General features: G+C 34.7%; 1 long non-coding RNA gene across 1 annotated transcript; it reads right to left on the reverse strand.

The window, feature by feature from the left end:
* Window positions 1-8,060: 8,060 nt before the first annotated feature.
* Window positions 8,061-29,058, reverse strand: LOC145292677 (uncharacterized). The gene is made up of 3 exons (XR_013869601.1): window positions 28,955-29,058; window positions 18,797-18,892; window positions 8,061-8,188 (listed from the first exon to the last, which is right to left on the reverse strand). It is a non-coding gene; the product is annotated as an uncharacterized LOC145292677 (long non-coding RNA).
* Window positions 29,059-72,089: the final 43,031 nt, after the last annotated feature.

Genomic DNA, 72,089 nt, shown 5'->3' on the forward strand with positions numbered 1-72,089 from the left:
TTCTCTTTTGTTTACTTTCTGGCTTAAGAGAGCATATTACAAAAAAAGGTTATTTTTTGCAAATATCTTAAGTATGGAGCTTAAAAGATATTTGCCAAAAATAACTTCGACCAAAACTTGAGTAATTTCGTTTTATTGTTTATTTTAATAATACAAGATTTTTTTTGCACTGATAAATTGAACATCACCCGTGTCAAAGTTGCTTTGACCCATAACGACTGAGACAATTTTTTAATACAGTGTGCGAAATAATTGCCTCAGGTTTTAACGATTTGATTAGATATGCATAAAACCGTGTTTAATTTTCAGTCGTGCATAATTAGTAAAACAAATGTATGACTAATCTAAAAAATAAACTTGTTTATTTTTTGACAAAGATTTTTAACGAAAAACAACAACGACAACAAACAGAATACAAGTAGCACACAGTATTGGAAAAAAATATTTTAAAAAGCATTTTTTTGTGAATACTTTTTATTTGCCAAAAATAACCCCTTGATTTGTGAGTAAATTCATTTCATTGTTTGTTTTAATAATATAACAGATTTTTACGATATTTTGCGCTGACAACCCAGTAGCTGGTCCGAGTAAAATTTGATTTAATAGTAAAACAGTAGCAGGAGTAAATAATCGTACATAATTAGACGTACAATTTTAGTAAACTGTAGCAGCCGAAACTTGCTACAATAACAGGCAGGAGCGAATACTTGCGGCTCGAGATTTGAAATCCATTTTCTCTCTGGCTTGTCCAATCACAAGCCAGCTCTCAATCACGTGACCGAGTACATAAAAGACGGAATCACAAACCGTCTTCCTCTCCTCCTGACCCTGCCGGGCAGCAGACTTCGCCTAGGCCTTTGGCCCCAGGCCTAACGTGAGTACAACAAGTCAACATGGCTATCGTCAAACTTGCTTCTACGTGCACTTCACACACGTACTCTTTCCTACCACGAAACACTAATCTTTTGTCCCGTCTATACTATTGGACGTACGCTCTTACATACGTAAACACATTAAACACTTTTCTCTCTCTCTCTCTCTCTCTCTCTCTCTCTCTCTCTCTCTCTCTCTCTCTCTCTCTCTCTCTCTTTCGACAGGCCTGACCTATATCTAACTGTTGGATATCTAATTTACGCCCCCCACATAAAACACTCTTTTCACGGCTACTATAAATACAAGCGCGCACGAACACTGAACTCTCCTGCTAACTTGTTTCTCCCTTGTACACGCTAGTAACGAAGATGACAACTTATTCTATAAAACCCTCTTATGAACGATCAAAACAAGGCACCACTAAATGTCCGATTCGGCTGTTGCTGATTCAAGCAACTTTACACGTTGTTTCTGTATAATAAATAGCAGGAGCAATCAGTTGTACATTGATCGGGAATAATTTTGGTCGTACATATTTAGTAAAACCGGCAGCAGCAACAGCAACAGCTACTTAAAACTGCAACGAATAATCTTGTCCTTATACCCCTTCCTGAAACGGCATTACTCTCTTGAGATGATGGGATGTGTCTCCTAGCGGCTTCGGCTGCAGGGAGACAGGGTAGTACAAGTCAAGGACTCGTCACTTGACACTCAGCCCAACAGGTGAGGGGCCGGGAACCGGCCCAGCACCTGTTGGACTGAGGTACACCGCCTGGGTAATACTTAGGAGGTCCACCCTCCCAGGCCTTGCCACTGGGCTTTCCGGTGGGGCAAGTTTATTGCTTGCTGCCTGAGGCGCCCCGACCGGAGAATGCCGACGGGGTTACTCAGGCAATTTTTAAAATTGCAGGAGTGCCCCTCCTTTAGGGGAGCTTGCGGGTATCCCACTTTCCAGGCCTTGTGCCAAATATTGCCGATGTGGGCGGCAATTAAATATATACCCCTTCCTGAAACGGCACTCACCTCAAACGGGTTGAACCGGCTTCCTCGAAAGGAGAAAGTTTAATGGGAATATTAAATTCACAACCTGTCCCCAATTGTTTGTATATTCCCGTTGGGGGAAATGGTGACGTTAGGGGTTTGCACTTCTTGCAGGGAGGTATTAACGTCCTCATAGATACAGCGCCTGGTATGCCCAAATAGTCACCCATAGAGTCGCCTCATGTAGTAAGAAATAAACTTACTTCACCCGAAATACAGGAGGCAAAGAACCATAACTAAGCCCGATAGATGCAAGGTTTTTCCCTACTCAAAAATGTTTGAGCCGTATCCTCGACAGGTATGGATATAACCTACTCAGACTATGAAGATCAGAACACTAACACCCAGTTTCCAATGAAATCCGAAACGTCATTACGTCATTAAGAAAAATAAAATAAAAACTAAATAAAAAAACACAAAAAAACAACAACAAAAAAAAACATATCGATTTCACAAAGAAGCTAGAAGGAAAAGTAAACAAATAAATGACACATCAAATTTTTGGATTAGTAAGAACCGCAAAAATGCGTGAAATTTGTTTCCTCTTTGTTGGGTTCGGCGTTTTATTAAATCCACTTTCATATGTCAGAAAGCATTGTTAGACGCGCCCATGCAATTTCGTAAGAGGTTCTGTCTGTAAACGCGAATATGTTACATAATATGTGTTGATGACGATTGGGTCAGTTAGTATGGAGTCTTAGCTAGGCACATTGAGTGTATGTCATGATAATCCCAAACTGCAAACCGGAATGGTGAATCAGAAGAACAGGCGACTCGAAGTCCACAGCAAACTGTGTAAGATAAAAAAAAACAAACAAAAAAAAAAACGCATTATACTTAAATAAAATACGCTTCACGTCCTTGACGCATTATACTTAATTATTTTTTGCTCAAAATAATAAAATGTCATTTGTGCATTCATTCTTTTTGCGAGCTATTATCCTCATCTTCATAGTTGTTGTTTTCACCACGTTTCGGCCAACTCATTCTCTGGCCTTTTTTAGGTTATTAACCACGACAGAATAGAAATGCTGAGTCTTGTAACTTATTCCTGGTAATTACTGGCGTCCATAATTGTTGTTTCATTACGTTTTTGCGAACTGATCCTCTAGTCTGCTTGGGTAGAATTGAAACCGTTATCTTCAGACAATGCTCACCGGGAACCGTAGAAACTCAACGCCCCTATCCACTTAGCCACAGGCACCGAAGAAGGCCAGAAGATGAGTTGGTCGAAACGTTGGGAAACAACTACGAAGATGAGGATAACAGTCCTCAAAAAGAATGAATACACAAATTATGAAGCCTCATCTCAAAGGATTCCGAAACCCCCCCCCCAAAAAAAAAACCATCAAATGAATAAAATTTTATTGTTTCACTGTTTTGAATTTGTTTTTAGTATTAAAAAATACATTGATTTATGAAATATTTATTATAATGATGTCAGATAAAAGTTCTTTTTGTTTTGTCAGAAAAATAGAATGATTTATGGGGATTTAGCAGAGAAGACAATGAAAAAAAAATGGGTAAACAATTCAAATATATAACAAATGAATGTTACCAAAAGCAAGATAAGTTACTCTTTTACCTATCTTGATAAGTTTACGTATTTTAAATATTTTATTCGATTCGAAAAAAAAAAAAATAGTGTCGAATCGGTAAGTTAAACCGACAATCATTATGGTGGACGAGAACGCCATTTTCGGAGCGTTAATAATGACTCAAATGTTCCAAAATAAACAAAATACTTATAGAAATCCATCCAATAAATGTTATTTCGGGGCAATTATTCAACAAAATAATTCCAATGGTTGAATAAAGGATGGCTGATATGGAGGTTACAACAAAATGAGAGGTTAGATTAGACAAAATATATGCATGAGTCAAGATGACGAATGCCGTCACGTTTTTCGAGTCGAAAGAAAAAGAAAATTCAAATTAGCGTGTCCGTGGAAGCCGTTTGAAAAAGACATTCTCAATGATAATAATAATGCAAGTTGCATGTGAAAGCAAGTACATGACACACCGCCGATAATAATGTAGAAATAAAACGTTGAGACTCGCCAAGCACGAAATTGTTCTGGGGTAGTTAACACCCCTATATTCATGATAATATGGATTTGTCTGGCCTTTTGTAAAGCAGAAATTTCTGCCGCCGAGCTGAGCACGTTCGTTGCTCGATCGGCCTGGTGGCTGCTCTAACACTGCACCAAAATGAAATTGTTCTTGGTTAACGGAGGGGGAAACCTTTCTATATTGAGACAATTTCGTTTTTAATCAATTTGTTATTAGTCAATGGACGGGGAAACCTTACTATACTAAGACAATTTTATTTTTGCACACTACCGGAGTGCCCCCCCTTGGGGGGGGGGAGCTGGTTCTCATCCACATTAAACACGACCTTGCGTCCCTTTTTGCTTTCGTGCAGAAACGAATAAATATCGAGAGCACACTCGAAGTTTAACCGGTCGTAGTGAACACCAGGACTCTTAATATTGTGACCCATAATCAGAATCACAACAGAAATCTTACCCCTAACTCTGTTCGCATGTCATCCAAAGATCTAGGTAAGAAGATAAGTTAAATAATTAATTAGCCAAGAGAATGTTAGTCTCTCTCCAGTGGGAGTCAATTCTCTCTCCAAATAAAACCATTAAGAAACTCTCAGAGAATGTTTCCTTGTGTCCTTTTCTATACGAAATGATATTTTATTCGTATAACAACCACTAGATAAAACAGCGACGATGAAGAGAAGCGCTAGCGTCACACAAGAATGATAAAACACATCACGGATATCGAGACAGACACAAGAAAACAAGGATGGGAACAACATAAAACAGCAAAAATGTTCTTGGAGGAGTTAACCATGCTGCACTCCAATGGCTCAAGAGTGGGAGACTTCCATTTGATGAGGAAAGACTCATTGTAGCCAGTCAAGATCAGGGTTTACTCACTAATGGATTAAAAAATGGCTGGTCTACAAGCAAATGGCCAGTGCAGGTTCTGTCACTCAGCCCAAGCCACCTGGATGTGTGGATGGCCAATCTTATTGGCAAATGGTCTTTACACTGTCCGCATGTCCGCAATAACAAAGTATGTAAATACCTCCATTAGAAGATCTGTGGAGAGATGCAACTTCACAGATTGTCGAACATCCGAAACTATGAACCACCACCGATAGCATCAAAAGTAAAGGTCACAGTGTTCTATTACATAGACATACACGCGGGCAGATACATAAAAGACAAGGCCATAAACTAGACATTGGAATATGGAACAAGCCCGAAATAATTGCGCTCATTATTGATGTCACAGTCTCAAATGACTTTGACCTTAATAGAACTGAACGGGAAAAGATAACAAAATACCAGGACCTAAAAAATGATAAAAAAACATGGTCTCTGAAAGAAATAAACATTATACCAGTTGTGATATGAACAACTGGCCTAATAAAAAAGAATCTTCAAAAATACTTAGAAGCAACCCCTGGAAGAGTGAGATGTAACGAAATACAGATAGCAGCCATAAAGGGGACAACATTTATCCTTAAAAGAGCTCTTGAATATTAAGTTCAATCGTAATAGAATCAAGTGTTAGCTCCAGGAGTTAGCTCCCTGTATCTCTTAAAGCTAACTGAAGTAAAATAAAAAGATAAATTGATTTTACTAAGGAAAACACAACATAGATTGAATGGACGCATCTTTTTTTTTTTTTTTTTTAGATACATCCATGAATGTCTATAAGAAGATCCATTTGTCAATCTCTTACGCCAATGTTTGAGAGAGCATTTTTATCGGTCTCTAACACTTCAATTGTCTGACGTAATATTTTAAACCCTGTACAAGCAGCGCTATAAAAGACACTGTCTGTTCTAGCGGACGGTATGTCATGTTTAAGTTATAAATATAACTTTAATCGCTAAACATTTAGATTGCGTTGCACAGGATGTTCAAAAAGTCACTGAAGGGTTTTGAATTTAAATATATTCTTTCTTTTTGAGGATATCTTCCTATAATTTTAATACAATCTGACTAAGATATTAATAATATTAAAAAAACAAAAAAAAAAAAATGCAAAATTCAAACAATTTTTATTTATGAAAAATAATGTCTTTTATATGTTGCCCATTTTCAGCTTCGCATATTTGTGCTCTTTCCAAAAACATTATTCATGACAGATTGCAGAATCTCTGGATTCCGATTCAACTCCTTTATTTCGTTCCGCGAGCTGGAAGACCTCGAAACGTAAAACTCCAAACCCTGCAAGAATTGAAGGAAAACATCAAGTACGAAATAAGGGAGTTTTTTTTTTTTTTTTTTTTTTTTTACACAGTGATCACCACTTATCAAGGCCCAGAAGCCACTCAGGGATAAGGGTTATTGCAAGTACATTACGTTAGTGTGGAGATTTGATGAAGTGTTTAATTAAGGGGGCGGTTCATTAGTTAAATCGCAATCCAGAAATTCTGCATTCTGTTCTGAATAATATTTTGGAAATGGCATAAATACGCAAATCTGAAAATAAAGATGTTTGAATTTTGCCTTTTTCTTTTTCAATATTTCCCAATGTCTTAGTCAGATTGTGTTAAAATTACAGAAAGATATCAAAAATAAAGAATCTATTTAAGTTCAAAATCCTTCAGTGACTTTTTGGACACATTGTAAAACCATGCCCCCCCCCCGACAATTGCTGTTTGTCGTTGCTGTCTTCTCCTTCATCTTCTATTGCGACTGTGTCGTCATGGCGATTGCCGGGGGCGGACACATAATTTTGCTTGAAAAAATAAAAAACAAAAAAAAAAAACAAACAAACAAACAAACAAACAAACAAACAAACGAGCAGTTTTATGTTAAAGGTCTCCCAAAACGTTAATGTTGATAGCTGTCTCTCGGGGTATGTTTGTCGGTCGGTTGATCAGTTCATCTCCTCATGTGCTAAAGCTCTATCTGCTCTCGTCCAACTTCAACCCCAGTCTCTCCGATCTTTCACGGGGGACCACTAAGCCGTTAACCGTGGTCAACTGTCCCAAACCGCTAAACCAGTCAAGTGAAGCTTTTCGCAGCAAAGTTTTTATTCGCTAAAAGTGCACAGCGAAATAATACATGGTTTATATATTCCTTCAAGTTAATCGGGGGGGGGAGGATTTTAAAACCATAACATTTCCCCTCTCAAGAATTATTATGATGAAGGATAGAATTGGGAGATATAATCTTAAGTTACGAAGGTTTTAATTTATTATGCATTTTTCTTATCCCAGTTTATCTTCCTAGAGGTTCCTGGGGTTCTAAATCCGTAGTATTAGCTTTTTGAAAAACATCGATTTCATCTTCCGGCAATATATTCGGTTTTGCTACATCGATAATCTAGGTTTCATCTAACTTACTTTCAAGTTTTATACTAAGATGGAACTTACACTAGAATGCTCCAGGCAGTGTTAAACTTAAACCGGAAAATACACCCAACCATTAGCTATCTGTATGGTCGGCTGCCCAGGAACTCTTCAATAATAAGAGAAAGAAGAACACGATATGCCGGGCATTGCTACAGAAGAAAAAACTGAGATCGTCAGTGGTGGTACCGTGGGATCCTAAACACAGAACCGCTAAAGTAACCTGTCAAGACGTACGACAGCCCCTACCACAATGAGGAAGGATTGGACATTTGGAGAGGAGAGGGTTTTGAGTTGCAGTTTTTCAATAACAAATTGAGCTTATTCTTTATGAAAAAAAACCAAACAAACAAACTTGATAATGATCAAAGCTATTAACATTACAGGATGAACTGTGTTTCATTAGAATGTTTTCATTCATTTGCTGATTTCAATGCTGACATCTTTGGCCCACTTCGCTAGCTGCGTCCCGTTAGGCAGTATACTGTTGGAAATTTTGTTTGCTAATTTAACATTTAATACTTTCAGCTAACTTATACATTTGACCTCTTTAATTTTGACCAACTCTGGTCTGAAAATTTTCACATCTGTTAAAAATTGGACAGTTAAATTTACTATGATGATACAGCAGCGAAATAATAAATCAGCATCAGAGGATGTAACGGCTACTTCCCAACTTCACGCTGTAATTCACGTGAAACAAGTCATCGTCACATTTTAATAAACATTATTTGAATCTGTAAAAATGTTCTACCCACACCGCTTCAGCCTCTTTATGACAATCGCTCAAGCATGTCTTAACAAGTTGATGAAAAATTGCTGCAATGGAACCTTGTTTTCGGAAAGTGTCTAAATTTGTCCATACACACATGAAACGGTTGATCAAATCTGGAAATATAAATGAAAATCATCATTCTTACTATTCTTACCATTATTTGCACAATATAAGTAAAAAAAGAATATATCAATACTTGGAGAATTCTTACCAAAAGCCGTAGATGTGTTCCATAGACTTCGTACAATGTCAAGAAATATATTAACTTACTTAGACTTATGAACTCCAACTCTTGTAACTTACGAGGCAGTCAAAGTATGCCCTCGTTTTCGATCTGAAGCCAGATCCACACGTCTCTTCAGTGTTTTCCAGCTGCAATCAAATCCATTTCGATAGTCTGTTTCCAGTTTATTTGGGGCTTTCCTGTTCTTTTTCTATCAGGAGTTCATTGAAGCACTCTGAGACCAACCTTAGGTTGTGTCCGAATCAGCCTAAACATCGTTTGCAGATTATTAACTGCTAGAAGCAGCCTATCCTACCTTGACAGAGTTCAAAATAGACTTCGTAGCTTAGTGAAAGATGCTTTTTTCTCTTCCCTGTCACCTCTTTCCTGCAACCTCTTTCCCACAGAAGAGATGTTGCGAGCCTGTCTCTGCTTGATCGTTATTTTCATTGAAAGTGCTCGTCTGAGCTTCAATCTATGCCCCCCGCCAAACTTTCATGAAAAACACTCGTCTATCCAGAACCACTATCAATAATTTCCCACACTCTTTATCTGTGCCTAAACCTAAACGTAGATTCCATGAACAAAGCTTCTTTCTTAGAACTGCTCGCCCGTGGAATTGCCTTCCGTTTGCCTGCTTTCCAACTGACTGCAATTTCAACGTAAACAAGTTCTTGATGAACCATCCCGCTAAGTAATCCAATTTACAAAATTTCCACTACTTATGTATACCCATTAACCCTTATCCTCGAGTGGCCTCCGGGCCTTGATAAGTGGTGACTCCTTTGTAAAAAAAAAGTAGTACGATTTCTGTCTTCTTGGTTGATAATTCGATCGTACTATTTGATCCATAGAATCTTTCTAAGGCACTAATTGCTCTTGACATATCAAAGGCCTTCGACAAGGTATGGCATAAGGGTCTACTTCACAAGATTTCCAGCTACGGTATAGCTGGAAATGTTTTCTCAATCATTAAATCATTTCTCTCCGATAGGCTCATAAGAGTAGTGGTAGATGGACAAAAATCGGAGGCCTGCAGTATAAATGCTGGAGTCCCTCAGGGGTCAATCCTCGGCCCAACTCTCTTCCTGATCTACATCAATGACCTCCCTAAACACATACTTAAATCATTCGTTGACATCTATGCTGATGACACGACCATCTACAGCAACACATCAAAGGCTGTAAATGACAAAGTTCTCTCTGATTCTCTCTCCTCTGATCTCGAGCGCGTGGTTCAGTGGGGGAAGATGTGGCTGGTTACCTTTAACGCATCCAAAACCAAACTCCTATCCTTACATCATCAACGCTCTGATCCCCAGTTGGCATCAATTGTGATGGATCGCTCTCGTCTGGGGGAGGCCCCGTGTTTTGACAAGCTTCTGGGTTTGACCTTTACTCCTGATCTGAAATGGAACACGTACATCAAGTCTGTTGCCAAGGTTGCTGGAAAGATGGTGGGATCCTTCTACCGCCTCAGAAGATATCTCACTACTGATGCAATTCTCTATCTATATAAAAGCCAAGTACGTCCAAGAATGGAATACTGTTGCCATATCTGGGCAGGAGCGGCCAAAAACAGCCTATCATGTCTTGACAGAGTACAAAATAGACTTCGTGGCTTAGTGGGGGATGCCCTTTTCTCTACCCTGCAACCTCTCTCCCACAGAAGAGACGTTGCGAGCCTATCCTTGTTTTATCGTTATTTTCATGGCAGGTGCTCGTCTGAACTCCAATCTCTGGTCCCCCCTCGCCAATCTTTCACGAAAAACACCCGTCTAGCTAAATCAACTGTGAAAAATTTCCCCCACTCTATATCTGTGCCTAAATCAAAACGCGGATTCCATGAACAAAGCTTCTTTCTTAGAACTGCACGCCTGTGGAACTCTGTTCCGTCTGCCTGCTTCCCTTGGATGTCTTCAAGTCCAATGTTAACAAATTCCTAATGAACCGCCCCCTTAATTAAACACTTCATCAAATCTCCACACTAACGTAATGTACTTGCAATAACCCTTATCCCTGAGTGGCTTCCGGGCCTTGATAAGTGGTGATCACTGTGTAAAAAAAAAAAATTTCAACGAAATAAAAGGTACTTGTACAGTTCAAGGACCGTGCTGAAATAATAACGTTATTATTTAGGAAGTCATTCATAACAGGAGAAGGCGGGAGCTTTTTAATTATTTTGTACTTTCATCTATCATTTTAATAAGCAAAATAAAAAAAAAAAATAATAATAAACTGAAGATACTGTTTGCCAATTGTCGACTGCTGCGATTTCATTGGTTAAGCATTTCGGCGCCTTCTGACAATCTACGTAGCCTGACCGGAATATGCCGACGATAACACGGTTCGTATTCTGCGTAAGCATCGATTTTATTTTTGGTACAAGATTCTTCATTTCTGTTGCAAGTACAGACTTGTTTTGTTTCCGTAGATACTAATTATTTTTATTGAAGAAAAACTATGTAGAATTTTTTTTTTACTCCAACAATTGCTTCCTATCAAACTTGCATAGTATTGCATAGTCAGTGATTCTTAACAACTTTGCAGTTTCTTTAGACGTGTCATATTTAACAAGAATCCACTTTGACTTTTGATTTTTCTAGGGAATGTTGCTGAAGAGACTGCACTATTGGGGGGGGGGCACAAATGTTGAAAATAGAACATTGTCTAATGCAGAAATGACAAAGTATATCCATACAAAATGATGAATGTTTTATTAATAACTTGTTAAGACGACGAACAATAAAGATTTGGTAAAAAATGAGAGTTCAGAGTGTCCAAGGAACGTTTTAGGTAAAAGGTGTTTTGTCTCTAAGGAGTAATTTATTTTTTTGATTAAAAAAAATAAAAATAAAATATATTTTTTATGAAAATCGCTCCGAACAAAAGAATGAAGCCACTTGATGTAAGGAACTAAAAAAATACTACTTTAAGGTTAATAACTTGCCAACGTTACGTGTTAGATGGAATAGATTCTGACACATAAAACGGCAATTTTTTCCTCTTTGTCAGAAACAACGCTCATGGAATGTGAGGACTAAAGGACAAAATAAGGGAAGCAAGAGTTACGTGCCGAAAGTAAACCCAAGATGCATTCTCTACTCTCCTTAATTACACAGTACACACAAAATACCTTCTTTCAAGTTTATGTACGGCATAATCGCATTAATACACATGTTATCGTTAGATCACCGAAGTAAAGCAACCTTGAGCCAGGCCAGTACCATATAATTGACCATTTGGGAATACTCGGCGCTGTATATCATCATCCCATTATCGGGATATACATGCGACTGGCTCGTGAATTTGATATTCCCTGCAAACTTTCTCCTTCGCATGAAGCCGGCATAGCCAGACCAGGGATAATACCACACCAGAACTTTAATGGGTATTTTTATTTTGTGCGTTTACATGTGTATGTACAGGGTGGACATGTAGGTGTGGATGTAGCGTTCCTGTTTTGTTAGTGCGAGGACGTGTGTATGACATGCGTACATGCATACGGTTTGCAGTGTGTACACACTTTTGCTGTGGTTAGTATTAGTGTGTACACACTTTTGCTGTGTTTAGTAATTCGTGTGTGGCTTTCGTTATGCATGTGCTATTTGCCGATGGCCTTTCGCCCCCAAAGGGCTTAGGCTGGATTGTGGCATGCACATGTGTGTTGTTTGCAGGAAAATACCGCAAAAGAGGGAGAAAACAGTGTGTTTAGGTTTTTATAGTACGACCGAAATTTCGGTAACGAATATACTTGCTTCTCTTTGGTTGACTTACACTTCTGATTGGAGATTTTGTTGAATCGAGAGTCGACACGTAAATAAAACAACATTCACTGTCGCTACTGTTTATAAAAGCGCTATTGTTGCAAAAAATGCAAATGTTTCGTGAAGACGAGTTTTACAGAAATATTTTTATATCTTTTTCACGATTGAAGGACTGTTCGAGTGAATGTAAACACTATCTTTTAAGCGTTGTATTTTTATGGCGTCAACCAGCTCTCTGGATTTTGTTAAATCAAATGAATTGCCATATCTCGATATCTATTCCAAACACACGTATCGTCAACCTCTGAAATTAATGTAGCGAAATCATGACGAAATGAGTATTATCCACAGTAAGAGTTTAAGGAAATCTACGTTTATTGCAAATATAAACACTAGTAGATCTGAGAAGACCTGCTGTATAAATGCTGATTCTTTTTAATAAAGTTCTGGCGATGACGTCGAGACGAGTAGGCGGACAATGAATAAAAAGTAAAGGTGTTTGCTACAGGTCTTTGTGAAAATACGTATTTAAGTGGGGCATTTTGTTAGAATTGAATGCAAGAATTTTTTAAAAGGGAATCAAATGTACGCGCAGTTTTGCGAAACACGCTTTAGGAATTGCTGTGAGTGGTGATAATGAAAGGCTTATTTTGGGAATGTTCGGTAAATTGATACTTAAACTTTAGCTGCAAGGAAAACATTGAAATCATTTTAAATATAAGAAGAACATGAGTATGTATTTCTAGATCATCATCATATTGTATGAATCCAAAGATTCTATTGTTGGCATTGATTTTCCCGAGATTTTTCTAATCAGAATTATTTCTAGAAAGACATCAGGTAGTTACGAGAGGGACCACGTGAAGGTTGCCGACATCTTAAGTGAAAGTGATTTTTTGTGAAACTAACTGGATTCGAACTTGGGACAGTCCGTGTTGTTAACCACTGAACCAACGTCACCTCCCTATTACCTGATGAACTATAAATTTGAATTATACATTATGTTGTTTTCTGCCAAGACCAAAATATTTTCGGCATGTCCGTTCATTCATCCATTTTCTTTTTTTTTTCTAATCTGACTTTCCTTTTTATTTTTTAACGTTCCAGTATCTTTTCTTTCTGAGTGCTGTAAGTTGTGAGAGTGAAAGATTTGTTTTGAAAGGGTTCGATTAATTTTCTTATGGAAACTCTAGTTGCAAGGGAAAATCAGAATTATTTTATATATAATAATAAGAAGAAGAAAAGAAGATAAGATAACGTTCCATTTGCAGAAAGCTTATTTACTTCTGATGAACCCAGCGATTCCTGCTCGCCATTCCGTCAAGTTTATAACCTTGCTCAAGTGCTTTGTTGTAAGTTGAACAGCTTGATGTCTGTTCACATTACGTTTAAAGTTCTGCATGTCAGTACAGCCAAGGAAGCAGAAAACAGAATGGATTCCAAAGTCTAGCAGTCTGATGGAAGAAGCTATTAAAGTAGAAGGCTTTCCGGTGTCTAGAGACCTTAACAAGTGAAGGGATTGTATTTTGTTGCTTGTCAGGTTGGTCAGGAGAATATATATATATATATATATATATATATATATATATATATATATGTCGAAGAGGAACAAATGCTGAGTGTTCATCAAAGCACATTCCAAAATACTTGTAAAACAGGTACAGGGATACAACATTACGGCGATGAGACAGATGTTGGAGCTTAGTCGATAGTGCGGGGCCTATTAGATTTGAGTCTCTTTTTGGACCCTTTCTAAGAGAGAGATAGTGGTAGATGTGGCAACAATACTTCACGCATGGTCGAATGGTAGCTTTGTAGAGGTATATATTCATAGTACTGTGGCAACCATCGCTTGTAATCGACACGGTCAAAGACATAACACAAAGGAATAGCTCGAGTTATCTTCACAAAAAAACAAAAAACAAAAAAAAACTGTATAGATCTCATAACATAGGAGCTATGTCATTAATAAAGGCGTTTCAGTACCGGAAAAAAAAGAAGCTTATTACTTTGAAGACTAGAGTTTGAATCAGTCGAATAAACCTTGAAACTGTAAAATTTCAACCTCAAATTTCTTCAATGATTTGCATTTGTTTTTCTTGATTTTCCGTTTTTGCGTGCTTTCTTTCTTTCTTTTTTTGTAGTAATTTGTACAGGTAGTCACTTATTTTCCATAATTTTGTGAAACGTGTTCTTCCAGCTCGGCCAGTGTCAAGTTGGGTGGTCCTTGGAAAATGGCGAGACGGGAGGCGGGAAAATCTCTTCCCTTTAAAACAGACAAAGGAAAAAAAAAAAAAATAAACAAAGAAAAAAGCAAGCTCGCTAGTACAGAGAGTCTCGATACTATTGTTTCATTCATAGCTCTTTTCCTTTCCCTATCTTTCAATCTCTATATTTTCATTTGAATAACCGTTTTCTTTCTTTCTTTATTTCATTCTCTTTCTTTCTCAATCACATTTTGTCTTTCTTTTATTTTAGTTTTTCTCTTTCACCTTCTTTCCATCTTTCTCTCTTTTTTCTTCTTAATTTCTTGCATTTTTTTCTCTTTTTCTCTTCTTCATTTCAATACTTTTCTCTTTCTCTTCTTCTCAACCCCTTTCTATTTTCATATTTTTTCTTTTGTGATTTTTTAATGGTTGCTTTAATTTTTTCTCTTTTTCTATTATTCGTCTTTTTCTTTTCATGCGCTCTCTTTTCTGTCGCTTTTCGCATTAATTCTCTTTTTCACTTTCAAACATATTTTCTTTCCTTCCTCTTTTTCCCCCCTTTCAAACATATTTACTCCCTTTCTCTCTCTTTTGAAATTATTTTGCTCGCTATTCCACTCCTGTCTTTTGCTCTCTCTCCTTTTTTTATGACGTTCTTTTGTATTAACACCTTTGAACAATTCGCCGAACAATTCCTACGTCGGCCATTTTCTTTCATTATGAATTTTCCTACGCTGTCATTTTTTACTCGGCGTGATATAGAAAAAACATATTTACGACCGCTATCGAGACTAATCAAATTGTTAAGGTTAAGCAGTCATGATTTCTTTTGTATATTTTACTTGGGTTTTATCTTCAAAACATTTCATTATATACATTATTAATGCTTTTGTTGCTGTCGGCATTGCAATCCAATAAAACCATGGGCTTTTCCCGTGCCAGAGAGCCAGGTTCACATGTGTCGTTCCCTTGGCTGATCTGTCCAATCTATAAGAGATATACACACTACACAGTCACAGATTCCATACACAAGTTTGTTCTCATGATGTTGATGCCCTTCGTTTCTCTACTTCTACTTTTATTGACCTCTTTAGGATAAGTCACGCTGTTCTCTATTGTATAAAGATACATTGTATGCGTTCACTACTACAGACCATGATCGTTCGTACGTTGTGCCGGCCTAAATTTTTATTTTATTTATTTTTTGATTCTGACATCGGCCGCAGTGTCAATTGGGTGGTTTTAATCGGTGTTGCAACAGAAAACTTCTCCTTCCAAATAGAATCGAAAATCTCGTTTAAAACAAGGAAGGGAGCTTTATTCGGGGGGGGGGGGTATATTAATGTTCAATTACTTCTTTTTGAATAACAGACTTTCAAATGAGAAAACTTAGCTCGACTTAAGCGAAACACAATAGCTTAGAGTCCAAGAGCACGTTTTACTCAGAGAGGTAAAAAACACTCAACTGGCCGCCAGATCTTAGAAAACCAAACTGGCTGAAAGATGTACACACTGGTAAAGACACCGATGTCGCATGTACAGTTTTGTTCTCGTGATATTGAAATATGCTGATGGCTTTCTATTTTTGCTGGGTTTTTTTTTCTACTTTTTTCACCTCTTTAAGATAAACCACGCCCTTCTCTATTAAAAAAATATTCTTATCATTTTGTTTCATCTGAGAATCACCTGCAATCTCATACATCTCAACCGAGAGATCTTAAGATTCTAACAGTACCTTTGTGCAATTGTTCGTATCGCTCTTGCACTTAGTTCACCATGTATATTGCCTGTTGAAATTCTTTATCATGAGTCTGATTGCCCTTCTGATTATTGGAGACCTTCCTATAATTCCAGTTTCTTTTTATTGTTATCTAGTGCGCTGTGTACGGTCACTGCACAATTTGTTATTGTTTGCTCGTTATGTTGGTCAAAAGTCATTGTTTGTTTCCGACATAAATCGCCATGTATCAGTTTGTGCTGCAACTAGTGATGGGACGATTCCAAAAATTTCCACGGATTCCGATACAATTACCGATTCTGTTCTAAATTCTCATTTCCGAAACAAGCATCAATTCCGATTCCGATTGAAAAAAAAAATTTAAATATTTACTTTAATGTTTTTTTAAACATGTTCAAATTACGGTAAACTCTTTTTTTTTTTTTACATAGGAGTCAACATTTATCATGGCCCTGAGGATAAGGGTTATTGAGTGTACAATAATCAATGGTATAATCTCGTAGTATTCGTTATTAATGGAAATTTCGTAGATTGGATTACTTAAGTTCATCAAGAATTTGTTTATGTTGGACTTGAAGACAACCAAGTTGTAGTCAGCTGGGAAGCAGGCAAACGGAAGATAGTTCCACAGGCGTGCAGTTCTAAGAAATAAGCATTGTTCATGGAATCTACGTTTTGATTTAGACACAGTTAAAGAGTGGGGAAAGTTATTGACAGTGGATTCAGCTAAACGGGCGTTTTTCAAGAAAGATTGGCGATGGGGGGATCAGATACTGGAGCTCAGACGAGCAGTTGCTGTGGAAGTAACGATAAGCAAGTAATGTTACTATTTAGAAAACCATTCTTAACATGGGAGGGCGCTCTGTCAATTATTTTATCCTTTTCTCTATGAAAGAATGTTCATGTTTTTTCTCTTAATTATAAAAAGTGCACGCATTAACACGTATCCTCGAGTGGCCTCCGAGCCTTGATAAGTGGTGACCTCTTTGTAAAAAAACGTTTAACAGACAAAAATGCTACTTCCAACGTAAACGTGACAAGTTGAAGAAAACCTTATTTCAAAATCACATACATCGATGATGATATTTCAAATGTGTGACAAATCGACAAAAATGTCAAGGGTGTGAGTTCATATAGAAACGTTGTTTTAATTTGAATAAAATAAAATGAACTATATGAACTCACGCCCTTGACGTTATTCTCGCGTTGCCTACGCACAGTTCAAGCATTTCAAAATACAACCGCTAGATACAACGCGCGGCTCTTTACAAACATACTTTTCTTTTTCCAACTTTACAACATGGCAAGGACGAAGAAAAGAAAGAAAAAAAAGAGAAAAAAACCCAAAAAACAACCACACACTGAAGATGGAGCATATCACTGAAATATATTTGTGATAAATTTCAAACAAATAAAATATTTGTTTATTTTCCTAATATTACGCTGTGATTTGGCTTTCAAGCGCACTTGATGCGTATTTTATTTTGACAAAAATGTGTTTTATAGTTAAGCGTGCCAGATCATTGAAAATATTAGGTGCTTCTATATTTAAATACCGAAAAATTATTGAATTTTAAATAAAGCAGATGATACCTACGTAATTGCCACGTCGCAAATAATAACACTAAAAGATTACGGAAAACGATAAGGTACAAAATTAATCATGAAAAAAGACATTTGTAAAATCTAGCGATTTGGTTGCAAAATATTGTGATTCGAATTAGATAGAAATAAAAGGGGGGATAATTAAGTTTTCAATTTTCGGAAATCTAATGCTAAAGTTCAATCAGTTATTTATAATAAAAAATTAAAAATTTAAACAATTAAAAAAGTTTTTTTTTTTTTAAATTCACAAATTATATATGTTATGTTTATTTTTGTTTTCTGAATAAATTATCTCTACAACACATGATATTTCAACTGAGTTATTTTCCCTTTGCTTATTTCACGTGACCCAATATGTCCGCCTCACGGTGTAACCTTATCGAAGTATTTTTACCCTTGTCGGAACTGTTTTTCACGAATAATTAATTTTTACCTTTTCGTTTTCCGTAATTTTTGGATATATCACTATTTGCGACTTGACAATTACGTAGGTACCATTCGTTTACTTAAAATTCAATATTTTTTTGTTGTTTAAATATAGAAGCACCAAATATTATTTCAAACTTAAGTATTATAAATCGTCCGACACCACAAAAAAACAACCTTTTAAATCGACAAAAAAAAAACAACAACAAAACAAAAACGAAAATACTTTTGATACATTCTAAAATATATTTTTCCTTAAATTCCGAATAGCTTGAGGCGATCGTAGCAGACATTGGCCCAACTGATATCTGATATGTCAATGTGTTGTCGATAATGGAAACTGTCGGTGTTTTCCACTTAAAAAGGTTAATTGGATTTACCCTTTGTTTTGGAGTAAATGACTTTCATGTTCGCCATCCAGCATTATTATCGGTAAAATAGTCGCAGCTTTGACTACTACTACTACTACTACTACTACTACTACTACTACTACTACTAATAATAATAATAATAATAATAATAATAATAATAATAATAATAATAATGATAATAATAAAAATGAATGGAAGAGATTGGAATCAGAGGGATGGCCGAGAAGACACAACGGATAACAATAATGAAAACATCTGAAATATTCCGGAAAACCCTCGAATGCAGATAATACTGTATATAAGCTACAAATGACTGGTACTATACAACTATACTATACAGAGGTCAAGGGGGATGGAAAGAACGAAAAGAAAAATAATACTAACCAGACCTCCACTGGATGAGTTTGAAGTACTGGGACATTAGAGAAGCTTGTTGCTATCCAAATCCCAGTGAAGATCAATAGTCATTGCAAGTGGCTGCTGTAATAAAGCAAAAACATTTGCAAATGTTATCGACAGAAGTGGAGAGTACTCAAAATCTAGAAAGACTTGTTGTCACCCAGATTCCAGGGAACATCACCTGTTGTTGTCAAAGAGTAAGCTCTGATGATAGCCTGTGTGAGAATTCCTAGTGAGTACAAATCTGAAAAAAAAAATGATGGAGTCCTAGGAATGCAAGATTTTATCGGATTTTCACAAACAAACAAAACCCTGGAGCATAATAGGCTGGACATCACTGTTGGTGAGAAGAGAAAGAAAAAGTGCCTTCTGATTGACCCATCTTGACCCTTTGACACTCACATCCGGAAGAAAGAAGAGGAAAAGTGCATCAATTATTCCAACTTGAAATATGAAATTGCTAGGATTCATGAATGCACCATGAAAATGCAATTTGTAATCCCCTCTGATACATTGGGGCGTAATAAAAAAAATATGAGGCATTACTTTTGGCATGCTCCTCGTAGAGAGAGAGAGAGAGAGAGAGAGAGAGAGAGAGAGAGAGAGAGAGAGAGAGAGAGAGAGAGAGAGATATTAATAAGGTAATCAAGTTTCTAGTTTCCTTATTAAAACATTTTAAAACATGTTTCATAAAAGGAAACTCGAACTTTATTACCTCTTTAATATATTTTGAGCTCTTATAATATAAGTATTAATAGATTCTCAGCCCACTTTTTGTGAACTTAATTCTAATAATATATGTTTTATGTGCGTGTGTGTGTATGTATGTATGTATGTATGTATGTATGAAAAAAAAAAACTCTATGCTTGTATACATGTGTGATGTTTGTGTGTTTCCTATAGAAAGTAACGTTAGAGAATCAACATAAAATCTAAAAGTGTATTCTTACGTAAAATTAACCGGAGAGGGGGGGGGGAATGAAAGTGTTCCCGAATCTCTAAATACACCTTTAAGGGTCTATAAACTGGTAACCCTCTAAAAATTTCAAATATATCCAATCTTTATGAAATTGAAATCCTACGCATGAAAATTTCCAAGGAACACATTGGAAGTAGTTCCGAAACTTTAAGTGTGTTTCTAGCCAAATGGAACTATGATTGAGGAACCTGCTCTTAAACTTCAAATATACCCACTGTTGGTGAAATTTATATCATCTATAATATAAATCTCACCTGTCTGTTTAAATGTATGTATGTATGTATGTATGTATGTATGTATGTATGTATGCAGGTAGGTAGGTAGGTAGGTAGGTAGGTAGGTATGTCTGCCTAAAACTTTTGACAGAGACAACGGATGTTCACGAGATTGGTATCAATTTAAAGCTCGACCCTTCGGACAACAAATATCTAAAAATTCAAAGTTTTTTTCACGTTCTTTTCCTCCTTCGCGGTATGGATTCGAGCCTGCCTGCCCACTACCACTTTTTTGTGCTCAACACGCACCTCCAAACACCCGGGCAACGCCGAGCAACGCCGGGTGACGCCGGGCACTCAGGCTAATATATATACAAATTCCTTCGAGAAAGACAATGGAAGAAGTCTTGAATCTATACGTTACTCTTTATATGCCGAATATCTACATGCCCATGGAGACAGAGCACCTTTAAAACTTCAATGTATCCGATTTTAATGAAATTTCAAACATATGTTTAAGACATTAATTCAGAGAGTTTTCCAACATTTTCTTTAGACTATATTAGGTGGCGGAACAGTAAAAGTAAAGAAAATAATACGGTTTTATGAGCATAATGAAAAAAATTTATATGATTTTTTATATCGCATATTGAAAAATTATAGCCAGTTATCGCCTCCTCCCATTCCTAAAGGCATATTTGTAGAGTTGATGAAATTTGCCACTACGTCTGTTCGATTTAGTTTTAACGGTATAATGTATAAGCAAATAGATGAGGTATCAATGGACTCGATAATTTTTGTGGATTTCTATGAGAAACAATGATTATACTGACCCATAGAACCTTTAGTCTACTTTCGATATGTAGACGACGTATTTTGCCTCTTTAATGATCAAACGGAGGGAAATAAATTTTCCTCCTGACTTAATAACATACATTCCATGTTAAAATATATTTACGAAAGAGGAACGTAACCCTACTTTAGATTTCCTTGATGCACCGGTAAACGAAAATTCCATTGAGTTACCTTACATAAATATACTGTGAACCCACGTTTATAGGCTTGTATACACGCTGGGATTCGTTTTGTCTCACCAAACGAAAGTTTAATTTAATTTGGACCTTAACACACCGTACCCTTAGAATCTGTTGAAAATTAAAACGGGATGAAAAATTGAGAACGATTACCGATACCTTATCTCATGAGTTTCTGTTCCTAAGGAAGAATAAAGCGGTTATACCAGCAGGGAGACACAACGTTACCCGAGATTGATTGATGATCAACGAATGTTTCACTCTCCCGTATTTTCATTGCCATCAAAATCTGTGAAATCATCCATTTTTCAATTAAATCGAGTGATTGCCTGCTCTACTTGGGGACGTCGTGGTGCACTGACTTAGTCCACAATATATTGTAGTCTATATTGCACTGGAGAGAACCTACTGTTGATTTTATCAAATTATTCATACATATAATGGTTTGAATTAAAGTTTAAGACGCAAATGTCAAGTATCATGCCTCAATTGTGCTCTAAGCAGAAACATTCATTTCGACCAAACCACTGTTATATCAAAGAACCTACTGTTGATTTTATATGCTTGACCTGACTGCTTGTGCGGTGATAACGACTTGTGTCGTAATAAAGCTTCTCAAATGCACTTGTGATGTCATGCTGTGAATCGCCAGTCCCTCCTTTCATCGGATTAGTTTGATTATCTATACTTATCGAAGACATTCCGATGCAAAACTTATCCATGAAAACTGCCAGGCACGTAAAATATCTTCGTGGGAAATTTCATGAAAATCGGCTCAGCCCTTTTCAAATACATAGGGAACGAACACACACACAAAGTTCTTATATATATATATATATATATATATATATATATATATATATATATATATATATATATATATATATATATATATCAAATTTCGGATCCTGATTTCGAATCTCGCTAGATTCAGCCACTCTGATGAGTCGTAGACGACGAAACACATGTCAGTGGATAATTATATTTAAATATATATATATATATATATATATATATATATATATATATATATATATGTGTGTGTGTGTGTGTGTGTGTGTGTGTGTGTGTGTGTGTGTGTGTGTGTGTGTGTGTGTGTGTGTGTAAATAAATGCGAGTAAAAAAGAAGACATGCCGCGACGCTTATATTTATTTCAGAGCATGTACCAACAAATCATGTCAAAATATTGGAATGTCAGGTGAGGGTGTGGTGTTTTAATTTTCAGACAAGCGAGTCACGATTTTTTTGGTTTTTACAGAAAAAAAAAGCCATGTTTATATGTTTTTTTTCCCTCTGAAACAATAACAAAAACATTCAGACTGTTTGTCTCACATCGAACATAAACAAATACGCAAACAACTTTACTTTCTTAAAATAAAAAGGAGGGCGTGTCGATTTAAAACAACGGCGAAACTTGTTCCGCGCGTGTGCACTCACACACATTTCCACACTATTTAAATGTGTGGAATTTAAACCTTCATTTACTTATGGAGATTTAGTATCTGTTAGTCTGAATTCGAAACTAAATTATTTCATTTTAATGCTTAGTTCAGTGTAATTCTGTTGGCATGAGATCCCCCTATCAAGCATTACTATACAAACATGTTGTCAAACTGCTATCCAGCCTTATTTCCCATGCAACGAACACACGGACACAATGCACAACATTTTCAGTTTGAGACATATATGGTTATCACGCCTTATTTCCAGCAGTTGCATGTTTCAGCCCATAGGTGGCGATATCGACTTCCTTTTCCTTCTTTATCTTTCACTCTCTTACATCTGGAACGCCATCCTGAGCGGACATGTTTAAAAACGCACTCTTTGGCTTTCTTATAAGCATGTTCTGTACATGTTGCCCGTAATAAATTCACACAGTTTTTAAGTTACTCAAGTTAGTGAGCGTTATTTTTTTATTTGTTGTTCAATTATGAACATTATTTTTATTGACGTCATAGACAACATTCAACCACTCGACTACATAATATCATCTAGGATAGTGAGTGTAGTATATGCTCATTAGACCATCCTCCTATATATTTTACCGAAGAGGCACTCACCCAAAGCGGATTGAACTGGCTTCCCCCGAAGGGAGAACTTTCTGGGGAATATCAAATTCACAATCGAAGCATTTTCTTGCTCACACAAACACACACACACACACACACACACACACACACACACACACACACACACACACACACACACACATATGAACAAGAGGGTGTAGTTTGCTTGAAGCATTGTGCGTAATGTGTAAGGAGTTGTGTTTGAAGTCTGGTAGAAAAACGCCGTTAGTTATAAGACAAGGTTAACAGAATAATTGACAATATTGAAAGATTCCAATAATTTTCAATAATTGTTATTTACCAACATAATGTATCGAACTGGGATGATATCGTAGTGGTATGTTCCTTGAACATCCCGCCAGGGATGATGACGACGTTAGGCCTTGCAGTTCTTGCAAGGAGGTGACGACGTCCTCCTACGTACTGGTGAGGCTCAACGTTGCTTAACTTTGGTGATCTAATGAGCACCAGTGTGTCAGCATGATTATACGGTATATGAGTCCAAGATATTACCGCCTATTTATTCCAATTTTGATTTAAATCTATTATATGATTTTCTTTCTAGAAAATGTCTGAAATTAAAAGTTTAAGTTTATGGGAGGGAATTGAGATTCAGAGTATCTTGCTTATTTGATCAATGTCTAACGACGATTGGTCTAATTTTATGCGATCTTTTTTTAAATGCTTCAATTTTCAAATGGGAGGTTTTCTCAAATTGTGTCTCCTGAAACTGTTAAAAATACTGACAAGAAACTAAAATCTGAACGATATTAATTATTATTTCACAGATATCAGAGTTACCTGACTTTTCACGGAGGGCCGACTTGTTTTTTTTTTAACCTTTTTTTTTTAAAACAAACCAAATTAAATTAAATTTAAGTCATATCACCACCCATTATGCTAAGCAGCTGTGTTCCAAAATGTATAATGATCAGTTAATTAGTTTAGGGGTGAAACCTGTACATACAAATAAACACACACACACACACACACATACACACACATATTATCTTTATATATGCGAAACACAAAATAACATAATTATTACTAGTAAAATATTATAACAATAATTTAAAAATAAAAATAAGTATATATTGAGACCCACATTTCAAAAAAAAAAAAAAAAAAAAAATTAAGAGCCTCTGCGAATCTACTCTACTGCAATCCTACTACTTCTGACTCCCGACAAAAACACGCTTCCACCGAGCGGGTGTACATATTTTTTATTTTTTCTTCTTCTGCCTGAGGATGAGGTATACCTCGAAAATTCAAGGAACATACCACTACGATACCATCCCAGTTCGATACATTATGTTGGTAAATAACAATTATTGAAAATTATTGGAATCTTTCAATATTGTCATTATTCTGTTAACCTTGTCTTGTAACTAACGGCATTTTTCTACCAGACTTCAAACACAACTCCTTACACACTACGCACAATGCTTCAAGCAAACTACACCCTCTTGCTCATATGTGTGTGTGTGTGCGTGTACGCGCGCGTGTATAAGCAAGAGGATGCTGTGGAAATGTATGTATATATATACAGAGAGAGAGAGAGAGAGAGAGAGAGAGAGAGAGAGAGAGAGAGAGAGAGTCTTCTATTTTGCGTGTCCCATACATCAAACGGAATTCCCATAAACAGCGTTTCTTTCCAAGAGCTTCCCATTTATAGAACACATATTACTTCGAGACTGCTTCTTTGCAGACTAAAATATGATCATATCCACATCCAATGCCATAACACGTTCTCATACATAATCAAATGTTTTTTTTTTTCATTCCATTCATCATTTTCAATTCTTTTCGTGCTATACTTCATCGAACAACAATCTATCCATCTTCCATTTAGAAATTCAAATATTTGCGATTTGCACGAACTTTGGACAATAGATATGAGATAAAAATTAAGCAAGATTAAATTTTTTTTTTCGAAGAATTCTTAAATAACCTATTGGATGAAGCATTTAAGACCTTGAGTTTAGCGTACACCCTTTGAAAATTCGAGTTTTTTTTTTCGATTTACCTGAAATCACCATGTAGAAAGACCATTATTTAATTGAACATTTTATTAGAACTAGAATACTTTATTTAGGTTAAATTTTCGGCGGTTTTGATTTACTTTCCTTTTGTTTTCGTTTTTCTTTATTTCTATAATATAAAAGCGTTTGCAAGTATGTGAATGAATAAGTAAGAGAGAGAGAGTGAGAGAGAGAGAGAGAGAGAGAGAGAGAGAGAGAGAGAGAAGAAAACCGGAGAAAAAGTGATCGCTCCGTATTTATTTGCATAAGGTCGGTTTTCACTGTAGGGAACGTTCAGCTCCCCAAGAAGGAACACTCTGAATGTGAACAAAAATAGGTGCTTGTTCGGAATAATAATTAAAATCGAAAATGGAAAAATTGAATTGAAAACTAAAAGCAATGTTATGTCGAAATTAGTAATATTAGTACATTATTAGATAAAATATTTACTTTCACGATCCAGTCATCTGCCATTACTGCTTGGCTTTATGAAGTTGGCTCTCCTGCCTATGATCAGAACTATTCTGTTTATTATTTAAGTAAAACTTTTCGAAAGTAATTTTCATCTATAATTAATTTTGGTCCACCTCAAAATGAGGGCGGACCTGTAAATTCACCCTTGTCCGTTCGTCTGTCCGTACTTTTCTAAATAACCACGCCTTGGAATTTTTTGAAATTTTGCACAAACATTAAACATGATATGATTAAAAAAAGCAACAGAACGGATTTTCCGGGAAAACTCCGGTTGCCCTCCACCTGGACGACAAATATCGAAACATTGTCCAGAAACATTAATTCCTTCACTCTTTTTGTACAAGGAGGGGTCAATTTTTTTCGCCGACATTTTAGCAAGTCATCGTCACCGTTGGATTGACTTCGGTTAATGCCAAGGCCTTTGACTTCCAGTCACGTCATGGAGATATCGGCTAAGGCGTCAGATTTTCTTTCACGTTCTTTTCTGCCTTTGCCTTTGCGTCACGGGTTCGAGCCTGCCTGCCTACTACCACTTTTTTAACACCTCTCTTCATCCTGGCTGCCTGCTGTTGTTTTGATTCCCTCCCCACGCTACTGCCACTTTTTTTTTTTAAAAAACTCTCTCCACATTCATGGGTTCGAGCCTGCCTGCCTACTACCAGTTTTTTTTTTGCTCAGCGCACACCTCCAAACACCCGGACAACGCTGGTGGGTATTCAGGGTAGTATATATATATATATATATATATATATATATATATATATATATATATATATATATATATATATATATATATATATATATATATAAATATAAACTACTTCATTTACTCACATAAAATTAATATACGAAAGTATAGATTTATGCGTAAACTTTAAGTATTTACTTCAAAAGTGCTCAATGCGTAGGTAGAGCTAGTAAGTTATAAAATGTATATGGCGATTAAGCTACACTGAATATTCCGCGTTTCATCCACTCTACGATTCTTCAGGCTTATGTGCGAATTCTGTGGTTGTTTGTCGTTTTTATATGCGCATCTTCTATTGAAATTTTAGTTTGCCAACCAGCTTTCTAGTATCCGCCGCGCACTTCCTATCAGCCAATGAGAATGCATTTATCGGACAAAGGCATATTTGACCTCTGGTTGACCTGTTCCTTTGTGTGTGCTCTATTTAGCCTGGATATTTAGCTTCTTGATCTGTTTTTTAATCTAGGTTAGTGTTTTTTTTATTAATGTTAGTTTATATATAAATATATATATATGTGTATACACATATATGCACATATATATTGATATATATATATATATATATATATATATATATATATATATATATATATATACATATAAATGTGATCGTTTATGTATATTCATGTTTATTTAATTTATTTATTTGTTTATTTTCTATTGTTTTTGTTAGTTTTAAAACTATTTTGTATCGTTATCCTAGAGTAAATTTTATCTTGTGAACACAGTTGTTTGCTATTTCTCTTCTACAGTTTAATAGATGTTGGGGTTCTTTAAAGTACAGGATAGCAAATCTTTCATGAAGGCATAATCTACATGGGTCATCTAGGTCCCTACACGTGGTAGCTTGTCTTATTATTTTCCATTCGACTACCGGCGAATGTCCGCTTTCCTTGAGTTTTCAGTATTTATTCGCTAGTGTTGTTTTCATACGGTGTTTTTTATTGTTGAATGTACTTTTGAGGTCAAATAGGCCTTTATCCGATAAATGCATTCTCATTTCTAATCAGTTTCTTTAAGCTAGGGATGGAGCATCCTATTAGATGCCAAACATTCACTTACTATCTCCTATATTCCAACCGAAAGATCTAGCCGTTCCTTTAAGTGCAATTGTTTGAATCTCTCTTGCACTTGGCTCACTGGGTATATTTGTCACGTATTTTTTAAAATGTTTTTTACGAGTCCAGTTTATCCTATAATTATCAGAATGGTAACGGTCTTCCTCAGATTCCAGTTTCTTTTCATGTGTGCGCATGCGCGTGTTGCAGGTGTAGTGTGTGAGATACATGCGTATTAGTATGATGTGTCTGCGTGTGTCCTTATGCATGTTAGATGTATGTATGTGCTAAGAAATGTGTGTGTGTGTGTGTGTGTGTGTGTGTGTGTGATTACATTTTCCTTCTCGTCCAGCTACAACAATTGACAATGCATTTCCAAGAATTGAAGAGTGAAAACCAAATGAGAAATTAAAAGAAGAAACTTGAACTGTGTTCTTTGAAGATGGCGTTTCTCCTCAGTTCCGCGAATGGAACGGTTTAAGAGAGAGAGAGAGAGAGAGAGAGAGAGAGAGAGAGAGAGAGAGAGAGAGAGAGAAAGAAAAGAAAAAGAGAAATCAATGAAAGAAAAGAAAAGTTAAGGAAAAGAATGAAAGAACTTGAATGAATGACAAGAAAGTTAAAGAGAAATAAATAATATGTAAAAAAAAAAAAAAAAAAGGAATAAAAGAAAGACAAAAACAATGAATAAATAGAAAGAAAAAAGTGGCCATAGCGGCATAGAAATAAAATGGCCGCAGAGTTCTTAGAATACGTTCAACAAGTTTTGTACATGGTGTTTATAACAATGATTTCATTCAACAAACTGAAAAAAAAATAATATTTCAACTTGTGAAGCTGACTGACAATTTCAAAAAATGATTCAATGGATTGCCAAGCATCGGTTAAAAGCCAATTCTTGGAAATGCGAAAGCTGTAATTTAATGGCTGGAGATGGAAATGTTCAAAAGATGAATTCTGTCGTTCAACTGTTTTTTTTTTGTTTTTTTGAGTGAAGTAAATTTTTCTTACGGATAATTGTTTATAATTTATATGCAGAGTAACGATTCCTTTCAGTTCTTACATAAAACTTGAACTAAGCGGTTATTTTCTTTTTAGGCGGTTGTGTCAACACATTACAGGCAAAGTAATAAAAAGAAAGGAAAAGGAATAATAATAAAAAAGAAATAAGTGTAAGAATGAATAAGTGTATGAATAAATAAATAAAAAAGGAAAGAAAAAATAAATGAATGAAAAAAAAAAAACGAAAAGAAAAGTTAAATGAATAAAGGGTAAAAAAAAGCAATTCAGGTAAAAATATGTTCGTGGGGTGGATTGTGTGGGTGGGTAATCAGATGGGAGTGGTATGGTCGCCACACTGATTACTTCCTTTCCATAACCTGCATGCCATGCACCCTTTTGACTAAGACCCCCCCTCTCTCACTCTCTCTATCTATCTTTACTTCTTTTGTACCATTTAAATACATATTGTCGTCTGTACAAAAAATAAAATACAAATAACAGAAAAAGAAACAACAAAAAAAAAACCCCACGGTATTTTACGTTACCTGCACCGGTGGCAATGAAAATGCTCACTCATCTGTCAATGTCCTCTGGATTTTATTTTTTTGTTGTTTGAAACGGGGTGCGGATGCATGAATTTCTTCTACATTTCTTGTGTCGGCAGGGTGTTAGGGTTAGGGTCGAGGAGAAGAAAACGGTTTCCGTTGCTTATTTATTTGTTTGTTTTGAAAATAGAAGAAAATAGAAGAAAAGAAAAGAAAAAAAAAACGTAGACAATATTTATCGCCACTACAGAACAAACATTTTTGCGACTAAAGGTGCAAAAGAATTGCGCCAGATCAATCTACAAGGCGTTTTCTGGAAAATGATGGGACTGCTGTCACAAACAATTTAGTATTAATTTCACGGTTTCCACTTAAAAATAACCCCCTCTCTCGAATCTAATGGATTTTCCCTTCTTATCAGTCATGCTTCTATATTGTAAGAAATTCTGCAGAAATAATCAAGCATTTTTTTTTTTTTTTTTTGCATGCCGAGAATGTTCTTTGGCGCCAAATTTCCTTTCCAGATCAGACTCCAGGAAGACGTAGAGTTGAAAACACGTGGATTTCTCACTCGAATCCAAAAGGACGCAGGAAGGAACAGACTAGATTTCTCACTCGAATCGAGGCAACGCAATTACTTGTTGCTTTGAGACGTTTTAAATGCCCAAATGTGGAGCGGAACTTTATTATTGCAATTACCAATGCCCTTAAGTAGGGTGAATTTTTATTTGAACGTTTGTGCTTCAATTTAATGTCAGTCAAGACGAATTTAAGGTCTACTGTTTGACCGCCATTGCCCGCCATTGGGCAGTTTCCACATGGACTCCTCATGTATGCCCAGCTAGCAGCTCGACTTGGAAATCAAATCAACATCTCCAACCTGCGCATTTCTTTGTCAGCGGAAATCCTATACAGCCTTTATCGAAGACGAACTATTATTCTCTTCGGGAATGTTACGAGCCCAAAATGGCAGATAGCTGAAAGTGACGCATCTTTTGCAACATGGAACGTTTTTACTTTAATAAAATTTATGTTGAAGTTTTAATGTGAGCTTGTTGTAATTTCTGTTTGATTTTCTTCCATTCTGTCGCGGGCAAAAACCTTGTGAGAGAAATCTCACACTATATATTGCTAGAAGAATTCTTGTAACCTGCACCCCCTAACTACCAGCCCCGGCTTTACGATCCTCATAATCCATCCACGCCTTAAGGGAGGTCATGGTAGTTACGTGGTTAGCGACTCGAACTGACAACCTGGGTGGGTATTTTCAACCAATGAAAATCGTTTACTCCCCCCCCAAAAAAAATAACACATCTTATGTGAAAGTAATAAGCCAGTGTGAACTTAGAAACTCCTATGAAACCAGGTCAACAAAATCAGTTTTCTCCAAGACTTCTCAAACCGATCGCAACACCGGAGGACCTCAATAATGTATGCTCAACAACCCTCTCTCTGTTCCTTTGGCCAGAAGAAGTAGGAGGTAATTTGCAAAGGACTCAATGACTCACATACCAGCCTTCTACATATAGCGCACAATTCTTACACACTAGCAACCTCCAGGCGAACGGAAACGAACTGTTTGTCTCATCTAGATTCGTATTAACAGAACAAGGTAAACCAACGCACACACATACACGATGCCACATCACATAACTTGACTAATTTGTTGAAAGAAAAAGGCGGAAAATGTTTTTACTTGAGATTCATTTATTCACGTTTCTGTCTTTGTTTCTTAACTACAAGTATCCGGTGTGTGTGAAGAGTAAAATATTTGTTACAAGACAACGTTCATGTGATATTCGACAAACATCTGTAAGAAATAAATATATATAATATAATAATTGTATCGTTGTCATTTCCTATGTGTTAATCCAGCGAAACTCCAGTGTTTATACAAGAACAATAATAAGTGGAGCTGTATTATGATATAAATTTCTTTATTTATACAAACAGTATTGACTATATATGTGCATACATACTCCAGCGGCGATCTCGTTCGAAATCCATCTTCATCGGGCCTTAATTAAATTAATATGAAAACCCGATGAAGTTGGATTTCGAACGAAGTTGCAACTGAAACATATATGTACATATGTATTCAATAATGTTTGAATAAAAAGAACTAAAAGAAATGTATATTATAATATGAGATACACACATTCATGCGGCTGCGCGTGCACACGCGCGAGCGCACACGCGCGCGCACACGCACACACACACACACACACATATATATATTAGCATGTTATATATTATATGAGCATGTTTCGGTCAGCTAGTTATCAGTAACTAGAGATCTCTTCAGGCGATACAGCTTATACGAAGGCAAAGTTTGCAAAGGACTCAATAACGAAGTTATATATATATATATATATATATATATATATATATATATATATATATATATATATATATATATATAAATATTCTGTGGAAGCAAAATCACGACTTCAAACAGGGTGTTGATGGCAACAAAAAGAGTATTTCATTTTACGTTACAATATTTTCCATGTCCAGTCGAACAATTTCAAACATTATATCGTTTGAAAATTTTCCAAAACCAGCATTTCTTCAGACTTTATGAATAAACACACTTTTGATAATAGAACATTTTTGAAGAGAAAGAAAAAAAAAAGAAAATTTCCCTTAACGGGAAAAGCATGTGACAAACATTTACCTTTGCTGTAGTTACGGAAAAGCCCATTTAAATATTAAGATATCGCCTAATTTTCGTATCTTTATTTAAGAACAGAGTCATGAGAAGTTTTCACAGAAAACCGTAAGCCATTTAAAAATTCTTTTATACATTCCATTCGTTGAGTTCCTAAATTAGATCTCGCTGTTTCTTTATTTTCCAATAATTATTTTTTTATAAAGAGTTTTTTTAATTTTTATTTCTATATTTATAGTATGGCCGTAACAATCTTGCAATAACGTTACGGTTAATTTTAGTTTCGTATTAGTGGCAAGTAATGTTTACAGATTATCGTTATTGTAGTACTTAGATTAAGACCATTTTAGGTTTAAAGTTTAATTGGACATGAGAATAAATAAAAAGGCTGTATTGTATATATAAATCCTTGTACAATATTTCGAGTGAGGTTTTCTAATCTATTTATTACTATTTAATGTTTTAAAATTTATTGTTATCCTACTTTAATGTTTTCATGTCGTTTCTAAAGACAATTATGAAGGGAGATAATCCAATTATGTTGTTAATTGCTACTAGTTAATTCTGTTGGAAACTGGGTCGATTTTTATTTCCTATGACAGTTAAAGGGAGATAATTCAGGCCGTTTGATGTTTTCGGTTCATTGATTACTAGAAGGCGTCTATGATTTAATAATTAATTTAATCAGACAGATCCAGAACGTACTACGATGGCTTATTTTACAAATTAAGGATATAAATTATGTTTTTAATCTTAAAACATTGTTTTTTACCCATGGGTTTAACCCACATCTTTTATTAATCACTTATGCTGCTCATGTCTTATAATTCGTGTGTTGTATTCTTGGGTATCTAAATGAAACATTATATATCCACTAATTATTATTCTGACAGCAAAACCACGCAATAGCTACAAATGTGTTTCACTCCGATGAGAAGATGTCTACTCCTGCATTTATGGGTAAAAAAATTTAGAAAAGGGAGTGAAGTAAGGAAATAAGTAAATCAGCATGGATTTTACCAACTTAAGATGTCAGATGACGAAATCAATTAAATTAATTTTCAGCCCCCAATATTGCTAATTTAATTTTTAATAAAAAAAATAGTTTAATTGTTAAATTGTTTTATTGATTTTAAGAGGGTATCACTTATTTCACCGTCAATACTGCTACAACTGAATACAAAAATGCTTACCGTTATGAAGAAAAATTCCATTTTTAGATAGCTTTATACTTTATTTATATTTCTTACCCGGTTTAGAATAATAGAAACTATATTCGTATGTTAGATTTGGATCCTTCATTTAGATTATAACAATTCTAGCTATTTAACTCGACCTTAAAATTTAATCCTAGCACCCGATGATCCTTATTGTTGTAAAAAGTTATATCTCAGTTACATTTAAGGCGTGATAGCAGAAATCTATTCCTGTAAAGACATCCCTGTATGGCATCTAGTATTTTGTTCAAAATTTCCTCTTTGGAATTCACTATTTAAAAGGCTTCCAATAAACATAGATTGCACCTTTTTGATTTCCCGGGGCTATACTTCCTCCCCCTGTCTACAACTGACCATTTTAATTCAAAATCTACATTATTCCTGTTAAGTTCCCTGACACAATCACCTAATGCAGTTGTATTCCTCTTTTTGTTTTTATTTTTAATGCTGATTCTTGTACCCATCCCCTGCTATCGTTTACGCCATCCCTATTAGTTTCTATATCAGGTTCCTTTTTAAACGATACTACGTGGTTTCTATATCTGTCCTTAAACACTGTTCCCGTGGCTCCCACATATATATTCTTAATATTGTCGGTTTTTATCTCGCATATATATATATATATATATATATATATATATATATATATATATATATATATATATATATATATATATCCTGTATATTATTTATTAATGTATATAATCTTTTTGTTTATATTTTTATATTTTGTTTTACAAGTTCATTTTTTCCCTTTTCTGCATATCCTCACCTACCACCCCACATTGTTTTTGTAGGAATTTCTCTCTTTATTTCTGCTCAGACGTTCGTCTCATTTTTTTAATATATACCTCCCATGTATAAGATACTACTTTAGAATGCTCCCTATCTTATTTTATCAATTTCAGTTTCCTTCTTGTTTTAATTTTATTCCCTAGCTTATATAAAGTAAATTTCCAGATAATTATCTTTTTTCTAATTTTTATATTTTAAGATTTCATTTGACATATATTTTCCACTCCTTGTATTAAGGAAATTTCCGGCCCCCTTCCCTATTCTATTCTCTTCCTTTAACCTCATGACTTTTAACATTTTCTTTCCTAATGTACCTTAAGCTATTTGCTACATTTCCCCATATCTGTAACCTTTCTCCTCTTCTGATGAGAAGCATTAAACTTAGAAATGCCTAGGCATAAAGAACATTTAAAACACCTCCTTTACTTGCGTTTTTCCTTAATTCTCTGACAAATAAATTCATATATGCCCATATGTATTTTATTTTGTTATAATTTTTATTATTATTAGGGGTGACACGGGAATTATGTTCGTAGGCTTCCAGTTCACGACCACATAGGCTGAGAGTTAGTTTTGGGCAGCAGAGAATGCAGAGCGGAATTTCGGCCCTCCCACAACCAGGGTCCGAGATGATAGGCTTACCTTGAAATAAAAGATTGAAGCTTCAAATCCATTTTGTTTATCGATGCATCTGTCTGCAGTGACCACTTCCCAACGAGATGGCAGACCAGCGTCCCAGAAAATATCATCCGCTGGCCAAGGCAAGCAGATATGTACGCATTATGTTATTTGCACATACATGTCTCGTGGCCTTCCAAGGCAAGAAACGGTGTAAGGATAAGAACACACACCCACACACACACACACACACACACACACACACACACACACACACACACACACACACACACACACACACACACACAGATAAAAGTGAACTGCACGTAACATACGTAAGAGCATACACATGCCCATATATGTATAACACAGACTCTTAAAAGTACCCTTAGTGGTAAAAGTAACAGTAAACAGTAAAAAGAATCGAACAGAACAGTAAGAGTAAAAAGTAAACGATTAAATAAATAAATAAATAAATAAATAAATAAATAATAAATTAAAGGACGCAAAAGCTTCATTTAACATTTGTACAATTTTGGCATCATCATTGTTTTTATTTCAACGTAATGTTATTCACTAAAATACAATTTATTAAAGTGACCGTTTTGCTTTTCAAACGGTAATATAACATATTTAAATTTTATAGCGGGTTTACTATAATTAGTGGCGGCTCGTGCCTGAGATTAGTGGGGGTGCTCTGCTTCAAAAATTTTACGTATTTTTTTAATATCGTGTAAAGGAATTCGAATATATAAATAAATATTTAATTAAATAATAAACAAACATTCAAATAAATATTCAAATATATAACAAAGACAAATAATCAATCAGAAATGGATAATACGCAAAAAATTTTTTATTAAAAGATTTTTTTTAAATTATGTACACTTTACAGAATAAAAATAATATATATATATTTTTATTCCTTTTAAACTTTTCAGATTAAATAAAAGTTTGCGTTTTTTTTTTGTTTTTGCAAACAAACGAAAAACATTTTTAAAAATAACTTATTTTTTATAAAAACAAATAAGAAAAACTTTGAAATTTACCAGCCTCCTTACGAGGGTTAATTTAGGAGTTCACTATTTGAAAAAAGCGTTTTATTTAATAACAGTTTTATTTACAAAATTTATTTTTGAAGATGTATTTATAACAAAATGTATTTGTAAATAAAATGCAAAATAAAAAAGTTTACATTTTTATATAGTGAGCAAACAAACAAAAATATTTAAAGATACAAAATTTTATTTACAAATTTTTAACAACTTGCTTTTTATATAAAAAGAACAAACTTGGCTATTTACTGACCTTCCCATGCCGGTAAAGATCGACATAAAGTGGAGATTTATTATAAGAAAATAGGATGTCATATATAAGCATTATAAAACATCGAATTTTAATGTAGATTTCTTCCCCAAAAAACAAAAAATTAAAATTGTCTCAGTCCAGAAGGATTTCTAATTACTTTTTTTTTTTAATGCGTATTATCTGACCCATCTACTAACAAATTCAATGTAAAGTTTAAAAATGCATAATTATGAAAAAACTGTGTTTTTTTTTACTTACAAACACATTTTAATTAAAAAATCTTGTGTAAAAAATCCATTTTTCAAAGTGTAAGACTTCTAACATTGTCCTTGTCGGAGGCAAATAAATGCTAATTTTTTTATATCTAAAACATACACGTTAAAAAGATTTCTAACTAAAATGTATTTTCAACATAAACTGTTTCTTCGCTTTTTTGCTTCTAGGAAAAAATGTAAACAGTTTTTTTTTGTAAAGTTTAGTTGTTGCAAAATAAATAGCATTTAAAACTACTTTAAAGAAACAAACAAAAACGCAGGTATATGGAAAAGTAACTTTATTTTTATGGTAAAATTTATTTATTGTATATTTGGTTTTTACCCTTGGCCGCGTGTTAGCTTCACTGCTAAATTCCCGAATACTTTTAATAAATAAAAATAAACAGTTTCTGCATATTATATAATTCCGTCTGCTACCGACTTAAATCGCAACGCTAAAAGTGTGCGTATTTAAAAAAAAATAGCACAATATTTTATGTACAAGAACATGTTATGTGCAGATTTTAATAATAATTTTAACAAATATAAGTAAACCTCCTTTTTTTTCAATAACAATGCTATCATATCTATACAGGCGCACACTCTAAGCAAACAACGAATTTCACGACACGGAGCTGCGCCAAGCGACAGTTCCTCAAGAGGCTTTCATAGGCTGTCTAAAGCGTCTAATTCGCGCATGCGTACAAGAGAATTTCATTAAGAAAGTGTAACTATGAATTTTCACAGCTCCAAGCAAGTTTTATTTTTGTTATTATATGAATTTGGAGATACCGACATTAAAGTTAATGATTTTATAATGTACACATAGAAATAATAATAATAATAATAATAATAATAATAATAATAATAATAATAATAATAATAATAAAAAAAAAAAAAAAAACGTATTATTTTTAATTTTATCATTAATATTGTGTAGAAATAACTTGGGGGTGCTGCAGTCCCACAGCTCCATGCACGAGCCGCCACTGACTATAATAATGTATCCAAAAATGATTGACAAATTTTCATTAATGAAAGTTGATGAAATTACTGACAAACACATTTAAATCCAAACTCGTTCAGCACACTCTTCCTCTTAACCCTGATTTTATTTATTTTTCATGATATCAAGAATATTCCAAGTCCTTTTAACCCACTGTATCCTAAAGGATATGTGGGGTTTTTTTACTATTGAGTTGAAACTGTGACTAAAAATATGTTAGAATACACACGTTGAAAGGAAAATGAAAAGCGAACTATTGTACTTTCCTATAAATAACATGTTATATATTTTAGAAATCAAGAGGCTATACATTCCAGATAAAATTTACACATGATAAGGAGCTAGGCAGTCAAAACAAAGAGTTACATTGCACTTTTGGCAATAAGTCTGTGACTTACTGTTGCAAGATTCATTTATATAAATTCATACATCATTGAACAAATAGAATTTTAACAAATTTCACAAGAATTTTTAAGATGATTCCAACAACTGTCGGGGAGAAATTGATGAATATATATATATATGAATTTTATCTTTTCTTCGGATTAACTATGCAGTAAGCAGTACTATTCTTATATATTATCTTATAGATTTTAAAAAGAAATTCTTTGGTGTCCTATTTATAGGACAGTAGAACCTAATGGGTTAAACTCGGCTTAAATTTGATACGCGATAATGTCTCGTTTTTCTTTTCTTTTTTTTTTCATACTCGACGCACAGAAGCGAAGAGACGAGGCTTCCTTAGTCTTCAGATGTTGCAACATTTCTGGGAACAGCATTCTTCATTAGGAATGACATTCTTCATATGGCACAAGGAATGGCATTTACCATTCTTTACAGCAACAGGAATGCGTCTCTACTACCTTTTGCCTTGTTCTCGTAGACAAAATTTATACCTCCTCCCAGTCATTCAGCGTACCTTGATCGCAAGATTGTTTTCCAAAATGCAACACCTTCCTCCTTTTTCTAAAGAGTGACTAATCTTTTTCAAGATGACAACTCTTCTTTTCTAAAATGTAGTCCCTTTCTTTTTTTTTCCCCCCTAAAACTTGACAATCCTTCTTTTGAAAGATTTTGTTACGATTCATAGTGTCCTTTAAGTGGAGATGGATTTTCCCCATATTAAAACCAACCCTTTGTCTAACTCCGCCTTTGTATAGAGGTAAGAAAATGGGGACTCTATCCCCTTTCTCTAAAAGGTGACTCTAAGAGCAAAGTATAGTATCTGTTCTGATATTACGTTCATCTGTCCTTTCCTCGGTCAGTGAAGAACTCCTTTTAAGCTTAAGCAAATTTACTTTTTTTTTTTTTTTAAATCCCAATCTAGAATCCTCTTTTGGAGGTCTGAATTTTCTCCACATAAAACCTCGATATTGTGTCTAACTCTGAACTCGTTGAAAGGCAAGTAAATATGAGCCCTTATCATTTTCTTCAAATTCAAGTATTTTTGAGGGGTCGGAATTAATATTTGAAAAATAAGGTGTTAATTTCTTCCCTTTTTATTTTTTTTAAATAAAAAAGTTTCGAGTAACTAAATTGCGTTTTATCATTTATCAAACCTAATGAGAGAGAGAGAGAGAGAGAGAGAGAGAGAGAGAGAGAGAGAGAGAGAGAGAGAGAGAGAGAGACGCAAACGGATAGATATTCGTCCAAACTCAACCATTTTAATGTGTTGTTATGCATAAGCGAAAGCCTTTATGGATTATCTTCAACTTAAAGCATATTTCTTTCTTCAAAAAAGTAGCAGACGATAGCTTCGACGCCCGAATTGTTTCAACGTTTCAGTAGGAAAAAAAATCAATGGCTGAAAATTCATTAAACAAATTCTTTTTCTTCTTTCTTTATTTTGTATGTGAATACAGATGTGTGTCTAAAGATTACATTCACAATTTGAAACAAACTGTGGCATTGTTGAAAAGAATACCAAGCTTAGGATTATCCTGTTACTCTTGCTGAAGGCAGGACTTGATTTTTGTCCTCAAGGCAAATGACACAAAGGCTTCCGGTTTAGAAAAAAAAAAAAAATTAAAGGATTTGTATAAGTTATAATTATGTCTTTTTTATTAGAATCCAACAACAGCGTTGTTCGTGAACTGAATAGAATGGGATTATCCTTATCAATTTCATATAAAAGATAGAAATCTCATCAAGTGTGAAGGTGGCATTTTATTAATGGCGAGAAGTTGTGAGAAATTTTGTTGCGCCGACTTCGCACCCAGCCAGCACGTTTCAATAACAGAACAAAATAAGGGGCAACACTCGTGATTTTCATAAATTGGTGATGAAATCCAAAAAGGATTTAGAATTAAATTGTTAACTTAATAACGTTTTTTTTTAAACCCAAGCAAGTCACAGTGCCACTTTGATATAGGGGGCTACCATCAGGGACATATTTTGGAGGGATACTAACTTGGGAGTTGAGCAGCAAGATGTTCGTTTACATTACACTTGAATTTCTGCATGTCAGTATAATCAGGGAAGCAGGGCCTAAGGAAGGAATTCCAAAGTCTAGCAGCTCTAGGAAAGAAACTATTAGAGTAGGAGGCCTTCTTACGTTTAGGGGTCTTTACTGTGTAGGGATGGGACTTTGCTGCTTGTCGGGTTTATCGGGTGTATTTACGTCGAGGGGGCACAAGGGCTTCGTCGGAGCATTCACCATTAAAATACTTGTAAAACAGGCAGAGGGATGCAACATTCCGTCGATGGGACAGAGGCTGAAGCTTAGATGACAGTTCAGGACCTATTAGGTTGGCGATTCTCTTTTGAACCCTGTCTAGGAGGGAGAGACTAGTAGCAGATACACCAGCCCAAATGTGACAGCAATACTCCATACACGGGCGACTGGTGGCCTTGTAGAGGTACAGGATATTCTCAGGCATAAGTAACTTTCTAGCACGGTAGAAAGGGCCTACCTTCTTCGAAGCAGCCTTTGCCATGCTCTTGATGTATCTGTACCAACTCATGTTCCCTGTGAACGTTAAGCCGAGGAGTTTGAACGAAGTACTTTCAGGTAAAAAAAAAAAATAAATAAACGAGCTTAGTCTTGGCAGCATTAAACGCTACCACCCATACTATAACATTCTCCTTGGTAGGTTGTCACCGTCTTCCCATTTTTTGAATATGTTGTTATTTGGTGCTTATTCAGATGGGAACTCGTGGCGATAAACAAATATGAAGAAAAACTTTTATATTGTACCTACTTGTCACTGAATAAAGATTGTATATTAAAAAAAAAATCCCTAGTTTTTTTTTTTATATAAACAAATTTGCCGTTTTTTACAGATAAGTGAAGGCAGAAGCCATTTGAATATTCAAATTTTGTTTTTAATGTATAGAAAATGACTCTTTTAAAGAAATGTTTTCATTATTTGTAAATTTTATAATCTGAAAAATAAGAAATTAAAAAAAAAATTAGTCCTCGCGTAAAAGAGCAGGACACAAAATGTTTTAAATAATAATAATAATAATAATAATAATAATAATAATAATAATAATAATAATAATAATAGAATAACAATAACAGAGACTTTTGCTGGCGAGGACTACTATTGACCGTAACCAATTATACAATCCTTTTGAAATTTTCATCTCTATTTTTCTCGTTATGTACCGAATATTTTTTTAATGAAATCTATATGAAATATGTTCCTTATTAAATTTTAAAGATTTTCTATTCTGAAAGAATTAAAAAAAATTTAATCTAAAAAATTATCTTAAAGTTTTTATTTAAAAAATTCAGATTTTCTCATTATTCAGACCTATATTACAAAGAGGGAGTTGAAAAAAATGAGTTGTGGTGCGAGGAGAAATACAAACTGAAAAAGAGAGAATATTCAGACCTGTAATAATACAAAGAGGGCTTGCAAAAATGAGTTGTGGTGTGAGGAGAAATACAAACTGAAAAAGAGAGAATATTCAGACCTGTAATAATACAAAGAGGGGGTTGCAAAAATGAGTTGTTGTGTGAGGAGAAATACAAACTGAAAAAGAGAGAAGGAGAGTTTTAAAATATAATCTTAAAAAGATAAGATACAAGTTAGAAAAGCATTTCATCCAAGGCATGAAAATTGTTAAACAAAATGTTTTTACTATAGGCTTTAAAAATAAAGGTACAAGATTCAATTTGAAATTTATTTATCTTCAAAGTGCACTTTTATAAATTTTACAAAGTAAGGTATAAAAATTTAATTTAAATTGAATCAAGAAATTAGCTTGGATTTATTTTATGTAATGTATATTTTGTAATTTAAAACATTATCTTTCATCTAGCAATTAATGATATAGATATAAAATTTTCAAAATAATAAAATTATGTGCATTACATAAAATAAATCCAAGCTAATTTTTGGATTCAATTTAAATTAAATTTTTACATTATTTTGTGAAATTTATAAAAGAGCACTTTGAAGATAAATAAATCTTAAATTGAATCTTATACCTTTATTTTTAAAGCCTACAGTAAAAACATTTTGTTTAACAATTTTCATGCCTTGGATGAAATTCTTTTCTAACTTGTATATATATACGCTATGTTAATAAATATTTTTTTCTTTTAAATCGTACGTTTCAGTTGTTTTTCCGACATTATCCAAAAACAAACAAACAAAAAAATGAAATGAAAGTCGGTTGTCTGCCCTTGATTTACCATCATTAGTACTTCTCCCCCCCCTCCCTTATGGGCACGGAGTGGAATTTGATTTTCTTGAATAATAATAATAAAAAAGCCTACTTGATCAAATTACGTGATTTTTGGAATATCTTATCTTCATTCCGTGACTGGTACGTAAGTAATACAAACATTTCTATTAGTGTTGTTGGGACGATTAATCAGAATCGGAATCGGGAATCGGAAGATTTGGGGGTATCGGAATCGGAAAAATTGATGTCTATTTCCCGATGCCAAAAACGATTCTTTTAATAGTCTTTTTTATTTGGTTTTGTTTAAACCAAAATCTTTAATTGCTGGTAATAATGATAAAATAATAAATATCTATTGATTTTAAAATACCAGTAAAGCTAAAATCGATAGATCATCCTCCACAAGTGTATTTTGACGTTTAGGAAAATATCTGCATATTTAACATGCGTTTTTACGAAAACCAGGGGGAAATAAAAACTCTATCGTTAAATATTTAGAAATTTAAAAAAATCGAAATCGGTAATTGTATCCGAATTAGCAATCGTATCAGAATCGAGCAAAATATTGGAATTGTCTCATCACTAATTTGTATATTTTCTTTACTTTTAAATTGCCGCCATAAGTGCCAATCTAAATAAGCACCAGCTATTTTATTTACTTCCTCTTCAGAAGGTTAAACATAAGTATGGGTTTGATAAAAATATTTTTGCGAAATGCACTGGATTAAAACTTGGAACATTCAGGTTTTCAGTCTGTGTCATTACTCATGTTAAGTTATTGTAAGCTTTTTCAGGGGTACAATTGCTTCCTCTTCGCCGTTTGACTCCCACTGTACTCGTACTTACTTTTATATTGTTGTTCTTCATCATCATGATGTTGTTGTTGTTGTTGTTGTTGTTCTTCTTCTTCTTCTTCTTCTTCTTCTTCTTCTTCTTCTTCGTCGTCGTCGTCATCATCATTAGTGCTTAAACCTTAAGTCTAACCTGCAGTGCCTCCACGATCCAAACAAGGCGTGAAGCCACTCGATGTAAGGAGCTAACGAGAACGAAAGATGATTATCGATAATACAGGAGATGCCCGCTGGTCTTAGTCTTGAAAAAATCAAAGTTATACTTGGGAGGAAATCAGACAGCAGAAAGAGAGTTTCACAGGCTTGCATTTTTTGGAGAGAAACTACTGGAAACTGCATTACAATGAGACATTAAAACAGGTAATTGATGGAGACCACTATATAAATGAGCCAAACGAGCTGGAGCAAAAAGAAGCAAGGAATACGTCAGACAATTCTGAAGAACAATTCTTAACCTTATACAAACTAAACATGGCGGGCAACGGTGATGCAGTGTGACACTTAAGATACGGGTAAATCATTAAGATTCGTCACGGAATCCCTGCGAATTTGACAACATAAATCCGATACAGACAGTTGATATAACTTCACTGATGCTACTCAGCATTTTAATTGGGATAAAAAATGTAGTATAAGATCAGACCCAAAAAACCATTTATTCGGGCATGTCGGAAATGTTGCCTTCACCCGTGAGGGAGTGGTGACAGTAATCTATTACAAGATTCTGAGTGGCCCTTTAGGAAGAGCTGAACTGTTGCATTTATACGCCACACACACACACACACACACACACACACACACACACACACACACACACGCGCGCGCATATATATATATATATATATATATATATATATATATATATATATATATATACTAGCATGGGTGCCCGGCGTTGCACGGGTATTTGGAGATGTATCTTGAGCAAAAAAAAAAAAAAAAGAAGAAAAGTGGTCAATTTTTTAAACTTTGACCCCTATTATGACCCCCTTAAAATTTATTGTTTTGCGCTCAAATCAAGTTATTAAGTTAGATCCATGTCCACTGAACCTATATATAAAATTTCAAGTGTTTTGACCCAAAATTGTCGGAGGAGTTTGGTAGAGTTCTCAAAGGTCAAATTATATATATATATATATATATATATATATATATATATATATATATATATATATATATATTATATCTATAAAAGTGAACGTGTCTGTCTGTCTGTCTGTCTGTCTGTCTGTGTACATTTCCCTACGCAATAACTCTGCCAATTTTTAGTCTATAGCCTCGAAATTTGAAATACCGGGTACTGAGATTTGGGAAAATCGATGTGACGGGTGTCAGCCAGAAATTTGGCTGTTAAGGGGTCAAATTTCAACGATTTGACCTATAAGAACTCTACCAAACTCCTCCGAAAATTTTGGGTCTAGACACTTGAAATTTTAGATATAGGTTCCTTGAACCTGGATCTAACTTAATAAAGTAATTTGAGCCCGAAACTATAAATTTTAAGGGGTCATAATAGGGGTCAAATTAAAAAAAAATTTTATTTTATTTTTTTTTTTTTGCTCAGCATACACCTCCAAACACCCGGGCAACGCCGGGCTGAAATGCTAGTATATATATAAAAGTGAACGTGTCTCTGTGTGTGCCTGTGTATGTGTATCTGTGTACGTTTCCTTACGCCATAACTCTGTCAATTTTTAGTCTACAGACTCGAAATTTGATATACATTGTACTGAGATTTGGGAAAATCGGTGTGATCGGTTTTCGGCCAGACATTTGGCTGTTAAGGGGTCAAAGTTCAACGATTTGACCTTTGAGAACTCTACCAAACTCCTCCAACAATTTTGGGTATAAACACTTGAAAATTTAGATATAGGTTCCTTTGACATGGATCTTACTTAATAATTGAATTTGAGCACAAAATAATAAATGTTAAGGGGTCATAATAGGGGTCAAAGTTTTAAAAAAATTGAATTTTCTCTTTGCTCAGCATACACCTCCAAACACCCGGGCAACGCCGGGCTTAAATGCTAGTATATATATATATATATATATATATATATATATATATATATATATATATATATATATATATATATATAAAGTTAAAAGAAGAACAAAACAAACTTAGCTCAATTCTATTATAAATTTATTTCAACCCAAAAGGGCTTTTTCAAGCGAACAGAGCTTGTCGGAGTTTAACTGGAATAATTGCAAAATCTCGACTCGCTCTTTTCGTTTAGTAAGACCCCTTTTGAGTTGAAATAAATTTATAATGTGATCGAGCTAAGTTTGTGTTGTTTTTCTTTTAACTTTTATTTATTCTCTACTACACATTGGGCTCTCCGACTTAAGATTTCATACAAAAATTGCTCTATCCTTTAAGGATTAACATACTCTCTCTCTCTCTCTCTCTCTCTCTCTCTCTATATATATATATATATATATATATATATATATATATATATATAATGTGCGTGTGTCTGTCTGTCTGTCTGTACATCTACCGCTCTCTTGTTCTCTTCTCTTTTTTCTCTCTCTCTCTTTCTTTCTCACTAAAACATATACTTTCTGATTCATTCATTCTCTTTGACTGTCTCACTATGGAGGTCTTATGAAGCTTCTATATATGACGAATATAAAAGGGGGTTTACTTCTCTTTCTCCCATAAAATAATTCTTTTCTTGTCCATCCCTATTAAAAAAATGTCCTATTTGATTGACCAAAACGATACTCCTTAACCAATCGAAAAACGCCCAATTTTGGCGGACTGAATGCAAAACCCCTCATTCTTCCCCCTTTTCGAATGGGATCGTAACCAGTCATTATGTAAAGAAACTTCTAAATTTGAATGTGACTATCTGAATGCGAAATTCAAAGGGTTGTCTATTTTCTTAACCGTTAAAGAAAGTATATTTTATTAAAGTTGTACTTCAAACGCAGTTGGTTTTGTAAATACTTTTCTTTTTTATAGTTTAATTTAATACACATATTATCTTTCATCAAAGAGGCTTATCAAACGAGACGAGCTATTCGAGATTTAGCCACCCACTGGAATAAAAATGCCTACTAGACAATATCCTCGAGTGTCTTTGATCTCTCTGTACAGGGGTTGTCAGGACAACGTCGCAATTTTCTGTACAAGTAAACTCTGCTTAAATATTCAAAATAACATCGCTAAACTTTCACGAAAAACACTCGTCTAGCCAAAACCACTAGCAATAATTTCCCACACTCTTTATCTGTGCCTAAACCTAAACGTAGATTCCATGAACAAAGTTTCTTTCTTAGAATTGCACGCCAGTGGAATTTACTTCCGTTTGCCTGCTTTCATGCTGACTACAATTTTATTGCCTTCAAGTCAAACATAAACAAGTTCTTGATGAACCGTCTCCCTAAGTAATCCAATTTACAAAATTTCCACTACTTATGCTTACTACGCTATAATCCCATTGACTAATGTATATCCATTAACCCATATCCTCGAGTGGCCCCGGGCCTTGATAAGCGGTGACTCCTTTGTAAAAAACAAAAAAAAAAAGCATAGTATTCACGGCCCAAACAAGATTTGGATATGGCTAACGTACACTGGCTTTTGCAAGGAATGGTGCACGTTCTCCAAGTAACAGCACTGACTGGATTAATTCTTGATTTGGAATTAGGTAAGACCAAGAGATCACATGAAAGATATACTATAGCATATATGTTCAATTGGTGAGAGAAAAATTGTTCTCAGTTTCTTTACTAACTCAGTGTTTGAGAAGTAAATGAAAATTTTACAGGGTAATTCGAATATCTATGGATCTTATATAGATATCAAGTGTTAGCCCAGAAATGGTATCCCCTGATTGATTTCTGCAATTTCGACTGAAGAAAAATGTAAAAAATTAAAACAAATAATCCGTGCCTTACGTACCCACCTCTTAAGCATTTATCCAACTTCGGCAAGTGAGAATTGAATTGGCAAAATCACTTTAGATGACCTAAGTGCTTGAAGCAGGTTTCACAAGTGAAACGGACAAGAGAACCTATTCATCGAAATGCAACACTACGCCCACAACCGAATTCTGTTTCGGGTCAACAGAAATGTATCAACGATTACTTATAATAATCTAACAAACAATATTTGATCTTTTTTTATATCGTGGTATATAAAAAAAAAATTGTTTATTTTTACAAATTTTTAATCAAAATCGTATCCGATATTGATATCTTGAAACAAAAGATAACCGAACTGTATCATAAATACTATTCATCTGTAGCAATAGTATTTTCAAATTTTTACAATCTTTTATTTGAAAGATTATTTAGTGTTGCATACGACGATGATGATGACTGCACGAAACTGTCGTTTGTCTGACCGAATATTTGTTTACTACAATTAATCAAGCAACTTGGAGACGAATACAGATATAGATAGATAGATAGGGAAGTTGAAGGGAGAGATGGAGAGACAGACATAAGAGACAGGCACTTATCGTCTAACACCAGTAAGAGCTACATGTTTTGACAAACTTGTGTCTGACCTGTACTTCTGATCTGAAATAGAACACGTACATCAAATCCGTTGGTAAAGTCATTAGAAAAATGGTTGGCTTATTCTACCGCTCCAGTGGATATCTCACTGCCGACGCAATTCTCTACTTGTATAAGATCCAACTACTTCCTAGGATAAAGTACTGTTGCCACATGTGGGTAGGTACTACTCGAAGCACCCTATGCTGTCTTGACAGAGTTCCAAACCGACTTCGTAGCCTAGTAGGGGATGCCCTTTTTTCTTCGCCTGCAACCTCTTTCCCACAGAAGAGGCGTTGCTAGCATGTTTCTGTTCTATCGTTATTTTCATGGCAAGTGCTCGTCTGAGATCCAATCTATGGTTCCCTTTTGCCAAACTTTTATGAAAACACTCGTCTAACTGAAACCATTATCAATAATTACCCCACCTTTTATCTGTGCCTAAACCTAAACGTGGATTCGATGAACAAAGCTTCTTTCTTAGAACTGTACGCCTGTGGAACTCTGTTCTGTTTTTCTGTTTTCCAGCTAACTACAATATGGTTGTTTTCAAGTTCAACATAAACAAGTTCTTGATGAACCGTCCTCTTAAGTAATCTAATTTACCAAATGTCCACTACTAACGATTACTACAGTATTGTCCCAATGACTACCGTCCCCTCATTAATCTTTATCCTCGAGTGGCCTTAAAGCCTTGAGAATAAGTGAATTCTTTGAAAAAAAATGTTATGGCGGGTTTATTTGTTTTCGCCCTCGAATAAAAATCAATGGGTTCTTTCGTCATTTGGTCCCTCACTTCGGCTTTCGGCTTCAACACACTCTCTCGTATCTCACATTTGAACCTTGAACTCTCTGCCAGAGTATATCCTCCATTTATTCTACTTTGATTTCATCCGAAAATTCATAAACTTTTATCAATTAAAATATCTTTTCTCTCTTATTCACATTACATTAAAATATCTGCTAGGGAAGCAGGAGACAGGGAGGGAATTCCAAAGCCCAGCAGTTCGAGGCAAGAAGCTTTCAGAGTAAAACGCTTTCTGGCATATGAGGACTTTTACAGTGAAAGGGGTTGGATTTTGCTACTTATCGATTTAGTCGAAGGTATATACGTCGGGGAGGGAACAAGTACTCCGACTTCGTTAAAGCACACTCCATACTTGTAAAACAGGTACAGAGATGCAATATTGCAACGATGTGACAGGGGTTGGAGTTTGATTGATATTGGGGGACCTATTAGATTGAAGATTGTCTAATAAGGAGAGACTAGTGGTAGATGCACCAGCCCAGATGTGGCAACAATATTTAATGCATAGGCGGTTAGGATACTGACAGGTTTGAGTATTTTTCTAACCTGGTAGTAGGAGTCCACTTTTTTTTGCAACCTTAGCACAAGTCCTCAATGTATTTCTTCCAGTTTTTGATTTGAGTTTTCTCTTTCGTTCCTCGTTTTTGTGTGAATTTAGTCACAGTTCTCCTTCCTTAATTTCCTACGTGGAACTGGCGCAATGAACAGTTGACACTCTAATTGGCTCATTCGATATAAAACTCTTCAAATGAGAGGTTACGGCATCAACAGAAACGTGTAAACACCCTAAGTAGAAAATGTCAAATAATGTGCTTAGTACGTGTATTTGGGGCGCACATGTGTGTGTTTCGTGGAAATGTGACAAATTATGTGAGAATTAAGATGTCGTCATCATCCCTGCACGTCAGCACGGCCCGATATTCTATGTGGGTTGTGTTTATACAAGTTTGATTGGGGACGAAAAACTCTTTCGCTGCCTACGTTTGGAAGCGCTTAACCAAATCAGCGGGGGGGATCTATTCGGTTTATTGTGATTATCTACCCCCCCTCTCTCATTCATTTTATTTAGTACATTTTTCGACCACGTGACATTGGAGACAGGGTGTAGGGTTTTTAATGAATTGGACAAAGCGAATTAATAAATCCTCAACTGATAACTATTCTGTATTCTCCAGCCAATTTCATGTCGTCCGGCTATTTAGTACCGCTGTCACCCCGACAACCAATTCACGTCTGTCTAGATTAACACCTTTCTCCGCCTAAATAATGAAAAATGAATCAGATCTAGTTACGTGGTCTAGATTGTCGTTAATATAGATCACGTGACCAAATCTGATGCAATACTGATCCCCACGTTTCATAATTTAGGTGTAGAAAAATAAAAAAATAAAAGCGTTTTTGAACAGAGGGGAGCAAGTCGCAAAAGCAAAGGATTCATTAATTCACATACCAGCCTCTTTCATCTCGTGTACACACGCTTACACGCTAACGAGTCAGGAGAGCAGAAACGAACTATTACTCACAGCTATACACGCACTAAAAAGAACAAGGTAAACTAACGCACACACATACACAATGCCACGCCGCCAAATACTCAAACACGTATATTACACGCATATTCACACTATGAACTGAATTGACTAGCGCATTTCTAAGCCTTGTGACTATTTATTGAACTTTCTTTACAAACATTATGAATGTTTACTAATAGCAAAATAACTTATCTCTCGTATAAAAATATTTTATTATAAAATTTCGTTAAGTCACAATTTTATCATGTAAAAAACTTTGTTTATGTTTTAGATAGCACTTGCTACCTGGTGACCTATTTTTGGATGTTTTAGTCATTTCCATATTTATACCCGTTTAAATTAAATTTCTTGAATTTGTTGGCGAGGTATTAATTCGCTTTGTCCAATTCATTTTATATATATATATATATATATATATATATATATATATATATATATATATATAATATATATATATATATATATGTATATATATATAATATATATATATAGATAAAGAAATTTAATTTTAAATAAAATTCTTTATATATATTTATATCTATATCTACTATCTATCTATCTATCTATCTATCTATATATATATATATATATATATATATATATATATATATATATATATATATATATATATAATGAATTGGACAAAGCGAATTATTAAATCCTCAACTGATAACTATTCCGTATTCTCCGGCCAATTTCATGTCGTCCGGCTATTTAGTACCGCTGTCACCCCGCCAACCAATTCACGTCTGTTTAGACTAACACTTTTCTCCACCTAGATAATTAAAAGTACATCAGATCTTGTCACGTGGTCTATATTTTGCTCTTCAAGGAACCTCTTGACATTACTTTTTGAATGGGGTCATTATCTTGCATGAAGATGGGATTATCACCCCATATATATATATATATATATATATATATATATATATATATATATATATATATATATATATATATATATACGAGCAAATAGTTAATAAAACATGTTAAAAAATACTTTGAAAAAGAGTTAAAAACATATTTAATCTGAAAAGGAAACACTTGATAAGTGGATAGTCCTTAATCCGCGGAGTTTCAAAGAAATACTTTCCTTCTCATCAGAGGGTAGGAATTAGCAAAATGCGGGATCGGATTTTGCATACAAAAGTATTTGATGAAACAACAAGTAAGTCAAAGATCTTACTTGATAACAAAAAAGTGAAGCAGAGGGAATATGGTGAAGAAAAAGGTGATTACATGTGAATGGATAGTCTGGCGAAAGATAAATAATCCAATGACGGTAAAATCCAAAAATATAACTTCAAGAAAATTAATTGAATTTCCATTTGCACAAGTAAAATCCAAGGAAATCCCGTGATTGGAAGATGGTCCAAAATAATCCAACGGCCGAAATCCATGGATTAATTCACAAATATGTACAATGGAAAAGAGGGGAAAATTCCAATAATATTAATAAAAGAAAAATAAGATATGCTTTTTACACTGCTGCCGAGACAAATATAAATAAGAAAGATCAGGGAAGAAGAAGGGGGAAAAATAAAAAATAAAAATAAAATTAAGTGGTGATAGAATTAAATATAAAATAGAAAAACAAATGTCAAAATGACCCAGATAGGAAATGTTAAAAGGCGCGAAAAAATATATAGGGCAAAATAATATAGATCAACTGAAATGTACAGGTTATTACTTAAGAAAATGTCAGCAAGAGTTGTTAAAAGACACTAAATGGAAAATAAATAAATAAATTAATTAATTAATTGATAAATAAATAGAAAATAAACAATAATAAAAAATAAAATAAAAAATAAAAAAATAAAATAAAAAATAAAAATAAACATTATTTAAGGGGAGAGGATGGCCGGTATCTGCAAATTCAGGAAAAAGCAAGAAAGTAAGTAAATACATATAGTAAAATATAAGTAAATATACATACAAGATATATATATATGTATAAGAAATTTAATTTAAATGAGAATAAATATGGAAATGACTAAAACGTGTGTTTGTGTGTGTGTGTGTGTGTGTGTGTGTGCGTGCGTGCGTGTGGTGATGATGATAACTCCTATCCACCGGGTCCCGCGGTTGTGGATAGGGTAAGTGGCCTCTAAATATAGAGGTTAGCTACTATTACATTGAATAAGCAGTCCCGGACAAAAATCACGAGTCGCCCTTCGGCAAGGCGTAGCACTCGGCAGCCACCCCAGTCAGGGTTACTAGCAGAATCAGAGCTGCTCAGAGTTAATAGCAGAATTAGAGCTGCTCATGCATCTTATGGAAAACTGTATAAAAGAGTATTCAGCAATAAAGGACTGACGGAATCTACCAAACTCATGACCTACAAAGCTGTTGTAATCTCAACCCTGCTTTATGCTCGTGAGACCTGAGTACTCTATAGAAGAGACCTGAAAACTTTTGAACATTGTCACCAAGCAAAACTGCATGATATCTTACACATAAAGTGGCAAGATTTAATCACGAACATTGAGGTTCACCCCGCTCAGGGATGGAAAGCATAAAAGCCACAATATAACGACACCGTCTACGCTGGGTTGGACACCTCGCCCGAATGCCTGACAACCGCCTACCTAAGCAAGTTCTTTATTCAGAACTTGCCATTGGAACCAGACCTCATGGCACACTAAAACGCCGTTTTAAAGATCAGCTGAAATCTACTCTTACAGCGACCGAAATTGACACAAACAACTGGGAAGTCAATGCAGCCAACAGGGAGAGCTGGAGAAGAAAAATATAAGAAAGCACCGAAATCTTCGGAAACAACAGAAGACAAAAGGGAGAAACAAAAAGAGTCCGAAGAAAGCCGAAGGCCAACAACCTGTGAACGCTTCTACTATTCATCGTGGCGGCTGCAGCCGCCTCTTCCGTGTACAAATAGGACTTGTTTAAGATCGTAGAAAATGCAGATGAGCAAAATGTATACTCCTATCCGAGTTCTGCCAATGACGATATATATATATATATATATATATATATATATATATATATATATATATATATATATATATAGTAAAACTGGTAATTAGTAAAAACCGGAAGAGAGTGCTCAATACTATTGCAGTGCAAGTATGTGTTTTATTTTTCTTATTAACGTTTTATCTTTTTGGTTACATATGTTCCGGATGTTGGACCGTGTTTACAATACAACAACCTCGTCAGGCCTTACAGAAATGGCTGTTAGTATTTGGAAGAAGAGTTTTAGAGGAAATACGAGAAAAAAAGAAAAAAGGGGGTAAGAGATAATAAAGGGGAGGGAGACGGATATCGACATTATTTAAGTTTTGAAGGTTAAAATACATTAGATTGTAATGTATGTGGGGAGGTAGCAGATTCAGGTAGGCGTGGGTGGAGATATTTGGATATAGGGAGGGGGAGGAGGAGAGAGGATGGTAAAAATTGGGCGTAAGGAGAGGAGGAGGGGAGGAATTTCAATTTTTAGATTTTAAAATTTTGACTGCTTTTTGGTTGTTTAGCCAGGTATATGAAATAGATGAGAGAGAGAGAGAGAGAGTGAGGGAGAGAGAGAGAGAAAAGGTTTGTGTAAGTGTCATACATATTTGACAAGTAAAAGACTCCATTTAGAATGTTAGTCGTAGTCGCCATGAGTCGACTTGTTTATTTCAGTTGACAATGAATTGTTTTTAGATAGTTAAGGGTTAATATATACACCAACGCACGCGCAAATACGCATACATACAGACACATACATATGTACCTTTCTACGCATCCACATACAAACACATACGCACATACACATATATATAAACAATGTATATGCAGACACACATGCATCTATATGCAGACATACACACACATACACACAACTCCTATACACATATACATACTCATATATATATATATATATATATATATATATATATATATATATATATATATATATATATATACACACAAGTTAGAAACTCAAAATTCTCCTGGAATTTAAAAGAATGGCACTTACCGTATAAAAACCATTCTTTAAAATCTTTTAAAACTCGATAGAATAAGGAAAATTTAAAATTTTCAACTTGTATTCTATGTCGAATCATAAATTGTCATGAATTTTTTTTACAGGGTTTTAATTGAATTTCTCATACTAGTGTTTTATTCCAATATTGAGCTCTTTCATCTGATTACGTATGTCCTATAAATATTGATATTAATATTTTAACTCGCTTTAAGTTCATAGAATTACCCAATTTGTAAATACTTTGAATATATATATATATATATATATATATATATATATATATATATATGTATATATATATATATATATATATATATATATATATATAAATTTAAAGGGGGTTAGAACAGTAGTCTAAAGAGCAGAGTGTATTTTAATGTGATAGTAAAATTACTAATTTAATTAAAATGCAAGAAAAGAACAGTGCTCGTTGTAATTCAAATATATAATAAGCTCGATAGGCAAATATCCTAGAGCTACTTTAATATTTAGTAATTGGATTGATAATTTAAAATTCACGTTAGAATTAAAAATTAAAAATCTGTTTTATAAGAAGGAACAACAACAAGGTCAATAATTTGTACGATCGTTTCAGAAACGATGTTTTTAGTATGATATCTATATATATATATAGACATCACACACACACAAACACACACACACAGACACATATATATATATATATAGACATTACACGCACACACACACACACACACATACACACACACACACACACACACACACACACACACATATATATATATATATATATATATATATATATATATATATATATATATATATATATATAGTAGACTTTCATCCCGATGTTGCCTGGGTGTTTAGAGGTGTATATTCAGCAAAAAAAAAAAAAAAAGCGGTAAATTTTTTTAACTTTGACCCCTATTATGACCCCTTAATATTTATTGTTTTGGGCTCAAATCAAGTTATTAAGTTAGATCCATGTCCAAGGAAACTATATCTACAATTTCAAGTGTTTAGATCCAAAACTGTCGAAGGAGTTTGGTAGAGTTCTCAAAGGTCAAATTGTTGAACTTTGACCCCTTAGCAGTCAAATTTCTGGCCGAAACCAATCACAAATATTTTCCTCAAATCTCAGTGCCCTGTATATCAAATATCGAGTATGTAGACTTAAAATTGAGAGAGTTATTGCGTAAGGAAATGTACACAGACACGCACACAGACACACAGACATGTTCACTTATATATATATATATATATATATATATATATATATATATATATATATATATATATATATATATAAAAGTGAACGTGTCTGTCTGTCTGTCTGTCTGTGTGTCTGTCTGTCTGTGTACATTTCCCTACGCAATAACTCTGTCAATTTTTAGTCTATAGACTCGAAATTTGAAATACCGGGTACTGAGATTTGGGAAAATCGATGTGACTGGTGTCAGCCAGAAATTTGGCTGTTAAGAGGTCAAATTTCAACGATTTGACCTTTAAGAACTCTACCAAACTCCTCCGACAATTTTGGGCCTAGACACTTGAAATTTTAGATATAGGTTCCTTGAACCTGGATCTAACTTAATAAAGTGATTTGAACCCGAAACAATAAATTTTAAGGGGTCATAATAGGGTCAAATTTTTAAAAAATTAACCATTTTTTTTGTTTTTTTGCTTTTTTTGCACAGCATACACCTCCAAACACCCGAGCAACGCCCGGCACCCCTGCTAGTATATATATATATATATATATATATATATATATATATATATATATATATATATATATATATACTTCAAGATTTATTATTCCACTAGTCTCTCGCAATGAAGTGTCGTCAACCTAATAGGTCCTGAACTATCAACTCCAACTTCTATTCATCGCCGAAACGTGGCATCCTTGTGCCTGTTTTACAAGTATTTCAATAGAAAGTGCTCTGACGAAATCAAAGCATTAGTACTCCTCGACGACAATACTCTCAACAAACCCGACAAGCAGCAAAATCCCACCCTACACTGTAGAGATCCCCAAATGTCGTAAAATTTTCTACTCAAATAGCTTTTTCCTTAGGACTGCTGCACTTTGGAATTCCTTCCCAAGCGCCTGCTTCCCTTACTGTATTGACATGCAGAAGTTAAAGTGTAATATAAACAGACATCTCGCTGCTCAACTCCCTGAATAGTATCCCTGCAAATCTGGTCCCAAATAGTAGCCCCTCAAGAATAATTGGCGCTGTGCCTTGTTTGGGGGAAAATGACTTAAAATTACTTTAAATAATAAAAAGAAAATATTATTTTATAATAATTCATATCCAAACCGAGTCATCTGATTTATAACCTTTTTTTTTTTTTTTTACTAAAGACTCACCGCTTATCAAGGCCCGTAGGCCACTCAAAGATAATGTTTAATGGGTGTAAGATGAGGCAACACTCTGATGATCAGTTATGTTGGAAACTGGATAGGAATTACTCTATTATGGATGACAGCTCATCAAGAACTTGTTTACATTGGACTTAAAAACGACTATGTTATAGTTAGCTGGGAAACAGCTCCGCGGTATTGTGTTCTGGGGCTTTCCTCGTGGAATCGTCGTTTAATTTAGAGAATAAATGAAATTGCTGATATTGATTATAGTTGTCAAAATGTCTGTAAAGTAAACAACAGTTTTTTTTTCAACAAGTAAGTAACAAGGTTTTCTTTCTAGGTTGCTGAATTAATAAACTTTTGAATAAGGTTGTTTCTTCGTTTGGCAATTATATGTTTACATATATTTTCATAAGATGAAATGGTTGTACACTGGAAAAGAGCCGACATGAATTGTTTTGGTTTCTTCCTTAATTTTACATTACATCGTTATGCATTTTTCTCTTTTAGAACTTTATGTTTTTTATGAGACCGTGAAAGGAAATATCCGATATTGACATACAAATATTGATTTTTCTCCGTGAACAAAACTGATATGTAAAATGTAGTAAAGTTTTATTTTGCAAATAAATATCAGTGGTAAGATTAATAAAAACCTTGAACTTTGGAAGATAGATAGATAGATAGATAGATAGATAGATAAATAGATAGATAGATAGATAGATAGATATACACTTCCTCTTAGCCAATCCCCTGCACAAAATATTCAATAAAAATAACTTTAAACTGTCCTACACAAAACTTATGCACACAATAACAAAATAATAACTGAAAGCAACGGGGAAAATAAGTAAATGCGTAAAAATATAATCAATATAAGAATAATAAAAATAACACTAAGGAGGGCAAAAATATCACCACTAATAAACCAATCCCGAATAGGAATAGAAAATAGAGTTAATAATGACGAGAAAGCTGTGACTAGAATCTGTACACTTTGTCAACTACAAAATAAATGCCTAACTAAGAGTATTGTTTACCAAGCCACACTATTTTCTAAATATAAGAAGTTTCACATGGGTATCACCTACTACATTTTAAAACCAGATATTACGCCTATGACAGCACATTCGATAATTAAAAAAACACTGAATAAACACAGTACTAGCGATCCATTACTACGAACATAAGGGATTGACTATGAGTAAGTATTTTAGGACTTCCTTGTTAAATTTAGTATCTCATTTGATTATAAGGCAGTGTAAACCAGATCATATTTCTTTTTCTTCTACATTTAATTTTATCATAATTGCTGATATTCGGTTACTTATATTTAATTTCGACATTATGTAACCCACCATTTTTAGAACTGTATTGTAAATGTTGCTTGACTTCTTAAATATGTTTTCGTTGCTAGAGCTATTCACTTCTACTCCAATAAGTGAAACAAAGGTCAAATGTGACTTGATGGAAGTGCTTCCATGGAATAAATTGTATTCGGATTTGGCACTTAGCCACCGAGTTATTGCCATGTCTATGTTCGATAGAATTAAGAATATGTTTTATGATTGATAGAGGGTGCTTTTATTTAGGTCCACGTAGCTATGATACAGCGAAACAGTCTGTTTTTGGATGATTACTCTTTTAAGTCCGTCTCCTTGAGTAGAGCACTGTCATAAGTGATTTCACCCGCTGCTTGCTTGACATAACGCAAACGTTTTTGTTTGTAAATAAACAAACAAATCGAACATGTTAAATAGCAGAGATCAAATGTTTATATAAACAGAGATATTTGAGGAGGTCGTTTACGGGCACCGATCTCATGGGCCATAGAGTAGAACTGCCGACAATCAATTGATAGTTGTAGGTTCGAACTCTGCTCCGGAATATGTACTAGTCTAACCGTACTGAAGAGCTGTGATACAGCAAAACAGTTTGTCTGTGAATCTCTCTCTTCTCTCTCTTCTCTCTCCGTCTCTCTCTCTGTCTATCTTTCTCTCCCCCCCCCCTCTCTCTCTCTCTCTCTCTCTCTCTCTCTCTCTCTCTCTCTCTCTCTCTCTATATATATATATATATATATATATATGTGTGTGTGTGTGTGTGTGTGTGTGTGTAATGATTAAAGTTGAATTCTGTAGATTAAAATATACATAAAAATATATTTTTATATAAATTATAATCTACAGAATTTAACTTTAATACATACACTTATATTTTGCTCCATTTATTTTTATACATTGAGGGTTACCTTTTTGGCTGGAATCGTCTTGAAAATTTACTGTAATATTTAATAAAACAATAAAACATTAAAACAATATATATATATATTGTTTTTAATATATATATATATATATATATATATATATATATATATATATATAGAGAGAGAGAGAGAGAGAGAGAGAGAGAAAGAGAGAGAGAGAGAGGGGGGGGATAAAAATTCATCTATGAAAGAATGTAAAAGATTGGTAAAATGGGCATCATGAAACTGTTAAAATATTTTCTGGTATATAAAATTAAGTAACAGAGAGCAGTTTAGTATTTATGACTAGCGACTGATTGATTAAACTTGTATTTCTATTTTTTTTTTTTAATATATAAAGTATAGTTTCTTTATCATTCCTATGTCATTGATAACATTCTTTCTACAAGAGCGATATTTGATTCTTGTCCGTCATTTTTTCTTGTAGATTGTTAGAGCATGTTGTTAAGAAGAATAACATGTGATCTGATTTAGATCCTTCCACAAAATACTTTGAACGGGTCGGAATTATTTTCAAATAGTTACCATCTTGAAAAGGGACGCGACTCTGTATTCCTCTATATAAAGTCACTTCGTTTGATTAGAACAAAACAATTCTGGACAAGAAAGGAAAAAGGAGCATTATTAAAACATGAATGCAAGTAAATACACTCCAAGCCAACGCCGGGCGAGTACAGCTAGTAAAATATATTTAAGTAATATCTTTAGATACAAATGTAATTCGTTTTATGACGGTCGACGTATCTCGAAAAAATTGAAAAAAATCTTGAAATAATTATTCCTATTTGAATATAAAAGAAAAATAATTTGTTCCATGGGTAAGAAAATTACCTAAAAAAATCTCAAATTATATTCAAATTACACCCAACAACCAATAAAGAAAAATAAATAGAACAGTAATAACACAGAAATTAATAAATGTTAACAAAAACAATTAAAAAAAATAGAATTGTACTCATCGCCTAGACGAGTGCTAGCGGACGGGATGCATGCAAATATGAAGGACGGAGAGCAGCAAGGTTACCATGCACCCACGCGCGCGCACACACGCATGATATGGTAACTAAAAAGGGCCAAGATTTTACACAATTATAAACGTTGAATGAATTTACTAAATACTTAATATTTAAATCTTAATCTAACAGAAAGGGTGAATTAAAAAAAATGTAACCAACTTACCATGGAGACTTATCCTTAGACTTAAGTCTCATAGTTTACGTAATAAATTTTAATAAAAGAAAAAACACAGGATAATCGTAAACAGACGACAACACAATGTAATCCCTACAGCCACCTACCTAGAAAATACCGCTGTGAAACCTGACATAGGTATATAGATTAAGTCAGAGACAGTGGCAACCATGGTTGAAGTGAGTGTCCCTAATGATGGAGGTCTGAACAGAGTTGAAAGGGAGAAACAGACAAAATATCAAGGTCTCATGTATGATATGAAAAGAAACTGGAATCTTAAGGAGATATCAATCATACCAATTATTATAGATGCCACAGGGCTTATGAAGAAGAATCTGAAGTCCTACCTAACTAACATTTCTGGTGAACCAAGTGCAAAAGAGATTCAAACAATTGCACGTAAGAGAACAACGAGGATACTAAAAAGAGCTCTCGGTTGGTTTCATTAAAAAGCAGAGCCATGTTGGTAGCTGGTTTGGCTGCACCATACCCAGCGTTACAATCTTCAAAGGAAGAACATTAAAAAAAAAAAAAAAAAAAAAAGGAGAGAGAAGTTCGGGTAACCTTGGGCGCCGAGTGACTGTTCGGATCGACTCGGGTGGCTGAACGAAAACTCTACCACATACCGATGGCGTCGTGCGATTTTTGAAATCATATCTCCAAAAACTATTGTATCTTAGGGTGTAAAGATAAATACACTATACCGTTGTATTAAAAAAAAATCGTATCTTAGTGCATTCGTATCTCAAGGTATTCATCATCATCATCATCATCATCATCATCATCATCATCATCATCATCATCATCATCATCATCATCATGCAGTCTGTCATTCTTACGATGACTAGTCGGGCCTCAGTGCTTTATCCCTCGGTGTTGATGTAGTCTCACTCCATCGCCACAGGACTTTCCACCTTGTCTCCAAACTTGCTTGCGCAATTTAGGTGCAGTATCTGTTGCGCATCAGATAGACACCCTCTGAACCTCCAGTGGAGCGAACCTGCGACGACTGACAGCAGATTAGGCCGCAGCTTCTGGCCGAAAGTAACCTCAGTGAGGTAAACAGTCGCCCTATCGTGTCCGCTACTATGCTTTTTTTTTTCTGGATGGAATTCCATAGACTTTTAAGAAATACTGCAAGGCAGCAGTAGGATTTGAAGTCAGTTCCCACATCTTAGCCTTTTGCTGTGATAACGCTCACAAGGCAGTGGTGTTTGATTTTGCGGTTAGTTCCCCTAGTCTTCGCCCAACCAAGGGCACCCACAAGACAGTGGGGTAAGGGTTGGTAGTGTGCCAGGGCATGTCCACACATCGGTGGGCCATAACGCACTATCTCTGGGGTCCCCTACTAATCCGAGATCTCCTACAAGTTTAGCCTGGGGCCGCAAGGCATTACTGCATTTATAGACTAAATAATACAAGTTCCATTAAAACGGGATAATTCATTGATTTCGTGATTAGAAGAAAAATACACATTGGCTTATTGTGGAGGTCCACTGTCATAGATTTAGGGAGGAGAGCAGATGCCTCTAGGGGGCAATACTGGAGTAGGGCAATCCCAATTTTTCTTTTTTTTGTAGATGAGTTACCAGAAGAATTAGAGAGTTTCCCATGAAACAACCACACCCGCTCCTTTCCATCTCCTAAAAAATAAATATATAAAAAAACTAAAAAACAGAAAAAAAAATGAATGTGGTTTTATGAATGAACTTTCAATTTCCGTTGCGTCGTGTTTTTCTTTTTCCTTTTTTTGTCGTTTTTCAAGGCGCATCAGTTTTCTTTCAATTGTAAACATAAATTCTAACATATGCGAGCAATTGTGTACGCATATGTAATCATATTTACATGTGTAGACGCGCACACACACACAACACAATAACGTGACTTTAGGAAACATTTTGTTTACTTAACATTCTTACTTACGTATATATATATATATATATATATATATATATATATATATATATATATATATATATATAATGTACGACATGAAAAGAATATATATATATATATATATATATATATATATATAATGTACGACATGAAAAGAATATATATATATATATATATATATATATATATATATATATATATATATATATATATATATATATATTCGCAATTTCGCCCCAGCTATTTACAATATAAAAACATAATAGAAATTATATTTAGACATTAAATAATTTAAATTTGGCGTATATGTCGCAAAACATCCAGACTAAAGAATCGAAAGATATATATATATATATATATATATATATATATATATATATATATATATATACGAATAACCATTTTCACCTCCGAGAACTCAACTCATATTCTAAATTACAATAATCTTATTCATTATTATCTATTCTTATTCTAAATACAGTTGAACCCCGGGATACGACGGCTCTAGGATACGTTTTTTTCAGTTTACGATGTGAAATACGATGTTTTCCCCACCTTACGGTGTTATTTCTAAAATTATTTGATTATGTACATGTGTATTATATACTGTACTGTATTTTGTTAATTATTTAATATATACTGTATAAAATTTTGCTTGGGCCCCGCCATACGGCGATGTCACCTTACGATGTATTAATGCCGTATCCCGGGGTTCTACTGTACACTATTTTTTTCTAAACGCAATACTCCTATGCTAAACGCGTTACTCTTATTCTAAATACAATTTTCCAAATTTACCGAATTTCCATTACTGACGATTGCTATATTGTCCAATGGACTGCTGTACACTGGCCTCTGGTTCTTAATAATTGGTGATGCCTATGTAAAAAAAAAAAAAGACAACCAAATTATATTTCACACATTTAGCATTTATTCATGGTTGCGACATCGTTTGTTCTCAATGTGCACGCTGTTTCTTTTTGTTGATTACGTCCTGCTGTCTTCCCAGCCGAATGCTTCTACGACTGTTGATTCCGATTAACTGACTCTGTCTCTATCTATCTAAGTCATTATCTGCCACATAGCAGAAAGAATCAGTCACCTGATCTTTGTCATATATTTACATTGTTATTTATTAACTTCTTTTAATTTCTAATTGCTATTGTTAGCTAAATTCTATTTTATCAAGTTAAAATTCCTGATACGTATTTAGCTAACATTTCATTTTCCCAAAATTCAGAACGTCTCAAACTAATTGTTTTATTTTCTAATAATCCTCTTTGTTATCGAAATATCGTCGTCGTCGTCATCATCATGATCGTCGTCGTATACGGCATAATCACGTTGACACACTAGTTCTCATTAGATTACTGAAATTAAGTAGCGTTGAGCCTGGCCAATACCAGGCGAGTGACCATTATGAAATAACAGGCGCTATATGTAGGAGGACGTCGATAATTCTCTGCAAGAGGTGCAAAAATCTAACGTTGCCATCTCTCCTAACGGGTATATACATGCGACTGGGGACTGCTTGTGAATTTTATACTCCCATGAAACTTTCTCCTTAAGAGGAAGTCGGTTTAACCTGCCTAGGGTGAGTGCCACTTCAGTACAATATGATCGTCGTCGTTGTCTTCTAGGACGCTTCACCACAGAATCCACAAGGCTCCTCCAGCACTCTTAATTCAGCATGCTTGTTTGCAATTCCGACACCCTCTTCAATCCTATGCCCCGTAGTAGGTTGTCGATAACTGCGACGTTTCTTTTAACTCGATTGTGATGACCGTCTGAGGGTATCAAGAGAACATGTTTGCTCGCTTCCTCTTCCGCGTACAATGGTCTGCGAGTCACATCCTTCTCTCTTTGTACTTTCAACGACACTGATAGTAAATCACCGTATAGTTGCCGGTTAGTGGTGTGGCTCCTCCGAGATATCTTGCGAACAATACCATTGTTTCACTCGATGTAAGCCTCGATACTTCTTCAAGTGCATCTTTTCGAACATGAGAATATTGATGTCGAACCCGGGAACCTATGTAGAATTTCAAACTAAACCCTTTATATAGTCCAAGCGTGTGTGGGTTATATTGTTCTCGTTTCGCCAGCCATGTCCGGGTAGAAGTGTTAATTTTATACTATTCTTAGCTATTTTCGCCTCGAGTAAGGACCAAACCTTCAACCTCAAGGAGAATAATTTAGTACTGTTTGTTGGTCAACGTTTTTATCCGCATTATAAAGAGTTCGGTTCGAAATTCCGTATAACTTTTTTTGCGCATTTAACATTCCATCCCTTGCTAAAAGATCTCCATGTGCAAGCACTGTGACTACTGAAGGAAGTACAGAATCTTGAATTATCACAGAAAATGGCCTCGTTCATTTGATCAAAAGAACAACAATAATGATGGTCGCTATCCCAGACGATTTCGTTTCTTCTTAAATATTAATAGCGGCTTCCAAATCAGCATACTGCTGTCATATCATTGAAAGAATTCTGCATTGAATCAAATAAAAACTGCTAACTATCCAACTTTTTAAAATAGAACAAAGAAACCGCAGGTTAGCGACCTGAACATAATGCGATGAAAAATTTGTGTGCAGACCATAAAAATTGTCTTATCTTGTTGGTTTTGTTTAATATTAATAAACGAGGAACCATTTCGAGTGAAAATCTAGTTAGTATTACGTGTATAATCTTAAGAAAGTCAGGCTTGAATTGTGTACATATGTTGAAATTATCACTAAAAAAATGGAGTCGTCATACAAACGAAACTTAGAGAAATAATGGTGACTATTTCAATAAATGTACACATTTTAAGCGTATTCTTAAGATTACAAGCGTAATACTAAATAGATTTAAACTAGAAAATTAAAATAAAATAATATTTATTGCTTATGCACAAATCTTCATCGTAATATATTCAGGCCACTAAACTGCGGTTTACCAGATTCGGTAGAAGCTCTCTGACACAAACTACGTGTTGTTATTAACATAAGTTCATGTGACAAGTTGAGTCTCTCTTTGGCGACTATACGTAGGTTCTCATTTATGTAGAAAATGTCACTGAGTGCTCGGATCCTAGGGCGACTTTTTTCAATAGGTTACTGGCAACCAATCGAGATTGAGTATTCTGATAGAAATGACCAATCAGTATTAAGTATTTCAACCAATAAATATAGAATATTTTACAAAGATCGTTTCTCTGCTGCTGTTTTGTTTTTCTACTGCTGGGACAGATGTTCGTTCCATAATTACATAAGTCGCACAAAACAAAGCTATCAGAACGCACTACATAAAAACCATTATAGGCGAGATTAAGAGAAATAGCAAATGTAAATTGTGGACAAAGAGACGAAACGATAAACTACTGGGTGGAACGATAAATTTGTCGCCCCAAAGAAAACAACACTACAGCTTTATTTAAAAACTTTTATTGAAAAATAAATTCAGATAACTTTATTATGTAGTGGAGCTGACATCTATTAAATATAGCTGCCTTCAGCCTCAATCACTGCCTCTATTTGGGTCTGGAACTTGGGGCATGCGTTCGGCGAATACTTGGCGAATGGCGGCGATCAAGCTTGCTTTGGTGTTGTGGGAGGTCATGCTGGTGATATTCTCGACGTATGATCAAACGAAATAGTCCAGCGTGTTCAGGTCGGAGGATAAAGGGGGGAGGGTGAGAGCAGGGTACAACGTCGTAGTATTCCTTCTGAAGCCAAGCATAGGTCTCTTTGGACTTGTGGACCAGCGCCGAGTCCTGCTACCACACAAAGATCTGCCAGAGGCCACCTGATTGCACCACAACCTTCAGCACATCCAGGTGTTGACTTTTAAGCCGACTTCAAACATGTGAGGTGGCATGATGTGGCCCTCACTTGTAACCACACCAAAGACCATAATCGTGGCCGGAAACTTCATTGAGCTGTGCCCCCAAGTGTTGAACAGTCCAGATTTGCATTTTTAGGGTGCTGGCAATGGCCCTGTTGTCATAACTTGGATCTGTAGAGAGTATGAGTTGTACAGCAGCGCATCTTCGATCTCGCTCATTGAACACTGTGTCACTTTCAGACATGATAGAAGGCTCCTATCACTCTTGGGATTTGTACATAACTGACTAACTAGTAGATGGTCTGAAAAAAAAAAAAAAAGAAAACAGAAAGAAAAACAGTTTTCATCAAGCGAAAATGGAATCAATTTTATCGTCCCACCATTGTAAATGAATGCTAAAAATGGGGGAAAAGACATGACTGAGCACAGAAGGTTCTCCACTGGGAACTATGCAAATGGTGGCTTTTTTGATACACATAAAAACAGTACGAACATACGTTGGGGCCAATATAAGAAAACGAAGAACATAACAGCTTCTGAGACATAGAAATACAAACATATAAACTCATTCAAGCTAAAAAAAAAAAAAAAAAAAAAAATCAGACATGATCAGTTAACAAAAAGGAGAAACTGAAATAATAGATTTAGCCATCCTAGGTAATCAAAGTATTAAGTTGAACATAATATATAAAATGCTGCCAAGACTAAACTTGTTTCCTTCAATAATTACAAGAAACCTTCCCTACCGCCAATAGCAATGGCCAATGACTCTTTATCTGAAAGTACATCTTTTAAACTCCTCGGCTTAACGTTCACAGGAAACATGAGTTGGAACAATTACATTGAGAAAATTGCCAGGACCGCTGCGAAGAAGGTGGGTTCTCTCTAACGTGCTAGAAAGCTATTAACGCCTGAAAGTATCCTATACCTCTATAAGGCCACCATTCGCCCATGTATGGAGTATTGTTGTCATATTTGGGCTGGACATCTGCCACTAGTCTCTCGCTCCTAGACAAGATTCAAAAGAGAGTCGCCAATTTGATAGGTCCTGAACTGTCAGCTAAACTTCAGCCTCTGTCTCATCGACGAAATGTTGCATCCCTCTGCCTGTTCTATAAGTACTTTAACAGTGAATGCTCCGACGAACTGCAAGCACTTGTGCCTCCTCGACGTAAATACCCCCGACAAACCCGACAAGCAGCTAAATCCCACCCCTTCACAGTAGAGATCCTTAGATGCAAGAGAGCCTTCTACTCCAGTAGTTTCTTCCCCAGAACAGCTAGACTTTAGAATTCCCTTCCGGGTCCCTGCTTCCCCAACTGTACTGACATGCAGAAGTTCAAGTGCAACGTGAACCGACATCTTGCTGCCCAACTTCCTACACAGTACCCCTGATGCTTATGTCCCTGATAGTAGGCCCCTACAACAAAGTGGCAATGTGCCTTGTTTGGGGTAAAAAAAAAAAAAAAAAAAAAAAAACTAAAAAAAAAAACTAAACAAAGCAAAACAAAAAAGCAATAAATACATGGAACTTGTTAAAATGCTGAAGGGACCATAACATAAAAAAATCAAACAAACAAAAAAACAAACAAACAAACAACAACAAAAACTGTAATGCCAGTAATTGTGGGTGCTCCAGAAAACAGTTCTGAAAAACCACCGTCGTCAAAGAACCACGATGCATTGATCCTGATTTTCTATTGAAAAAATATTCGATAGTTAGCAGATTAAGTCGTGATTAAGTAAAGATTGCTTTCAAAGACATTTCCTCTTTGTTAACTAAATCGGAACTCAGAAGCTAGTAAGTAATTATTAATGCATTGTCGTTAGTGTTAAGGTTAATGTGCTTTAATGTTATATTGGTGGGATGGGTGGGGTTTGAGAAAGAAGGTGGGAACGACTGTGAGAATTACCCCCCCCCTTCTCACTCGAGAGGCAGTCGCGTTCAAAGCTGAAGTGATAAAGGGACGCATTACTTAATGGTTGAATGTTCACAAAGTATTCAAACCCAGCAACACCACGCCTCCACCCTAACCACCGGAGATTCCCCACAGCCTCCATCGCCTCGCGTTCCATCAGAATTTTCTGTCCGTCGGGTAAGGACAGCCAACCACCTACACCAATATTTCACAAACAGGATATGAAAAGCAACAGCGAGTTTAATTCCTCCGCTGCCTGTTTTGTTGGCGGGTGACATCTTCAGAAGGCGAAAGGAGTGGCTCAACCGAAGAAGAAGAAGAAGAAGAAGAAGAAGAAGAAGAAGAAGAAGAAGAAGAAGAAGAAGAAGAAGAAGAGACAGACAGACAGACAGACAGAGATAGAGAGATTCGACTACAGGTCGGTTAGGACGGACGGAAGGGGAGTATACGCGCGTGCACCATTTCGTCGGGGTGGGTCAATACTCTCTCTCTCTCTTTCTCTCTTTCTCCCCCCCTTCTCCGTCTTTCTTCTCTTTACAGATGGCAAAACAAACGGAAGAACGGATCCCGTCCCCCGCGACCAAACAAGGATCGGTTCTAGTCTTTTCCGTTTTATTTTATTTTTTCGCCATTTATATTTTATTATTATTCAAGTTTGTTGAGTATTTTAATTTTTTTTTTATACCATCAAGGGCACACGCGTTTGTTATTATTGTTTCTTTTTGTGGGTGTGTGTACTGTAGTAGTACACGCAGACGGATCTCAATTATATCTTCTCTATTTATATGGATATAAATAGATGTGAAATCAAGCGGATATTTGCACATTCATGTAAACATCAAAACGCAATACGTCCCATTTCTCGGAAATATGCCCTTAAAAAATGTAATTAATCACTCGTTTTCATCCAATTTGCATAGTATTTTAAAGACATTTTTTTTATTTTTATAAATGACTGAAAATTAAAAAAAACAGCAAATGATAGTTAATTAATAAAATGCCCATTTTGCAAAATCAATATCCACATATCAAGAAGTTTCATCTAATTTTTTGCTAGCTTAGCAGATTCAATGCGTTTTCTTGAATAGTGACGATGGAGAGGCGAGGCGCCGGGGCGCTAATAAAGCTAAATCAATTAACGATTGTTCCCGGTGTGGCGTATCATCATCAGACTAATAGAAGATCATGAAGTATCGCTTAGCGGGGCCTCGCTCCACTCGTCTTCACGTCAAATGGTTGAAATACAAATCTGTCGACCGGCATATTTTGATAGCTTGCGATTCTCTGCTAATGTCGCTACATTAGGTGTGTCAGATCCGACATTAAAAATGCGTGAAAAAAAAAAAAAAAAAATGGAATAATACGACCTCCTATCTTTCCAAGCTTATAACTACTTGAAAACTGTAATTCAAACCCTAATTTCTTTTTCAATTAAAGAAGCAAAGACCAAATTTTAACAAAAATAACAGGTTTAATAGCAAATTATGCAACATTTGTTTTTTTTTTAATCGGTTTTCTTTAAAGAAAATCAAGGAAATTTTACTTACTTCGATTATAAAAAATATATATAAATTCCAAAAAATCACTTACCTATAAAAAATACTATTCAATGTCCATTCTTCATTGTTAAGAATTTATCCATATTTATATTTTAAATTCCATTTATTTTTTACATAAAAGAATTTTTTAAACGACTATTTGAAAAAGCCGCCATTACGTAAGCATTTTTAGGTTGTTAGCGAAATGTCGGAAGTAATGTTTGTTTTTGTTTTGAAATACGGATGGACAGAAGGAAGTAAAAACCACACGTTCGTGTTAGCCGTCTAGCCTTGTGCGTGAAGAAATATGTGTCCCCATAGTTTAAAAATAGTCAAATTTTATTTATAAGTTTTTGCCTTTAAAAAGAAACAGTCGATGATTTTTTTCTTTTCTTAAAGAAATACATTAATTTTTGTTTTAATATATTTTAATTCTTCTTTATCGAGTGATTTTTTTTTAATATATAAAAAAGAAAAAGTTGAATAAAATAGAAAAAATTGTCGTTAGCGTCCAATATTTACCTGACAATATTTGCTTAACATAAGCTTTCACTTAAAAAAAATCAACGTGGTTTAAAAAGAAAAAAGGTTTTACACTTTGGACTTTGCAGGTAAATTTCCAAAAACACTTCCTTTTTTTCTGTTTTAAATTAGAATATTTTATTTATTGATCTTTTATCTTCAATTTGTAATATATAAAACTTTGGTACGCAAGTTATTTAAATTTTAATATACATTTCAAAATGGGAGGGGGGTGAATAAAAAAAAACACGTTTGCCTAAAATATTATATTTAGTTTATTGGAAAGAACATAAAATTTCACATTGACCCTGAAAATATCGTAACAATTTGAGTAATAGAAAAATGTTCATAGATTTTTAAAGTTTAAAAATTGAAAAATATTTAACTCGTAAAATTCAATTGATTTCATTACGTAAAAAAAAAATGGCTGCATGAAGGCGCGCCGACACTTTGTAAACACTGTTTAAAAAAAAAACTATTTCTATTATTTTTTTAAAACTACTTTAACAGTTTAATTTGGAAGTATATTCCATAAAGAAAATAAACAATCCACTTTAAAAAGAGAAATTACTAGTTTATATATATATATATATATATATATATATATATATATATATATATATATATATATATATATATATATATATATATATATATATATATATATAAACTAGCGGAGGTATTTCAGACGATATCAAAACATCGTTAAACTCACTACTCGTTCAAGCAGCCGCCAATAGCGTAATGGTTAGGAGCCTTGACTGCCGTACAAACGGTCGGGTTTCAATCCTGGCTTGAGGTAGTTGCCTGTCTAGCCGCACTGATGAGCTGTGAAACAGCGAAACAGTACTGTATGTGGATGACTATAGTGCTCCTCACCTTGAGTTGAGCATATTGAGTAGTGAAACACGAATTACCATTAGCATATAAGCGACGCTCTTTGTGTAAACAAATCGAGCGGAGGTATTTCAGACGATATCAAAACATCGTTAAACTCACTACTCGTTCAAGCAGCCGCCAATAGCGTAATGGTTAGGAGCCTTGACTGCCGTACAAACGGTCGGGTTTCAATCCTGGCTTGAGGTAGTTGCCTGTCTAGCCGCACTGATGAGCTGTGAAACAGCGAAACAGTACTGTATGTGGATGACTATATATATATATATATATATTCGCAGTTTTGTGTTAGAGGTGTCAAAAAATTCCGCCAAAATTCTGATACACCTATCACTATATAGCCAGGGTTTGTAGCTGAGTGATTCGATTACTGGCGAGGGTACAAAGATATCGACACAAGGTTCATCCGATATTGACTATTTTGACAGTCGAAAAGAGAAAAAATGGTTGGCATCGAGCAGTCTACCGTCCTCTTTGTCGAGTCCAACTGATTCCCAGATCGACACGAAGGGCTCGTCGAACGATATCGTTATGAATAAAATAACTGACCTTTATTTTTTCGTATTTAACTTTATTTTATCACTGAACATCTTAGGGTAATCTTCGCCATCGTAGGTTGAATAGAAAACATGGCTGCCCGATAATGACGTCACTTAGAAACTTAAAATTGTGAGATCCTGATGAAACGAAATACATTTTAATAATAATAATGATGATGATGATGATGATGATGATGATGATGATGATGAAGAAGAAGAAGAAGAAGAAGAAGAAAGAAATAAAACTGACTTTTTTTTTTGCGTTTTCTCTTCCGCAGACAAAATTAAAGGTTTCACATCTTATAGGCAATCCCTTGAATCATTTCGAAATTGTCAGCCAGATTTGGTATATTGGTTGGTATATTGTTATTTTTTCACATCGTATAAAGCCATTGTCATAAACTTCAATTACAAATACTTGTTGGACGTGTTCTAGGCGTAGCTTACTTGCTTTCAGTTTAGTATGTGTTGCTCAAATTAGGCTTTGAGGTTACTAGTGGTTGTTAGGATTAGTTACGTGGTTTCGTATTTTGGAATGTGTGTGTGCTCGTTTTTGTATTTCACAATAAATGAAATAAACTAATTGAAATGTAATTAAAAATAATTAAAGTAATATTTAAATGAACGAATCTTTTTCAAGAGATTTCGTTAATAAATTGTCGGAAAAACAGAAGGCGCAAAAGAAGATTTCAGTAATAAATTGTCGGGAAAATGAAAAAAAAAAAAAAAAAGAAAGAAAAGAAAAGAAAAATGAAATGAATGAACTGTTTCCAAAAGATTTCAGCAAAAAAAAAAAAAAAATGTCTGAAAAAGAGAAGACGCCAATAAAATCGGTGTTCTTCCTTTCTTTGCATCAAAAACTATTAAAACGTATTTCGTTTCATACATCCGGATTTCGCAATTTTAAGTTTCCTAGTGATGTCAGCATCGGGCAGCCATGTTTTCTATTTAACCTACGATAGCCAAAATTGCCGAGTTTGTAACGGTTACGGACTCTACTTTTGTATAAACAGTATCGCTTGAGGAGGTCTTTAATTATTTGTAACTGGCTGATTGAAACATGCTCATGAATGTGTAGTGATGCTTATGTAAAACAAATAAAAAGTACTTTGGTATTGATTACTCTTGTATGAACCTCCGTAAAATTCATTGGTTGCTTCACCTCTAGAAAATATTACCATGGAATTATATATACACACACACATATATATATATATATATATATATATATATGAGAGACAGAAAGAGAGAGAGAGAGGGGGGGGAGAGATTATTGGATAACGGAAAATTATAAGCTTGGGGGAAATAATAACATAAATACGTTTAATTTTGTGTTTATATACGTTTTTCTTGCTAACATGCGATTATTATAAATGCCGATATCATATAATTGTAATGTAATCAATGATATATTATTTACTTAACTCATTATTTCATGTTTTTCACTGCTCATTAAAGCGGTGACAAAAATGCATTTGGAATAATATAGTATTTTACAAAAAAAAAAAGATGTTGGCGTAAAACCATGCGACTGCACATGTGCATGCGCGCGTGCGTGTGTGACTACACTTACAACGGGACAAAATACAACTGACCCTCTACCTGTAGATGCATGTCCATACAGGCCTATCAGGCTCCATTGGTATTTCTTCCATGATTCAGAGGCCCTGTTGCATGCAGAGTCTAGGTCTCAAACTTTGCTGCTCTAGTACTTTACATTTGCTCGTGTATGGCGTATGTGTAGCAGTCATGAATGAAAGAAATATTTATTTGGTTTTTCTTCGTTATTGTGTGGCACAATGAAGAAGCTCCCTTTTTGGGGGAGCTGGGGCTTGTCGCATTAATAAAACTTGTGCTCGTGGGTAGGCGAGAAAGAAGGGCGTTATTATTGAGAAAACATGACGGCTTCAGTAGCTGCTGCCAATCAGACATGATTCAAGCCAAGCGTGACAGTTGTTTATAAAACTCAACCAAGACAAAACCAACAGAGAAC

This window comes from Euprymna scolopes, chromosome 2 (genome assembly GCF_053919585.1).
Source record: "Euprymna scolopes isolate OS-2025 chromosome 2, ASM5391958v1, whole genome shotgun sequence".
Taxonomy (NCBI): domain Eukaryota; kingdom Metazoa; phylum Mollusca; class Cephalopoda; order Sepiida; family Sepiolidae; genus Euprymna; species Euprymna scolopes.